Consider the following 72,089-nt stretch of genomic DNA (forward strand, 5'->3'; position numbering starts at 1 on the left):
CAGGAAATTGGGAGGTGGTACTGAACCTCACTTATACTACTGAACTCCTTTTTTGTTTTCTGGTCCTTTCTACTTGAAGAAATAGATTAAAATTCTAGGACCAGTAGAGATAAAGATAAATTTAACAAAAATATTTAAGTATATTCCTAGATTTTTGAGCAGTTAATTCTAAGCAGACATTAATATCCATTTAGCTAATACAAATATAGCATATAAGCCACCTAAATATTAAAACAACAAACTTCTAAATGCTTTAATATTTATGGAGTTTAACTGTTTTCTCATGAAAATGCAACTTTGGTGCTATTTATTATTAAACACATAGCTTTTTATTTACAGTTAAATCACTATGTTTTAAAACTGCCTTTTAAGATAGGTGCTTTTATCTGCCACATAATGATAAATTACATTAATATGGGGTCCACTCTTACTTTTTTCTTTAAGACAGACAGTATTTCTGGATAAAATATACCCAATAAAAATGACATCCCTAGAACTCACACAAACACAGAGGCACAGGGATACCTATTTAAAAAGTAAACTCCTCCATTTAAAGTTGTATGCAAATACAGTGTCAAATAAATGCCATGTATACTTTTCCTGTTGTTTAAAGTTACTTTATATCTTTAAAAATAAATATCCAGTTCAGGACCTCACCTAAGATAACTGATTGCTCCACAAACAAAAGTGCAGACTATCACAGGAAGTCTGATACAGTGTGATCGAAACCTTTTTTGTTACTCCAGCATGGTGTTAAGCCCTGTAATATTTTAAAACACTTAACCATTTTATTTACATTCTCTTAGTCATTAACTTCAACCTGTTTTAAATTTATGTCACTGGAGGATTGAGAATAACAAAGCTGTACAAATTTAACAATTAGCCTTACTATGTAATTGCTCAGAATAAACATCCTGATTAGTCAAATCACTATTAAATTTTAATCAATGTGAGTGGGTGTTTCTATTTTTGATTGGGGATTTCACATGGATTTTCTAAGCAATTCCTTTTGTATGTGAAGTTGAGATGTTTTCTCTCTTCCTATTATGTCTAATGGATTGTATCTCAATCTTACATAATGCACCGTTAGTGAGGAGTCAGACATTTTTCTTTCATGTGAGCTTTCTCTTTATAATGTTAATGACAAATTTTTCTTTTCTAAATGTATTTATTTTTTCCTGCTGTTTAAACAAATAAAGGTGTATATAGATATTAAAATGTTACAGTTACGACATTTTCAAGAAATAGAATGTAATTTCATGCAAATAATGTGTTTAGGTAGAAAAATGATTTTTTTTAAAGAGCAATGCTAATTATTTGGAAGATGAACATTTATTTTTAAAAAAGGAAGTATGCCATGATTTCATTTACACAAAATACAGTAACAGAAGTTGAGTTAATATCTAACAATTCCTAAAATTCAAAAGAAAGTAATTTTTTTCCAGGAAGATTTTTCTGTTAAATAGGCAGATGACTATAGTTTTGTTTTTTGTTTAGTTTGAAAATGTTCTTACCAGAAGCAACTAATTAACATAGCATTTTTTCGTTTAATATTCTGCAGACTTCCTTTCTGTGAATTTCTCATATGAATGCTTGTGAAGTCTTCAGGTGTTCTGAGATGAGTAACTCACTTCATATATATTCTTATATGCCATCACTGTGAGAGCATTGTCCCTGCAGTCAAATGTTCAGATCTACTTCATCTCTCTTAGCATTCTCTTCCAATTCAATATAGTCTACCAGGGGACAGGTAGAATGGCTTCTGGAGTAACAGGCTCTATTACAAATGCAATCAATTCTGTGAAACAACAGGTTTCACTGTTTTTTTTTTTTCCCCCAGAAGTGCATTTGGTTAAAAGACTGAAATAAAGTAATACATATGCAAATACTGCATTTATGAAAAGGAATAAAATATTTTGTCCCAATCACAGGAACTGTATTTTCTAAATGCAATCTTCATGTTTTCTCGCTTTTTATAACCCAGCCAGTTCTGAATATGGTATTACTTTGAAACTTATCAGAATAAAAAGCACTGTTGAAATGACCTTCTGCTCTTTTCTTGCTCAACGTACAGTTTGTGTTCCACAATTTCCATTTAGTCTGTTTTCCTTAATTAAATAATTATTCTGCTTTTTGAGAAGCTACAACTTTAATATATAGCTGTATACATCTTCAGATAACTAAATGTAATTTACCATTTCCAAGAAACATTTGAATAGGAACAATAGAGATCTCATTTTTTTTTAAAGTAATGATGACAAAATTATGAAACTGTATTACTTACTAAAGTTAAGGGCAAGTTTAAATGTGCCTTTGCCTTTCGGATCATTAAATGGTTAATCCTAACAAGCACGGGGGGAGGAAAAGAAATTAACTAAAGTAAGGCCCTTGTGATACAATGACACTTGCTCTATGCTCTTACAGAGAAAAAACATGATGATAAAACAGCCCAAAGTGGAGTGTTATGAATTTTATTAATGACTAGGAGACAGTGTGCAAAACATCAAAGGTCTGTGGAAAAGATTAATGACCCCGTGTGAGACTGTTTAATTACCTCCAGCTAATTAGATTCTTGACCAAATTTTTAATATCTGCATTCCTTCTACAGCCTAATTGAGATTCCACATTATTTATCAATCTTTCAAAAAGCCCTTAGTGGACTGCTTTTTTAGTTTTTCCCTTTGCACTTTGACTCCATTTATGGTCAATTATTAAATAAATAGCAAAGTAACTATTCACCACAAATTGTATATATGGAACACTTTATGCCTGTTTATTTTGACTAGGAGACTATCACTGGCATCTTTTATACATAATGAAGCACTCCAACTAATAAACTGACTAACTCCACTGTAAACAACATGGATAATATTTTTGTTATCTGGGCTGTGCTCAGGAACTCCTCATGTGGTTTCTGTAAATTAGCCTTTGCAATAGTCAGTTAATCCTTATTTCAGTTTACCTTGGTTGGGGCCCAGAGACCCATGGAATGTCACCCTACAAACTAGGGAGAACGACTCAATCAATTCTTCGTTCTCTTTTTTTTTGGTAAATTTAGATTGTCTTTTAGTGTTCAGAAAGTCTTAATTGTATGACTTTCTGAAATAAAGTTTTCATTAACAGATATGAAGCTGCTCCTTCTGAAATGCTGAAAACCCCAATACAGTTTGTTGGATATAGATACAATATACTATATATTGTATTTTATATATATTCATATCAGATACCATTTCTGAAGGAGAAACATTTGATATAGCACCTTAATGGAAGGAAAGGGCACTTTTCTGGACAATCACCATTCATCTAGAAAATGGTGATGCCTTAGACTCCCCTTAACACACACTGAGTAAAACAGGAAGTCCACATGCAGCAGGGGCCAGCTGAATTATCTTTGTCTAGGCAACAGCTTTAGTGAATGATGTATAAACCTTACCTTTAAATTCATGTATTTTTAATAGGATAAATTCATTAACATGACTGATCAAATATTACTCTATCATCTGTGTACTTTGAGCACCAACAGGGGAGAAAAAGAAAAACTATAGCAACGCAAATGCATTGTTAATGTCAAGCCAGGACACATGAATCTAGCAATGTGATTCTACTGAGGGGTTCCAGGTATATTTCATCTTATTATAAAGCCTGGAAAACATACTGGGTTTCACAAACTATAACAAATTCTCAACTATTAGTAATAATCATCTTCTATGTGTTTCTTAGTAGTATTATGTTCATTTAAAATTAAAAAAAAAAACTGACAAGACGATATCTAAACTCACTTCCAAATCGCAAGTTCTGTGATTCAAAAAGACTCTCACATCTCTACAACTCAGATACTTTCTTCCAGTGTAGAAGCAAGTTTCTCACCAATGGCCAGAATCTAGGATCCCTATAAATAGCTTCACCTTAGGCCTGCCTTATACTCATACACAAGATTCACAGTTAGCTTAGACTATTATTCATAACAATAAAAGGCGCACCGGCTGTCTATGAAATCTCACTGAAGTGAAAACAGAAGCGAAGTCTGCTATGCTCCCTAGGGAGACAGAGCCCAAAGACAGCGATGAAATTTGGGGAAGTCCAAGGAGGATGAACACATGACCAAATCAGGGTGGGGCAGAGATCATCTCCCCATTCCATCTGAGACAGCTGGAAGATCTGAGACCAGATACAGACCCACGAATGGACCGAGAAAAGGTCAAAAATTTACATTAGTTAGGTCTCTGAACTCTTAGACACCCCATTCCCAAGTCCTGGATACCTGGATTTTGACATAGAAACTTCTGGCAAAAGGTAAACAAACAAAAGTATTATTAATGGTAAAAATGGCTATGGGAGAGACAAAACCTTAGCCTTTATCAGTCATTTGCACCCATATGAAAGTGAAATTTCCAGATTCTTTCCCCAGAGAAAGTTTCAATGAGAGGGAGGCAGCATGAGGAGATTGGGAACCTAGATTCACAACATGGGAAGGCGGGCAAGAGATAAATCACAAGATGCACCAGAGTAAACCTTGATTTCTTTATTACTCTAAGACTGACCCAAGGACCTCCTCACAGCAGTCTCTGGGATCCTGTCATGGCAGAGGGAAGGGGTATAACCATACCATGCTGCAAGCCACACCCTTAGTTTTAAACATACTGATCAGATAATCAAGTCAGGACCTTCCAGGAGGTTTTAGACCAATAGAGAATCTGCAAGCACCACATTCTTAGTTTTGGCCTTAGCTAATAGCGTTCTTTCACTCTCTTAGTCCACACATTCACCCATTTACCCATTGTCTTAAACAAGCAAGTTACGAGTATCAGCTATGTATGTGATGGCACGGAATGATTAACCCGGTTTCTGTCTTCCAGGAGTCTGCAATCCACAGAAGTCACAGATACTCTTAACTACACTTTTGTCACTGGATTCCCGCTGAAGATTGAGGCTGACATTCATCTGCTTCTAAAATCAAGGCAAAAGGCACCTGGCCAGCAACGAAATTTAAATGATTTTGACATGACAATGAAGATAAAGGTCCCCTTTCCTTAATCCTACATCCATCTTGAAAAAGCCCATGGAGGACTTCATGAGTAAAGCAGAGAACTCATCTAAGCCAACTTCCAGATCATTATGGGAATCCCTTTACAGCATCCTTCTTCATAGGTTTTCCTTTTAGAGCGTTACCTCCTAAGAGTCAGGCCACTTCAGGCTACATTTTAACACATCGTTAGCTGTAATGCTGCCATTTGTGCTTATTTACTGTGTAGCAATTATTTAAGCAAACACTAAATTTCTTCATATAATTGTAATTATAAATTCTTACAATTATGTTCTCAAAAACTGAAGGACTAATCTGGGAATAATTTCTCACTGTTAGTTTTCTAGCTGATATGCTTTTGCTCCACACTAAGTCACTCAATAATTTGTTGAAAATACCAGTAGACTTTGGTGAGAAATAGGGGAAAATTCTTAACAAGAAGACTTCTTTTTTTCTACAATTTAGTGCAAATTATAAAAGGTAAACTTATTAATGACGCCATCTAAGTATGAAATTTCAGGGAAACAAGTATTCTTATGAACTTTGGTATAAAATTTGTATTGAGTAATTGCTTAATATAAAAACAAGAGTCTAAAAATTTCTATGTCCTTTGATCCAATGTTTCCCATTGGTAAAATTCAGTGATAATAAAATTCAACAATAATAATATGAAGAGGGAGGAGGAGGAGAAAAAGAAGCAAAGGAAGACAAGATAAAGCACAGATACTCAAACTGAGAGCAAAATTACAAAGATGAAAGTGTTTATTTCTAAATAGTGCAATGATCTATTATGAAGTTAAAAGAAAATATAAAAAATTTACATAATGATGAGAAATTATTCTAGCTATAATCATGTTTAAAAAATGTACATACAAGCTTGTAAGTAACCATGATTCAATATGTTAAAAATACAGATAGAATATACTCACCTAGAAGTCTGTATATTTTGTTTATTTTTAAGGGAAAAAGGGTTTCAAAAAGATACGTAAAAATAGATCACCTCTTTACAAATACTTAAATATAAGTTGCTATCTTGTTATCTACTTTTAATTCATGGGAAAATTCTGTAAGACTATACAAGGTATTAACATTTATTAGTTTAAAATTAAAATGTTTAGTAACATAGAAATATTTAATTTTTATCATAAGTTTTTATAATAATTGAAATGTTTACAATAAATATTTTGTATCCATAAAATTCTTATTTATAAATAAAAAATTAAAACTCATAGACAAAAGCTGGGAAAGATAAACGTAAGTGTTATAATAGATTTCTTTGTCTATTTTTTGCATTTGCCAAATTGTCTAATATATCCATGTATTATTTTGTAATAATAAAAATATAAAATAAATTTTAATTAGGATGAAATTATCCAAGTAAACATGTCAATTGGATTTATGAATTGAAATCTAACTTCAGCTAAAATGCAGAAAAACTTTCAAGAAATAAAGCACATATCCACTAATACCTAAAATATAACACTAACATAAAATAAGGATTTTTTTTCTGATAGTATTATGTATTACTTTAAAATTTTTCTTACCATTAAGTTTTGCACTACTAAAATGTCAAATGTGGAATGATGAATTTATGCACACATGAAGCAATCAGACAATTTTAGATCCTTCTTTTTCAAGACTTGCTAGAACTGACAACACATTGAATGTAAATTACTCGTAAAATATAGTGTATTTAGTTTAAATTGCTCTTGATCATGCCTATTCAACTTATCAATTATTCCTCTATTTTCCCTTAGATACATAAAACAATAAAAATGCACCCTTGTAACAAAGGAGATGTTGAGTGCAGATCACTAATATTACTGACGTTAGTATTTAAAGAATTCAAAGGAAGATATGTGTGTGCATGGGAGTGTGTAATATGCCAGGTTTTCACTGGTTGTTACATTACATGGAACAAATATTCAATTCTATGAATAGAAAGAACACCAAACCTTGATCAATAAACTTGATAGAATGCATGTCAGTTATTTTATACTATTTGTTCTCCAGTTTGAGTAATTGTTACTACCTGTAGCCTACACCACTAACCTCTCAACCTCAGTAAACTGAGATTTCCTAGCAAAAAACCACACTACCGAAAGGAAGCCACATTTCCAACAGGAGAGAGAGAGCAGCTTGTTAATCAAGAGAGTCTGTGCCACACTGAATTTGAGAGTTCATGAAAAATTGGGTTGGCGTTTCATATTTTCTTTCAAAAACAGCTTCTTATAACTCCTCAATAGGCTCTCCTTATCCCCAGCCATGAAAAACAGCAGTGTTTCCAACTTTTCACCTTTCAACCAATGCGTCCCTGTAGTATTCACAGTACTAATGAAAGGGATTCTTGACAATGTCACTGCGGACCACCCCAGAAGTGGAGTCCTGCCAATGTAAACCATTATTACAGTACTGACCGCTCATCTCTCGCTGTGAGGTCATTCAGAAACTTCCCCTGCTTCCCGAGTGCTCACGCTGTCTCTAAAGAGTGACATCCTCCCTTGAACCACAGACACTGAGTCAAGCCCCCTGCTACTGATTCCCATCCAGATCGCTATGGACAACATCCACACTTTGATGCTACTGAATGGACTTTCTTTCTTTGGGGGCAGAATCAAAGAACATTCAAAGAAAAAAACAACTTGGTGATGACAAAGAAATGTCCACAAACTGGTGCAGTCTTTGCTTTGGAATTTTCCTCACATCCCAAGCTTCTAACAAGCAATGAAGTTCCTTGAGCATAATCATTCAATAATAAAAGCACCAAATAATAAGAGTGATGTTTTTGCCAGAATCACATTTAACTTCTGAGGATGAAAGTGATTTGGATACAAATTTAGTCCACAGTTACTGACATGTGAGAATTTAAATGATACGGATTATAGGACATGGGGACTATTAGTCTCTATTAAATTTCGGTGGCCCGTCACACACAATCTGTGTGGAGTGCACAGAAAGTTTAGGTTGCTGTATTTTAGAAATTGCAGTGCAAGGATAAGGAAACATGGATAAGCATTCAGTGTTGCTAAGAAACAACTCGTCCAATCATTTTTTTCCCCAAAATAACTACCAAGTATGAGATATTTTCATATACATCACCAGACATGCCAGGTTGCCCTTACAGAGTCAAAGAAAAATGCACCCTTTGTCTTTAATACAAGTGCCTTTCCCCTTTGCCAGGTTGGAGAACTTAGTTCCCCGTGTCCCGGTATTACACCTTTGCCTTTTAATTTCTTTCACGAATTGATAGTACAATGCCAAGAATGAAGGGTGGGTTGTCTGTTTTACTCATCTGCCAAGAGATCACAGCCTGATTTAGGCTCCGCAGCCCCCTGTATTCTGTCTGTAGTGGATAACCATCATGGCACTGGATGGGAAGATTCACTTAAGGATACATCATCAGGAGAAGAAAAACATTTTGTCCTTGGTCTCATGGAAATAATGATAGACAAAGTGGAAAATGTAAAAAGATAACAAATATGATGGGAAAGGTGTTGATATAAATTATGAAAAATTATTTCTGATAAAATTAGAGAACAATTTACAGGGGAACTGACACATAAAAAGGGCTTTTAATGAATAAGTAAGAGTTTTCCAGTGGAGGACTTGGAAGGGGATTATTTCAGTGTGGAAAGATGAGACCACAGCTCCTGCTAATGGACAAAGCCACGGAGACAAAGCCAGACGGGCTTTGGTTGGAAGTTAAGCAGTGATGTGCTGGGGAATGTTTAACACCCAGCTCTTTGAAAACAAAGGAAAAATATGTTATCAGTGAGTAAAAAATTGGGAAAAGACACACACCATTCGCTGTTCTGAGCCAGTAAGAGCCAGCTCCAGCACACAGCTGAAGCTGAGTGATACAGTAGGTCCTCAATCTTCTTATATGGAACATATAAACATAATTAAGCATTTATGAAAATACTTAATTTCACCAAGTGATAAACCTAAATTTTTATCTTTTTTTTTTTCCTGGCAGAAGGGAGTCTCCTTCAAGCATCAAAGTCTGTTTTGTCACTTTTGACAACTGTACTTGTATTTAATAATATTTCTACTCATCTCTGGACTGAAGGAAAGATAATCAAGACTGTTTAAGTATTATGTTAGGTAAGAATCACCAGGACCCTCACTGAGGTCAAAAGATTACAATGCATGACTGAAAAACTGATTCCTGACGGCTGTTGCAAGGCCAAGCCTTATTTCCAGATTCAGGACCATGATTTGAAGGGTTAAGATGCCCTGAATATGAATCCCCTGATGGGCAGAGTTACAATATAGGGGGTACAAATATCCTAAACAAGTACGTTAGTTTTTCTGTTTAAGCTACAAAAATATTAGCTGTTTCTTTCAGGTTAGCAAGAAGCAAAAGCAACAACAAAAATGTCTGCTATTATTTTATTAATAGAAAAGAAAAAGCTAGTGAATAATGATGGCTTACTTAAGTAAATTGCTCATCTCATTAATGCAGGAGCCCCAAGCAAAATCTTCATAGTGTCTAGCAGGTCCTAGAAGTGGATGCAGCAGGGCCCAGTGAAATACAGCAGACAGAAAACAGAGTACCCGGGGCTGTGACGGACGGGACCAGGAGCAGCCGCCACTCATGCGGTGTGTCATGGAAGAGAGGCCCCTTTAAGAAAAACTGGGATTTCACGTAAAATTTCCTGATTCTTAAAGGTTGGCAAGTAATTCATATTTCAAACACACTGTGTGGGCCAAACAAAACATGTCAGCGGGCAAGATTTTGCCTGTTAGCCACCAACTCAAGACCTCTGCTTTCATTCATTCTAAACAGTGCAATGTGGTTTGTATTATGTGGTATTGGCAGGCAGGTAGGATGTGGGGCTAACGTGCCTGGATTTATTTTACTTATTAATTACTTTATATCCTGCCTTGTTCCCAGATGTACTTGAAATAGTTATTTTAAAAATCATACAATAATATGATAAAGTAATTGAGATGAATGGAGAAAGGTCTAAAATCAGAAGAATCCCAGGGAGAGGTAATAGAAAGCAACAAAGGACATAAAGTGAAATAAAATTACTTAAGATGAGATAACAATGCTTCATTGGGCTTCACAGCAGCCAAAGTAAAGAGTGAAAAAAAAATTCTCATAAAATTTATTTCTGTCACGTGTGAGGTAAACTATGCTAGATAAGGGAGAGAAACGAGGCTTTCTTTGCAAAGGCTGAGGTCAGAGAAAATTTTCTGCAAGGGCCTTTATATTTCCCAGCAATGAAAGAACTGTTCTCCTCACACAGACGGTCTGGTCGCCACCTCACGTCCAGTAGCCGATGGCAGTGAAAGCAGACTACTCTAGAAGCACAAGATTAACACACAGTTTTCAGGGGCCTTGGTCAAAAATACTGTCTCCTCCTTCATGTCCGTATACACACTTGCACAGAGGAAGAAGCTCCTCCTGCCCCACCCATCCCTAAGGTCAGCAAACTTTGTGGCCAAAACTTTAGTTAAAACCAGGACAGATCTCAAAATTAAATTGGATTTAGTATTTATTTAACATCCACAATATGTCAAATGTGGTGCTAGATACTCGGTAATTTACAAAGATGAATAAAAAAGTAAAAAAAAAAAAAAGGAACCTGCTTTTAATGAACTTCCCTTCTAGTAAAGGAAACACACACATTTTCAAATAACTAAAAGATGCTGTGCTGAGTCGTATTAAAAAAATATACAAAGCATAGAGGCAATGGGAAGGAGAACATTGGAGGTATGAGCAAAGGCTCCCAAGAACAGATACGGAGGGCCCTTCCATGTAATTCTGAACGATGATTAGAGGACTGCAGGTATCTCTGGGGAAGGGCAAGAGACCTTCCTGAGAAATGCAGAAGTACTTCATCTCTAGCCCAGACGGGCTTTCACGCGTCACTCTCCGAGGCGCCCACATCACAGGTAGTACCTCATCCTCAGTTACATTCACAGCACTGCACTTAACAATATATTCTTTTTCTTTTTAAGATTTTTTTGGGGGTACTTTAGGTTTTCTTTCTTTCCTTCTTTTCTTCATTCGTTTTTTTTTTTTTTTTTTTTTTTACCACAGGTACTGGGGACTGAACCCAGGACCTCATGCATGCTAAGTATGCACTCTACCACTGAGCGATACCCTCCCTCTTGAACAGTATATTCTGAGCCCTGCTGTTCATTACTCTCACTGTGTCCCTATGACTCACCGCTACTGCTCCACATTTTAGAATTCTATTCATTCCAACCAGCTGTCAAACCTCCAGTATGTGTATGTGTATGTGTGTGTATGTGTATTTCACATATACATATATGAAAATTGGTATTTTCTATTCTGGTTCCCATATCCTATCCACGATGGCTTCAAGTTACCTGGCATATGTAGCAGCCATATCGTATCGTCCAATACTTTGGAAACTCAGATCAGTTCTAACTATCAAGTCGTTACTGCCTTTTGGTCAGATTTCTTGGCTATTTTGATTGGACTCACTGACTCTCTTTTGTTCTCTTCTTACATCTTTAGTTGTTGAACACTTTTTTCCCTTATTGATTATGCCATCCCTTTTTTATGGTTACGCAACCTCTCTTTAATTCCTTAAAAAGCCCCTAACTTCATGAAAATCCTATTACTTCTTTGCAAATCCTTTTTTACTCGCCCAGTGTGATAGACATTACTCCTCCTTGGGAAACACTGCATCCGTTTCTCAGAGAGTCTTACAGTTTAACTGAACTGTGATTCTCTAAAATAGCAATGATTCCAAGCATTCTACCTATTGTTTTAACACATCTAGTCTCCCCAGTCTCACTTCTGTAGTACAAACTCTACTTATGGAAGTAAATGGTCTTAAGAAGAAAAGATATTTTAAGTATAGCACTCAATTACATTTTAGCTCCACATCCTGAGACAGGGAAATTAAATTTAGCAGACGAATGTTAGAGATACTTCTGTGATTATCTATATATATTAGATTCTCTGTATATACATATTCAAATCCGTGGAGGAGGAAAAAGAATCAGAAGACAACAGCAGACACGTATTAGAACACCAGATAGACAAGTAAATTCAGCGTTTCAGGGTGTCCCTCAATGTTGAAAGGAAAAGAAAAAGACAACCCTGAAAGCTCAAGTTCAGTCCTATGACTTCCATTTCTGAGGAACCAAGGTGGTTTGCATTCTAAACTTTGGTTATGTACTCTGCTCTCAGTAAGAGGCACAAGGCCTCACAGGTAGGTGTTTTTGGACATGAAGAAGCAGAACCTTGTAGGAGCTGGTATATATCAAGTTTTTTTCAGGGTCAGAGATCTAAACTTAACAGCAGTATCTTGCCTCAAACCCAGAACTTACACAGAAGCGTCACACTCTAGTGAGTAATACTACAGATTCATCAGGTTTCGCACCTCTTGGTTTGGATTTGTGCTCCTTGTACATTGTCTCTAACTGTCCAGGAGAGCACTATGTAACTCTCTCCTAGAAAAATAAACTCCAAAGAAGAAGAAAATTTCAAAGAAGAGGAAGGTTGCCAGAAACATCAGGAGGGAAGTGGTTGACTTCTCCTGCCTCAAAGGGAGAGATCAGAAAAGGAAGAATCAAGGAGTAAGGAACTGTAAGAGACTATAAAACCCTTCAAGTATAGAGGAAGAAGATTCCTTACCGAGTGTTGGATAATACAACAGTGGAGAATGTGAAAAGAATTCAAGCAATAGTAGGAGTCCAGTACCCTTCAATAGCTATTTCACTTTTACTAAGAATTCACTCTCACTCCCATTACAGAATCAGTTATTTCCATCAAGGTCAATGTCAGACATTTCAGCACAGAGCAAGCACCCAAGAGAAGTAGGTGCTTCTACTCTCTATGGTTGTTAATAGGTCAGCCTCAGATCTAAATCTGCACCCTGTTGGTGAGGAAGTAGACACACCACCGCTACTGCTCCAGTAACTTCCAGACGGGAGTGAGAACAGAAAAAAATGCAGAGTCAGAGTCAGCAGAGACACGGAGGAGTGTTTTATTGACCTGGGACTTTGCATTTATTTTTTAAAAACTGGTTATTATGTCTCTGAGAACATCTTGGGTCTTTACTTAATAACGGAGTTGGCAAAGCTGTAGTTAGAGAAACAAAAAGAAATAATCTTAGTTTTCCTTTTAACATACAATTATTGTCCTGTTAAATGTAAATTCAATCCCAATTTGAGACATGTAATTTCAATTGTGACCAAAAATATTACAAGCATGCGGACTACTCCTAGTTAAATCAGGTGGCTTTACTTTAATGAAAGGAGAATTTGGAGGCGACACCAACTGCAGTGACAAGCCGATGACTTGCTTTTCACAATCAACGTATCATCAGCTTTTGGACCCCAGAAAGAGGGTAATTTTTTAAAAATAAACTTTGAAAATTAAAGACTAGGTATACATAACATAGTCCACCCCCAAGTTTCTTTCTTTTTTTAAGTGCTATTTGAAATAGACCTAGACTAAACAAATTAAAATGTGCAAAAACACACCTGGTCCTTATCTGACCAACAGCTAAACCTTGGTATAAAAGCTACATAAACTTATCAGCTGCTTCCTTTGCTCAGTTAGCATTGTCTTTTGGGTTTATTTTTTAAGACTTGGGTCTGCATGCTAAGCACGTAAACATTTAAGGCTTTGTTCAACTTCATGGAATAAAATATAAATTGTTGACTAAATCAGGGTATGGAGTGAAGAGCTAAATTCTCTTACTTTTAATATTTCTCTTTGATATCTGCTCTTCTGGACAGAAATTTCAAGCAACAGTTTCCAGCAAACATATGGGGAAACCCACTGGAAATACTGTAAGGTAAATTCATAATGGCAGATGCCGGCGTGTCTGAATGTTGTTTATGCTGAAGAATCCTGCATTCTTCACGTTTTGAAATTATTCTGTTGTAATCATTTTCAAATTCATTTAGTTTGGCAATGTATTCTCCTCTCTAAAGGTGTCTGCATTTATTTGACTACAGAAAATATTTACTTTAGTAAAGGGCAGCTTAACCTTTGTTTAAATTTGAGGTGAGTTAAAGGTCACTGTAATTATTTGCTGCATTATTTGTGTCAGATTTGAATTACTATGAATACGGCACATGCACTGCCCTTTATTATGAAATAAGCTAAAAGAAACTCAACTTCTGCATCCAGCCAGCATATTTTATGGAACCAATCAGTGTTGCAGAACATTTTCAAGGTTCTCTCTCGGACTGTGATTGACTGAAAGTGCTTGAGGTTAAGGTCCTTTCCCAGAGGGAGGGAAGGAGGCGATTTAACATGGCAGCTCACCCGCCCCCGCCCAACGCCCAGCTATGTTTTTGATGGCTGGCAGCCAGAACGTGGACAGAGTGGGGTTCAAGGCTATTAGTGAAACACTGCTTGCAGTCACACTGGAAAAAATATATAGACAGGGGACCAGAAGGGTGGAAGTGCTGAGCCAAGGATGATTTCAGAACAGATACACAGGAATCCTCAGGTTTTCACTGAGGGAAAATTCAAACTTAAAACATGAATACTGGGATAAAAAAATGTCAGTGGAAAATAAGGAGAAAACGAGGAAAAAGTTTTAAACTCAAATAGATTAGGGTGTAAAAGTAGATGAACCTTCATTCTTGGTCTTTATCCTTCAATTATGGAGAGAAAATAATGGAACATAATATGTTGACTCCACCTTTAAACACACAGACACACACATGCGTGCACATGTCAACGAAAGATATTTATGAATGATTCTGGTGACAAAGAAATATCAAAGTTCAAATAGCAACAGAACTGCACTAATAATGTGGGGTTTGTCTACTTGGAAGAATGATGATGGGATAGAAATGGACAGCATATTCAATATAGCAGGAAACAATGGAATTTATATTTCCAAATTAATTAGATGTTGCAAGTAAAGAGTATCCTTATTTTCTTCATATAAAGGTAATATAACCCTTTGGTTGTGTGTTCTAAGAAGACTGATACCAAAAAGGTATCATAGAAGTTACACAGGAAGAGCCTGGAACATAGTAAGCATTCAATAAATATTAACTATTATTTATTTTCACTATCACTAGCATTATTATTACTCAAATACTTAAGACAAAATGCATGCCTGTAGCAAACAAACTTTTGGCACAAGCGAAAGTGAAGGTAGGACTGAAGTCAACTTCATATCGCTAGAGTAAAGGTATGAAGTTCAATATTGATAAGATACGGTAAAAAGTGTCTGTCCGGATATGGCGAGAACATACCTACATAATTAACAGTATGACCACAAAAAATGGAGGTAATAGGGTCAGAGCAGGAAGAAAGAATTCCAAATTTACAAAAGCATCTGTAGATATTGGTCATGATGATAACAGTTATGGCCCAATAGCTAGCTAGGATTTTGTTTCACTTCCAGGACAGATACTCTGTACTCTGTTATAGCCAAAATTTCCACCTTTTTGATTCTTCGTCTACCACTTCTTACCACAATAAATAAATTCTGTAAAAAGTAAGCTAACTGTCATTAATAGTTCATGTGGCTTTCAAAGCAACTATTTTGAGTTTTCTTTTTACATAACATAACTTGCATACCATAATATTCACTAAGTGTATATATACTTCGATGATTTTTCATAAATTTACAGGGCTGTACAACCACCCCGTCAATCAAAACGTTTTTGTGGCTTTATTGAGAAGCAATCCACTTACTACATAATTTGTTCACTTAAATGGATTATTAAATAAATTATCACTCACTTAAATGTTATAATTTAATGGTTTTTAGTATTTTCATATAGAAAGTGTTACACTATCAGGAAAATTAATTTTTAAAATATTTTCTTCATCTCAAAAAGAAGCGGTGTACCTAGTAGCAGTTACTCCCCATTCTCCCAATTTCCTCTTTCCCTATTCCTAGGTAACTACTACTATGCCTTCTGTCTTATAGATTTGACAGTTATGGACATTTCATTATATATAGAATCATATACATATATACATAGTCTATGTATTCTCTGTGACTGGCTTCTTTCATTTAGTATGTTTTTAAGATTCATTCATATAGCTCTTTATCAGTACTCCATCCCTTTTTCATCTCCAAGTAATACTTCATGGATTAATTAATTAATCATATTTTATCTATTCATCAGTTAATGAACATTTGGGTTGTGCACACTTTTGGCCACTAGCAATACTGCAGCTATGAACATTTAAGTGTAAAATTTTGTGTGAACATATGGTTTCATTTTTATCGTGTAGATACCCGGGAGTGGAACTGCTAGGTCATAAGCCTAATCTGTTTTTAACATTTTAAGAAAGAATCAAATTGTTTTCCATAGCATTTACACCATTTTACATTTCTATGAGCAGCATATAAGACTTCCAGTTTCTCCCTGTCAATACTTGTTTATGTTTTTTTTTCTTTTTTAATAATAGTGGCTGTGACGTGGTATCTCTCTGTAGTCTTGATGTGCATTTCCCCAATGATCTATGATGTTGAACATTTTTTTTTTATGTGCTTATCAGCCATCTGTATATCTTCTTTGGAGAAATCCATCCCTTTGCCCATTTTTAAATTGGATTGTTTGTCTTTTTACTGTTGAGTTTATATATTTTCTATACTAGACACTTTTCAGATACACAATTTGCCAATATTTTCTCTCATTCTATAGGTTGTCCTTTCACTTTCTGATAGTGTCATATGATGCAAAAAAGTTTTTAATTTTCAAGAATTCACCTATTTTTCTTTTGTTGCTTGTGCTTTTGGTGTCATATCTGAAGGAACCATTGCCTGATCCAAGGTCATGAAAACTTACACCTGTCTTTCCTTCTTTAAGTTGTATCCTCTTAGCTCTTACTTTTTAGGTCTGTGATCCTTTTGGGGTTAACTTTTGCATGGTGAGCAAGAAGTCCAACTTCATTCTTTTGCATGTTTGGTTGGTCCAGCATCATTTGTTGAAAGTATTATCCCCCCAACACAATAAACTGCCTTGGCATCTATGTTGAAAATTAATTGACAATAAATGTAACCATTAATTTCTGGATTTTCAATTCTGTGTCATGAATCTATATGTCCATCTTTAATGACAGTACCAGATTACTTGGATAACTACAGACTGTAGTTAAGTTTTGAAACTAGAAAGTGTGAATCTTCAACATTATTCTTATTTTTCAAGATTGTTTTTACTGTGCTGAGTATATTGAATTTCCATGTGAATTTTAAGAGTAAATTATCAATTATCAATTCCATGTGAATTTTAAGAGTAAATTTTAAGAGTAAAATTATGTGAATTCTAAGAGTAAATAGATAGCTAGGATTTTGAGAGGGATTGCATTGAATCTTTTATTTCAATTTTAGATTTACTGCCATCTTATCAATACTGATTCTTCCAATCCATGAACATGGACTGTGTTTCAATTTACTTAAATCTTTAATTTCCTTCTTTATTTGTAGTTTTCACAGTATGTTTCATACCTTTTTTTTTTTTGCAAAATATGAGGTTAAAGTTACTATTTTTTCTTTTTGATGTTATTCTAAATAATACCTTCTTAATTTTATTTTTGAATTGTACATTGCCAGTGTATAAAATTAAATTTTGTATATTGATTCTAAACTTTGCAATTGGGCTGAACATGTTTATTAGTTCTAAAAGATATTTTAATGGATTCTCTAAAATTTTCCATCTACAAATTATGTCAAATGCAAGGTGAGATAGCTTTACTTCTTCCTTTTCAATCTGGATAGCTTTTATTTCATTTGATTGCCTAATTGGTTTGATTAGAACCACTATTACAATATTGAATAGAAATGATGAGAGTGAACATCCTTGTTTGTTCTTCACTTGGGGGGCAGTGTTTAACCTTTTATTATTAATTATGGTATTATCTATGGATTCTTTGTAGATGCCCTTTATCAGTTAAAGTTTCCTTCTCCCAGTTTAACTGTTTTTATATTCAAATAGTGTTAGGTTCTGTCAAATGCTCTCTATTAATATAATCATGTGATTTTTGTCCTTTAGTTAATAATTCATATTACATTGACTAATTTTCATGTTGATCCATCTTGCATTCCTGGATAAATCCCAGTTGATTAAGATGCATAGTCCTTTTTTGTTGCTAGATTTGGTTTGCTAGAATTTTGCTGAGCAATTTTTGAGTCTAGAGTCAAAAGAGATAGTCTGTAGTTTTCTTGCCATGCTTCTGTCTTTGACATCAGAGTAACAGTCACCTCATTGAATGAATTAAGATGTGTCCCTTCTATTTTTTTGGAAGAATTTGTAACAAAATTATTAATTGTTCCTTAAATACTTGGTAGAATCCACCATCAACCTGGGCTTTTTTGTTTGTTTGTTTGAAATTGTTCAGAATTACCAATTCAATCTCTACTTCCTACATCTCTGTACCTATTTTTATTTCTTATTGAGCCTATTTCAGTAGTTTCCACCTTTTTATAAATTTGTCCTTTTCATTAAATTGTCACTAATGATGATGTCTCCAATTTTATTCCTGATTTTAGGAATTTAAGTCCTCTCTCTCCTCTTTTTTTTTTTTTTTTTGGTCTGCCTAGATTAAGATTTGTTAATTCTATGAATCTTAAATAATCAACTTTTGGACTATATTTTTTTTAATGTATCCTTTATTTTATTAATTATCTCATCTGACTTTGCTTTAGTGTGTCGCTCTAAGCTAACAGCCTTCTCTTAATTACTTATCTCCATACTCTGTGTTATTTTTTTAGGCCTGAACTTTCTCACACTTTGCTCAAAATACAGTTGTTTCGGGTAGAGCTTCAAAGTTCTCTGTTCTTATAGTCTGCCTTCTCCCTGCACAAAACCTCTATGCCACTGCTCTGGACCTGGGGTCATGGAAAGTGTCCCATTTGAGTTCCAGTAACACTGCCGCTCCATCAGCTGGCCACTGGTCTGAGTTTGGAGGTTGAAGGCAGCTTCTTGTCTTCTCAACATGCTTCTCCAAGCATTGCACTTCTGTATTGCGAGCATGCTGGGCTAAAGACAATGAGAGCCATGTATTCTCAGCGTGTTGCACCTGGTAGACTTTGTGCCCTTCAAATTGGAGCTGAGTAGAGAGCTGTAGACCTCTCAGCTGCTCTTACCTGGAACAAAGGCTCTGGAACCAGGAACTGGGAGGATGAGAAATGCTGTTGTCCTGTCCTTCCTGGGGATATATCACAGCTCTTGAATAAGAACTGAGAGAAGAAGGAACCCTTAGTTCTTGGATGTACCTGCCTAGAAAGTAGTTTCCATCATGCTGAGCTGGGAGAAGAGAGGGAAGTAACAAACTCTTGCTATTTCTGAGATTTAGTAGATTTTCTTGATTAAATATTTCTTAATTTGCTTTATGTCCTTACAACAATTTCCAGAGACTTTATAAATAGTTGTCTTTATTTAAGATAATGTTTATAAGTTATGGTTGCTTCACAGGGAGAGCATCCACAGAGCTCTTCATGGTTCCATTCTGGAAGTCATCTCCCTATTAGTACACACCTTTATGTGTACTGTGTCTTAACAGAAATGCTTAGTCTGCTAAAATAAACTTTTTTAGACTAACGCACACAGAGTGTCAGGCAAGAAATTGTCATGGGAACTTGTAATTCAGGAGGTAATGGTGACTTAATGTGACTAGCGTAAAGCAATGTTTCCTGCCTCAAATATCAACTTGGTTTGTCTGAAAAGTCCAGATTTTTGAGATTCACCCCCAAGCTACTAAGACAATAGCCTTCAGGAAGAGTCCGCCAATTTGCATATTTAAATTAGTTCCCCAGGTGATACTGAATGACATGGTCAAAGTATTCCATTTCGAGTACTTTGGGATTAGGAAAAGAACTGAAGATGAAAGAGCTAGATTCAAACATCTACAAGACATGTAAAGGAAAAGGAAAGCATAAATTAAAAAGAGATGCATTTCTAAGAAGACAATAAAACCGTAAAATGTAGTGAACTATACTTCACCAGTGACTGACTAGCCCTGGAATTCAGAGAGTAAAAGAACTGGACTGATTTAGAATATCTTCAATTAGACAATGGGCCCTAGGTTAAGCTAAATTGTGACAGGTGAGACATATTAAAAAGGAAAAACAATAAAAAATAAAACAAAACCAGAAACATCATCATTAATCCAGACATAGATTGTAAGGAACCTGAGTTTGGGATGTAAATCAAGGACCAAAAGATCAGTCTGACAGCATAAATGAGTAATGTTGTTAACATGATGGACAGGCCCAGGAGAGCTCTACATATGAGTTATTGATCAAGCCAGAAATTTAGAAATCAGTGAGAGTTCATATTGCACAAAATTCTTCAGAATTTTAAAATTAGAGGGGCATCAGATATCGTCTAATTGTCTTAATATTTATGCAATTCCACTTATTTATTCCTCATTTAATGAATATCTTTTGAATGGCTACTATGACCAGGTACTAAATTAGAAGCTTAGAGTTACGTTAGTGAACAAAATGAAGATCCCTCCCACAATGGAGGTTAAACCTGAGGCCCAGGAAAATACAATGACTTCTTCTGAGCCAGTTATTAGCACACAAAAGGGTACAGCCCTGAGACTATTAATGCTCATTCGGTGTCCTAACATTAGGGAGAAGAGACAGAAATTAACACAGGCACAGAAATGACACCAGGTAGAAGTCGTGAGAATTACAACATTTAGAAATTCAAGTATTAAGTTTAAAAAAGGACCACCAGGAAGAGTAGTTCAGAGCTCAACTAAAATTGTTTCTAGTTACTTTTAGTCTGACAATAATGGGTTGAGATCACGTCCTCAATTACATAAGAATTAAAGGAATAGTGGGCCAGAGCAGCCAGTCACAACCTCTTGAAAACAAAACAAAATATGACTTCTGTTTTGGCACTCACTAGTATTTCTATGCATGATAGGTCAAGTTTGTTTGTTCTTTTTTGTTTTTCTTTTTTAATAAAATGGGCGCTTGAGAAGCTCCTTGGAAAATGATGATAGTTATCTTAATACTTACTGAATACCTACTGTAAATCAAGCACAGGGATTCAGACTGTACGTATAATACGCTGTTTAATGTTCATAACAACCATAAATGCTATGGAAGAGTATTTCTCTAACTTTCCTGATAGGAAAGCTGAAATTTAATTTCCCCACTGTCACACATAAACTCAGTGGCAGAGGTGGGGCTGGCTCTAGAGTTCTAATGACATAACCTCTTCACCTTCCTAAGCATTATCACACTTAAATCCATGGAACAAATGATTCCATACTCAGTAGTAGGAAGAAAACAGAATATCTGAAGGATAGAAAGCAAACAAACAAAAATAGTAAACCCTTTAAGAAAAGTTACTGGGTGTATGCAAAAATGCCCCAAAAGTTACTATCCATCTTAGTAAATAGATAAACATACAGACCATGTGTGGTTTACAGAATCAGACTTACGATTCCCTTAAGAGTGAATTAAATATGAATTCAAATGGTTAACAATTATATCCTTTAAACTTCCTTACGTGCCTTATTATATGAAGAAGAAAAGAAAGATCTACTTATTTTCTCGTGCTGAAAAGTATTCATAATTGATTAATAATGATTTAGCAGCCACTGGACTAAGCGAGGTAGTGGATTTCAGAGTATTGGAGCTCTGTTTAGTAATTAAACCTCACTTTCTCTTATGGTTTGTTTTTTCATAAACTGAAAACTTGAGCTCCTAAATAAATATAAGGTGGTTTCAGCTCCCTTAGCACTAGGGGGAAACGACATCTATGGCTACCTTTGTTCTTAAGCTAAGTGCAATCTCTTTGGGGAGCTGGGTGAGTGCTATGTCTCAGTCAATAGGTTTGGATTTAAAGTAAGGTTGCATTTTAATACACACTTACAGGGTAGATAATGAAACTTTATCATATACAGGGGAGAACATTCCATTCTCTTGGCTGGAGAAGGATGTTAATTCCATAAAGAGAGTTTAGTCACTTTTGTCACAAGCTGCACCGTAGTCCAGGGTGGGAAGGGGATAAAACATCCACTAAGAAAATGTCTACTTCCTGGTAAATATGCTCTTTATAATGTTATTGTCTATGTAAATATGGATTTGAGACAATGTTTCTGGTCTAATGCATGCCACCTTTAGAAGGCTATATTGTACTAAGTTACTGATTCTCTTGATAATGCCAGTATATAAAGGTCATACTTAGAGGATGGAGAGGAAAAAGGATACAGGAGGATGTGTTAGAATGAGATAATGGCATCCCCACATCAGCGTATCAGATTCACGCGACCTCTCCACCTTATAACCCTCAGTACAACTGCAATGCTTAACAGCAAACAGTCATATAATACTTTTCCCTGTTAAATTTGAGAACATGGAACTGAAGAATAAAATTTGCCTTATTGTATTATTGTAGCTGAAATGGGGGCCCAGATGGATGAAGAATTGTCTCCTCTTTCTAGGAGAGGTCATGGCACATTTGACACAAGTGCTCGTCTTTTGCACTAGAGCTGAGCAAATGCTTAATTAACTACAGTGCAGATTCTCATACTGTATATCCAGGTTTGTTAAAATAACAATAACAACCACCCACCCCAACTCTTCATTATGGATTGGAATTCGGGGTAAAGAATAAAAAATAAACATGTTAAAAAGCTTTTAGCAGATGGAAGCCCATTTTAAATTTATAAGGATGCCCAACTGGTGTAAAGGGAGCAAAAATGATAAACTCAAGAGACCCAGATGTTGTTTTATAGCCAATCTAGTGAAGGGAAAATAACCCAGCTTACTTTATAACTGGGGGAAAAAAGGCGAGCAGTGTGAAATGCTCATATTATAGAACTCTCTATCAAATTATTTCTCTAGTGTATAAATAGGTTGTTTAGTGCCACGAGATATAATAGGAGACATAAAGATCTGTTAGCTAAGCAAATTATTAGCCATTCAAATAAGCTCACTTTGAGAAGTCTTGTGAACTAGAAAAAGGTCAAAAGGTTACACCAAAAACAAATTATGTCTTAAAACCAATCTCAAACATTTATAGTGCTGCCTAATAGCATTTTTTTTCTCTTGTTAAAATTAACAAAAGAGTCCCACCAGCAATGGACTTTAAATCAATTTGTCCAGCCTTCAGGAAATGAGGCAAGATAAAATGAGAAAATAAGTCAAAATTCAAGGTGTCCATCAGCAATAACACCATTTCTGGCTAGATGATTAAATAGAGTCACGACGTTGCCGGCTGTCCTATCTGTATTTATGTTATAGCAATTATTCCAGGCATTGGAGTCACTGCAATAGAGAAATCAATTGATACAATAAAGAATTTGGAAATGAGCATAGTCTGGAAATTGAGGACCCATTTTCAGAGTTGCACAGAGTCAATCAGATGGTTGCCTGTCTAACATTTTCAGTTTTTACCTGCTATCCCATTTTTCCTTTCCCAATCAATGAAGAAAAACAAAGGCCAACAAAAAGACACAATTATTCTATACCTCTACTCACCTTTGGTGGGAGAGAGATACCAGGCCCTCATCCTAAGGTTCCATCTGCCTGTGACAATCCTTTTACCTTCCTTAATTTGGACACCGCCTGTTTAGCCATTAAGAATCCGACCAGCCATCATATCATATAGATCATACTTTCTGGACTCCACAGGCTGTGCTGCATGTCCCCACTCCAGAAACCGTCACAGTATTATACATTATGTAAAAAATTAAAGGTCTGTATCAGTCCTTAGAAACAGTCTGGAAACCTCTTGAGGATAAAGGACTGTGCCGTATTGTCCTGGCACTCCTAAGGGAACAGTGCTTGGCATATTACAGGCTTTTGATTAATATTCGGTGGACTGTGTTAAAGTTCAGTATAGTCTTTGGGGAAACAAGTAACCCCAGAGTGAAATCTTAGAAGAATCAGAAAGACATTATAGGGCTGATGTGAATTTGTAGTTGCCTGATTGAAAACATTCTGGTTGCTGACAATGGAGACAACATTATGGGATTCATATTCAACACAAAAACAATTAAACTATTAAGGTGAAGCTGTTTAACCTTTCAAGCCAGAGGTTTTTCACCCATATAATAATAACACTGATAATACTTAGCTCACTAAGTTCCTCATAAAATAATCATTGTAATGCCCTTATCGGACTCACTGTGAACACCTGTTAAATAATAGCCGCCATTGTTAATACTATGGTTGCTGTTAGGAAAGATAATCAGTGTCCCACAGGCAACAGCAACTGAGATCAGGAGTGTACAGACAACCCCGGTGCACATTCAAGATGGCGGCGGCCGTCGTACTAACGCGCGCAGTCAACGCCAAGATGAACAGTATGTGCCTTGTAACTGCTTTATTCAAAGTTTTACTTTCAGAGGTAACTTTCTGGTTTTTTGGGTTTTTTTTTAACTTCTGACTGTATATAAATCTCCTCCTTTTGCCACCATAAAGAGACCAGCATACGTTCAGTCTCTTTGATGACTTGACTTGGATATTGTGGAAATTCTGAAATTAAAACAAATCTCTATGTGCTATCCTCAGTACCTAAAATAGACTGTAAAGCTATTAATACTGTCCATACAAAATTTAAAGAAATAAAATTAAAGGTATGTTAAATTAAATATGCTCATTTGAGTTAATATTTTTATGGCAAGCAGCAGTGATTTCACTAAGTGAAGATTGCTTTGGATTACCATTTATTTTGATAAAATCAAAAATTTTTAAATTTCAATAATTGGAAATTATTTCATCTTCAGATAATAATAACCTGTGTGTGAATATTTTTCAATTTTTATAACTTATGGTAACATTTCAAAAAATGGTGGTCAAACATTAAGGTATATTCCTCTAAAACATGTTATTTTTCAGTACTTAGAATTTTTTTTAATTGTAAGAACACATTTCCTCTGCTATAGATTAATCAATTTTCTTTTTAAAAATATTAAAATATCAACATGGAGAATTTTAAAATAGAAAGTGACTATTAAAACATCCTAGGCAAACTGCTTCCTTCAGTAATGAAATCTGCTTTGGTCACATAGTATATATTTTGCAAGGATCACTATAAATCCAATGACTTGATGGGCACTATACATTCACATTGTGAGTATTATATGGGACTAAAGCATCTATCATTGGTTTCAAACATACTGGAAAATAGCAATTTTGTGCTTAACTGTAATTTTTTTATTTGTATTAATCACAATTGCATGTTTCCATCCATCCAGACTTGGAAGATATAAACGCAATGAATTTATATCCTATTTCATTCACAGATGAATTGTGCTCCTGAATTTTAACATGCTATTCCTAAAACTATTAGCTGTGTGTCTGCTTTATGGGATGTTCCTGCATAAGCTGGCTGTTCATCAATTTGGTGTCCATACATTTCTTTGAAAGCTATATTATAATTAGAGTTTAGGTTAATACTATTCAGTAACCATAAAACAGACATAAAATAATTATAACTCATTTAGTGAAATTAGAAAAGGAACAATTATTAGACTCCCATTGTGAAGCTTTGCTGTGAGGGATAGATAATCTATCTGCAAGATGTACTTTAAGAACACCATTTTCAAAGAAATAAACTAGATAGATTACTGCTTTGTCTTTGTGCACTTGAGGCAGAAGGGGTGGAACTGAAAACTTCTGTTGTATATGTGAGTTTCCGGAACTTTCCTGCCTGAATGTAGACAGGCAAATCAAAAACAAAAAATTCTAGGGATAGTAAATGCTCAACACAGATTTCTGCTCATTCTAATATTTGCCAAGCTGAGAAATGGTACGTCTCAGGGGTTGTAAATATGTTACATAAATTAATTTTTATTTGTAAAGTACATTTCCCATAAATTGGCCAGAAAACCTTTTTTTTTTTTAACAAGCTAAGGCACTCAAACCCTGTCTGAATCTCTTAGTGATCAGTCATTTTTTTCCCGTGTGCTCAGAGTGACTGATTTGCTTGAGTGCCAAGGGAAGTGTATCAGGCTTCACAATTTGCCTTATTATTCAATCATCCACCGCCTGGCAAAGGTATGTTCATTCATTCAGAGATAAATGAGAAGAGATGGAGTCTAAGACGTTCTCTGCATTTCACTTCATTACACCTTGTTTCATCTAAGTAGTTTTACAGTGATACTAGACTTCCAAATCCAAGGAGGATATATATATATATATATATATATATATATATATATATATGATATAGAAAATAATCCATTTAATAGAATAGTGATGTTTTATGGAAAATCAATCAGACAGATCTAGTACATCTGTACATTTCATTTCTTTCAAATGTTGCTGAGAAGAATGTCTGAGGCAATAATTCATATTTCTAGGCTGGATGAAATGGCACATTCTATGAAATGACATAACTTAGTGACATACCACACCAACCCCATGTGACAATGAGAGAGAAAATAAAATCTCTGGGCATTGGCTTTAAGGAAGACAAGATGAAACTTGATTCCTTCTTGTTATCCTTAATGATCTTTCATATTTGTCTTATAATATTGTCAAATCTAATGTACAATACCCATAAAACCAAAAAAAAATTGACATATATTGCAATTGTGAGGGTGTTGGGGAGAAAAAGAAAAAAAAAGCGTAAACTGTTAAAGTGTTGAGTCCATCACTAACTTTATTTGTATAATAACATATAACTTCTGTTTTGATTCTTGTTCAACGAAAGCAAAGATACATCAGAGAATTATATCTGACAGCTATGAAGAAAAAGAAAGAAAGAAAAGGTTTGCTCCTGAGAGCACTTTTCTGTCATTTAAGCTGCCTCCGTGTTTCTTGACTTCTACCTTTCTTTCTTGCTTTCTGACCACCAGGGATCCAGTGTTCGCACGGGGTCACTGGGGCTCTGTCCGGCTCTAGACAGATGTTGCTACAGTCAGGGCTTTACAATGACAGAATGAGACTTCCAGAGTGCACTGGTGAGTTCTGTGACAATTGTTAAGCTTGTCATTTAGAGGAAATAAAAGGCAAGTCATTGATTACTTTCCGCACTCACTACCTTTCCGTTGAGTGTGTAAAATGCTTTTGTTTTCCCGTCCAAAACCAGCAGCTAGACAGCAGCCCCCCAAAATAGGCCACATTATTCATAGTCCAAAATCTCAGGCATCATAATTTACACTGAGCTGAAGGAATGAAGACTTTTAAGATGAGTTCAGTCTTGCTAGACAAGTAAGGGGAATTAACTGAATGAAGATGCAAAATTAAAAGCAAATGATGAATTTGGCTAATTTCTTCCTCTTCCAATGTTCCAGTACATTCCTCTGACCATTCTCCAGGAACGCTGCTTCAACTAACAGCTGTGAATTATAGGTTTCCAGTAAAGTATGGAGGGTTTTTTCCTTTTTAAGAAAAAATATCTGATGAACAGTTGTCTCAAAGATTTAGAGGATTCATTCCAGTTTTTAATAATCCCACGTGGCTTTAAAGTATTTTAATACTTTCTCTCAACATGCTTCCCACTATACAGCTGTGAAATTAGTAGGACAATTGAAATAGGAAGAAAAATGGTCTGATTTTTTTCTGTATCACAAATATTTTTAGGGACCAGGTAAGAATTTAATTGCAAAAAGTTATTATTCCATGTATATAACAGTTTGGTAATTTAATCAAATTAATCCATTCTCTATTAAAAATAAACAACTTGCTTGATTTCTTTGATTTTAAAATTATGAAAATGAAAATATCAAAGAGTTCTATATTTTGTGGAAGTTATTTTGAAAATTAATATAAGTGGAACTTTCCAATCTGTATTTGAAATGCCAAGTCTATTTGAAAACATCAAACAGACTAAGTCTAAGGTTCAGCATAGAATTAAGAAAATAACTCACCTCTCACAGATTGTTTTATGTTTGCCATGGATATTTTCTCTGCCACATTTCTCTTTGATAAATAAGATAAACGATGTTTTAATATAATAAAATTTAATTGTCAGGTGGGGATGAGTTTCAAAGAGAGAGGAAAGGGGACATTATATCAATCATCCAAATAGATTTATTAATAGCCTCATATAAATTAGTGCTAAAAACTTTTAATAAGATATCTAAATTTAAATATTCACAATAACTCATACACATGTTTGAGGCATTAACAAAAAAAAAGGAAGAAAGGTAGAAAGAAAGCAAGCAAGCAAGAAAGGAGGGAAGAAAGTAAGAAAGAAAGCAAGCAAGCTATTAGAAAAATCAGATGTTAACAGAGAAAATAAGTTTTACAAAATATCTAAAAGACGATTCTTACTATAGTTGTGGCATTTCTCATATTATGGACACTAAACGTCACACTATGCATCATTTAAAAGATATTAACAATGAAGAAATATTAACTATTTTTTGAAAATGAAAAAGTCAAAGAGTTCTATATTTTGTGAAAGTTAATATAAGGGGAATTTTCCAAATTTTAGATAGTTTAAATATTTCCAATTTAAAGATAAGAATATCAACACTTATGTGAAAAATTTGTATCTAAAGATTTTAGACGTGAGACTGTAATTTTCTGTTTTCTACTGCTGTGATTAAACGTTCAAATGCAATGCCTTTCCCCAAGTGTAACACAACAAATTATTTAAAATAGTTTACAAACTTTATGTGTAATACTTATTTGTATAGTTTATAATGTGTATGATTTATTTGTAATAAAATTAGCTTTTAGGCACATAGACATTCCTTTTAACCATTCATGAAATTTATATAGAAAAAGAATATTTATATGTAACATATATTTCTAAGGAGTGGAGACTAAAAAATAGCACCTTAATGTATTCTCATCATATTTTGAAAGGTTGATGTTTGTCTTCAGCAAAATCGGAAAGATTTTAGCATAAAACAATATTGGCCTTCATTGTGAATATGTGAGAACTACGCTCTGTATAATTTAACTGTAATCCTAACATGATAAAACAAGTGTGACCTCCTGTCCCTTCCCTCTATTTTCAGACCATTTCAGAGCCCTGTGGTGCCCTTCAACCTCAACCTGATCTTTGAGAGACTTATTATTAATTTTTTTATTTTCATAATTTTGGTTATTTTTACTATTACACCTTAGTAAAATATTTTTAGATTTTTTATAATGAAAAACAAAGCAAACTCATGAGGAAATCTGCAACAGTAAGCAGTAAGAGGTAGGATGATTTTTTTTTATGTCCCTACACATGGGTGTCCTTTTAGATGACTAGGAATAATACTGTAAGAATACAAATCTAAGCCCACGTCACCTTTGACACCTAACGACATGCTCATCCCTTGGTGTTCTTAAGAGATTTCCTTCCCTAAGAAAAGTGCTATTTTCTTGCTTACTTAGGGCGAAATATGGGCCTGAAGTCAAAACTAACCAAGATGTAACTTTAGCCATAGATACAAAGAAATCTCCAACTGCATGCATTTATAATTAATTACCAGTTTAGAAAGCCACATTTTTCTATCAGAATAAACTTTTAGCTACAAGAGAGATAACCTGACACAGAAATTTAAAATTTTTGAGCTAATCTAAATCTAAAACTACAAATGTATTCTATTGAAATAAAAGCACAAACACGGAAATTTTCTTTCACACACTATCATGGAAATAATACAAATGTAATGCAAAATGTAGTTAAATTTGCACATTTGAGGCGATGCAATGAATTTTTCTCCAGCCCATTATAACATGAATTATTTAAATCCATGTCAGGTCCACTGAAAATTAAAGAAAAGGAAAAAGCGAGGGTGGGAGTGAGGGAGGGATATAAGTAATGAGAGAAAGAAAAGAGAAAAACTGATAACGTGAGAGATGGAGCAGAAAGCTAAACAAAATCCAATATTGCTGTAATTGTGATATAATATGTTGCTCAGTTGTAAGATAGACTCTTTTGTTACATCAAACTCAGAACCTTAAAACCTGTCTTTGGAGGATGCTAGTTCTGATGATATTTAACTAACATTCTTTCTCTACATCACATTTGTAAACTTTGTTTACCTTACCGTATTTTTCCTATAACCTCTCTCAATTTTTATAGCAGTAAATTAGCACAGATGCCAGTAACAGAAGGAGGCTCTCCAAAAAAATGAAGACATCTGTCTTTGAAGAGGGACAGAGAGACTACAAGAGGAATAGAAGGGAAAAAAAAAAAAGATTCCCTTATGTAAGCAGAGAAAAACAAGAAGCTGACTTTAATCTACTCAAAGCCAAGGTGGTTACTATTGAATCAATACTATTATGGGAAAGGGGGAAGCATTAGGTGAAAGAACTGAGGAAGACACTTCGGTACAATGTGGAAATCACTGCATATTTTTAAATTACTATGAATTACATGAATTCTATCCAGATTAAAAATCAGACAGAAGCCAGATACTCAGTATGGCTATAACTTCAGTAATGAGTTTATGCCAAAAACCAGGTTCTGGGCAATAGTCAAAATAACTCAATAAAATGATCATTGATTGGCAATATCCAAAAATACTTTGCTTAAGCAATAGCATTTCTTTTCTATCACCAAATAAAATTCATTTGTAGGACTAAATATTCGTGAAACGTCGTTGCAGTGGGAACTGCCTTAGACAACATTAGGGTTCAATGACTTTTAAAGTGGAAAAGGACTTTGAAAATCACCTAGTCCATCTTCTATATTTTACATACGAGAAAGCCAGAACCAGAGGTATTGAACTTTCTTATCCAGAAATTTCTTAGCCACTGGTATAGATAGATGGGATATAGATACAGAAGGTGGAAGAGACATAGATGGAAGAAACAGATGACATATAAGTATCATATTTACAACTATATCAACATATCCATATCTTAGCTCTATCAACTGATCAATCGATTGATCTATGTATCTACCTACCTACCTATTTACCTATTTATATGGGATCAATTATAAAGCTTTTTTTAAAATATGGTATTAGTTCTTCTAAAGAAGAGTTTCTTGACACAACATTGTAAAATGATTATAAATCAATAAAAAAAGTTAAAAAAAAAAAGAAGAAAGAGTTTCTAATTATGTTCCCACATTTCTTCTTTCAAAGAAAATACTTAACCAGAAATGTTTCCTAAAAAATTTTCTATGTCATGAATCCTGAAAGTTAAAACAGCCCTTTTTTGGAATAACATACCTCAATTTTTTAAAAAATGTTTTGGAAGAATGAATCAGAAGATGGATGTCTTGTCAGTCATAGGTGTCATGTTTCCCTTTTTCTGAATAATTCACATATACATATTATTTTTCATATCCCAATATCTCCAATCTATTCAAAATAAAAATAACTATCTATAGCGTTTCATTTAGAATTGAGTTAATATATGTGAAACAGTGGATAGCTCTTCTGTGTCAAGAAAATATTCATCAGCTTATTAGAGGATTGAATTCCAGTTTCTAATATTATTCACATTTCTCCTGATTCTGTCTCTGCAATGCTTGGTCCAATCTGTATTATCTCTTACCTTTTGCCTATTAACATCAATAGCACTTCTTTTTATTAGTCTCTTGGCACTCACTGATGTTTTATGCATAATGATGCTTAAATTTAATTGAGCTCTAAGGTTCTGTTTAATTATAAACTCTGTGATACCTTCAGCACTCTTTCCTTCTACAGTAAAATTTCTCTGTAACGCCGTTAAAATCCTTCATCTATTAAACCCTTAGTAGACAAGCCATTTTTAAGAGAAAGACTAATTAGAACTTTGCAATTATCTTAATGTATGTACTTTTTGTATTGTAGCAAAATCCTTTATCCTTTTCTTTCAGTTTTACTGTAATAAAATTGACATACAGCACTGTATAAGTTTAAGGTGGACAGCATAATGATTTGACTTACATTATGAAATGACTACCACAATAAGTTTAGCAAACATCCATCACCTCATATAGATACCAAGTTAAATAAATATAAAATACATATGTATTTTTTATGATAAATACACCTTGTAGAATAGTCTAAACACTGGCCTTTAATGATCTAATTCCTACTCGAAAAGTATTTGGCTTGAAAAACAAATGTTTAACCACAAAAATATGTCATGTTTCAGTTATGCTTTGTTTTTCATCATCGTTTAGTTGTGTTCAAGGGGTACTTACTATTTTTGTACAGTTGGTATCTCAGTATAAGAGAGATTTTGATGAGTTCGAGGCACAGAATTTTTTTTACTGTGACAGGAATTAGATCAACCACCTAAACTTGTGAAATCTTCATTGGTATGATGTCCAGAGGTAAAATTTCAAAACTACTCGTTAATTGCCTGGATAACATATCTTTACATTAAAACACTCCCAACCACGCATTGTCTACTTCTGTTGAAGAATGAATATGCATGCAGGTCTTGACAGCAGAGGGTATTTTGCTGACTATGTCCTCTCATGCTAGACCATATTTCAAAAGCTACAACATTTCCATTAATCTGTCTAGTTAATTGGAGTTAAAGAGAATCACTCTGGCAAAAAAAAGTCTTTCCTTTCCTATTTCTTCCATTAGAGTCACCAATTTTTTGTGTTTCTTAATTCTACCTGAAGACAAAACTTTCAGTGAAGTGGACCTTCTGGATAAAATCTGAAGATAGTATTCTACGACTTCTATACCACAGAATTTTTATGTATTTACTATGCTTCCTCTATCATTTGAGCAAAGGTGTCCTAAGAATGGGTATAAATAAGCATGAATGCAATTCTTGGTGTCTTTAGTTGGGTTTCCTAAAAGACAGGCACTCAACTGCACATATGCATTGAGGGAACGTTCATTAGGAAAGACTTGTAAGGAAGAGAGGAATGCAGCATAAAGGAGGGAAGACGGACCAGCACAAGAAAGGATCTAGTTTCTGATAAAGTTACATCTTGGCCTGCACCACGGTGCTGAGGCTCTCCTCACAGATGGCCCATGTTGAGGCAAGAGGGTCCCAGGTGTTTGTGGCCCATTTGAACTCCTGTAGGGGGATCTGAGGAAGCTAACGCAACCTTCCATGCATCCTCTGTGAGGTCGCTCCTATCAAACTGGTAGTCACAGAAATTTAAGCATAAAGGAAAAAATAAGAGGAAGGCAGCAAGAATTAGCAAGTACCCTTGGCTTTTAATCTTTTAAAGTAGTGGTTCTCAAAATGGATTACTTGAAACAGATTAAGTTTTATCGTTACCTCATGCTAGGATAGAGAAATTGCAGAAAATACGTACTTGACTATACGATTCTCAACACAAAGTAAAAATAGAATCATTCAGAATTAACAAATGTAATCCATGGACAGCAGTATCGACAATACATAGAAACTATGCACTATCCAGCTACAGTGATAGAAATACGGTGCTATTATTGAAAGGAAATCTATATAGATCAATGAAAAAAGAAGTGTTAAGAGACTCTCACAATTATGGCTAACTGATTAGGGTTACTTCAATGATGGTGCTGAGGAAGAGGATGGTGAAAATAAAAATCTTTTCAACAAATGCTAATGGCATCATTGGCACATTAGTTATCTACTGATGCATAAAAAATTACCCCAAACGTAGTGGCCTAAAATAGTAATATTGATTATTTCACACTTTCTGTAGATCAGGAATCAAGGTATAATTTAGCTGAGTGCCTCTGCTCAAGGTCTCTCACAGGCTGCAAGCAAAGTGCCAGATACGGCCATAGCCATGTCAAGGCTCAACTGGGAAAGGGTCTGAATGCCTTGTCTCCCCAAAATTCATATGTTGAAATTCTACCCCCCAGAGGAGATGGTATTTAATCTGGGGGTCTTTGGGAGATGATTAGGTCATGAGAATGAAGCTCACATGACCAGGATTAGTTCTATTATAAGAGACTCCACTGAGCTTCCGAGCACCTTCGGTCACATGGGGATACAGGAAGTCTGCGACCCAGAAGAGGGCCCTCTCCCAATCTCAGGTTTCCAGCCTCTAGAACTGCAGGCAATACTTTTTTTGTGCTGTTTATAAGCTACCCAGTCTGTGGTATTTTGCTGTAGCAGCCTGAACAGACTAAGACAGGAAGTGCTTTAAGCTCCCTTGCATGGCTGTCAGCAGAATTTAGTTTCTCATAGGCTGCTGGATAGAGGGCTTCAGTTCCTTATATACTACTGGCCAGAGGCTGCCCTTAGTTCACTGCCATATGGTACTTCTTCATGAGGGAAACTCACAATATAGCAGACTGAAATAGGGCAAGAGAGAGAAAGAGGGAGAGAGAGAAGGAGAGAGAACAAAAAGGAAATCGCAGTTTATATCCTAATTATGAGAGTGTCATCTACCACTTTTATTATGTTCTGTGCATTAGCAGCAAGTCACTAGGTCAAGCCCACACTCAAAGGGGAGGGGGGAGGATTACACATGGGTATGAACACCAGGAAACAGATTACTGGGAGCCATTTTTAGAAGGAGCCAACCGCTGTCCACCCTCTCGTCACCATGATGCATGTACCTTTTTTATACAAACTGCATTCATCCCTTCCCCAGATTTACAAACGTTTTATTTCTTACAGTAGCAGCTTAAAGTCACATCATTTATATTAGGTCCAGATGTGGATGAGGCACCTCAAGTATAGTACCTTAAGCATAACTCCTAGAGAATAATACCACTTAATCAGTGGATGTATAAAATTAATGATAAAAGTTATCTGCTCCATATTCAATATATAAAAATGGCACAGGGATAGAATAACTGCTAGAAATGACCATCAATGTAGGGGAAAAAAAGGAACAGCTACTCTTACCCTTATTTTCATACCATCTGCAACAAGTAGTTCAAAGTAGATCACAGACATAAACGCAACTGGTAAAATATGGAAATTCCAGAAGGAAACATAGTAGAAAATCTTAATGTCACTCTACTAGGCAAAGGTTGTTTAGTTACATTTTTTTACATATATATATACATATATATATATAATATACACACACATACATATAACTTTATATATATGTGTATATAAATTACACTTTATCAAAGTAAGAACCTTTGTACTTGCAAAGATACTGTTAAGAAAAGGTAAAGTCAAGCTATAGGTAAGAAGAACATTTTCAGAAAGTATATATCAGATGAAAGATGTATATGCAGAATATTCAAAGAATTTTTACAACTCAAAAAAGTCAGAGTCCAATAAAAAACAGGCAAAAAAAGACACCGCACTGAAAAAGGTATATGGATGCTAAATAAGCCATGAAATAATTCTCAATATTGGTAGACATTAGGGAAATGCAAATTAAAACCACTACATACTAACTAGAATGGTTAAAATTAAATGGGAAAATACTGAGTGTTAGTGAAGATATAGAGCAAGTTGACTCACATACATTGCTGACGGGGAGTGCAAAATAATACAACTTTGTTGGAAAACAGTTTGTCGACTTCTTATGAAGTCAAACATATACTTACATACAACACAGTAATTTCACTCATAGGTATTTACTCAAGTGAAATAAAAACCTGCATACTTAAATACTGGTATGCCAATACCAGCTGGAAACAACCTAAATGCCCTCAATCCACTTCAAGAGGTCTAGAAACATATGTCCCCATAGAGAGATTTTATCCATAATCATCAAATCTAGAAACACGTCAAATGTCTGTCAACTCGTACAATGAAGTACTCTTCAACAATATTAATAAATGAACTACTGATGCATGTAACAATATGGATGAATCTACAAAGCCTTAAGCTGAGAGAAAGAAGCCAGGCACAAAAGACTGTGTACTCTATGATCCCATTTATATTGTATTTCCACTGCAGAATAGGCACAACTATAGGAAGAGGGGAATGCCTACCAGGGGCTAGTAGTAGAAGGAAATCATTGATAGAAAGATCCACAGGGAAATTTTCTGAGGTGCTGGAAATATTCTATATTCTATATTATGGTTGTGGTGGTGACTACATGGCTGTAGGCATTTGTCTAAGTTTACTAAAGCGCTTACTTAAAAAGAGTGGATTTTAAAGTGCATTTAAATTAAATCAAATGTACTTTCAATACATTTGACTTAAAAAAGGAAAAGAAACTACACTGAGAGCTACCCCTATGAGAAGGATGTGATAAGTTGCAATAGAAATGCTCTCCCTGCAGGAATTTTAAAAAGCTGACTGTATTTCAAAAATTATTTTTACAGGCATGGACTTTTAAAGAAACAAAAAAATTAAATGAACAAAAATCTCAGAAAGTAGAGAATGTCTCCAAGGAGACTTCATGTTCGTCAGATATTTTTCCCTTGAAGAATTTACTGAATTGTGGACATTTTCTAGTCAGAGGTTGATGTTCTAATTTACCCTAAACTTCCGTACTTTGTTGCAGTAAAGAGAAATCAGCTAAACTCTTAATGTTCAACCATTACAGAAGTAAAAATTTTTTAATTTGAGAAGTTTCCTCACTAGGCTAAAGCTTCCTATAAGATACTGTGGAATTTCAAGACTGTGCAAGATTGGGAATGTATTTAAAAGTTTCTAAAAAGCAGCATAAGATACCGCAGAGTCTTATAGACCTTGGAAAATAAACACCTGCTAGGGAAGTAGACTATTTCAAACACTTAGCTGATTTCTTCTTCAAGATATTTCCCAGATTTTAATGCTACATGTATTTAGAAGCTTGATAACCAGGTTAGGAAACTCTAGAGGGTGAAACTTGCTCTAATCTCAACAAGATAAAGACAGAGAAAGTCCAGGCTTTCAGTCAAATCTCAAGAGGGCCCGGCCCAAGAAACAAAGCAAACAAAAGACAGAATGAGTTAGTAAAACTACAAGCAAGTTCTGCAACAAATCAATCATGATTTTATTGAGGTTTCAGCTCCTCTTTCCTACCTGTCTAGGGAAGAGGAACACTCTCAGGTGGAGAGTAATAAAACCACACCAAGAAAATGACAGAAAACATTTTTTTTTTAAATCTTAAAAGCAACTAGAGAAAAAGAAGTTACATTATTTTAACAAGTACAACCAGACAGAGAGATGACTAACCAACATAAATTATGAAACACAAAATCAATGGCATGACTTTCCACTGCTCACCGAAAATAAACACTAATCTAGGTACCTACAAAAATATTCTTGCAAAAGAGAGGGTAAACACAGACAATTTCCCACAAATGGACACCATCAGGTGTCCCACAAATTTGCCACCATCAGGCTTTTGCTAAAAGAAAGGCTAAATCGATTTCCTCAGGCAAAAGGAGAAAGGCTCCAAAAAGAAACATAAAAATGGGTGAAGGAAAGAAGGATTTTTAAAAAGTAAATATGTGGGGAAATATAAATGATTAGTGATTATACAAAACAATAATTGTAAGGCTTCTTGTGATTTTAATTATAAGCAAAACTAACATGTATGACCACAATATTGTAAAATGTTGGGAATCTAGAGAAGATAAACTATAAATGCTCTGATGTTCCAGCAGTATTTATAGATGAAGTAACAACTTTGATATGACAATTAATAACAAATGTTATCTACAGTAACTACCATGAGAATAATTAATTATGATGATATAATTGAAGAAAAAATAAATAATTGGTTAATCAAAAGGAAGTCAAGAGAAAGATTATAAAGGTAAAATTGAATTAGTCAGAAAAGTAATAGTGTGGTTGTGGATATATTTAAATATATGAATAATAATTTAAATATAAACAGCTAATTACTTCAAGTAAACATCTGAGATTTTCAAATCTACTTAAAAATATACACATACATTTAATTTGCCTACAAGAGCTAGGGAGAAAGTTTGAAAGTGAAAGGATGAAGAGCATACAAACACTAACCAAAGGAAGATTTGTATGGCTATACTAATATCAGAAAAAAATATATCTAAGTCAAAAGCATTCATAAAAATAAAAAGAACTGTTTCAACATAAAGAAGTCAATCTAGTTTTTAAAAATATTAAATATATATGCACCCAATAACATACAGTTAAAATATATAAAACAAAAATTTAGACAACTAAAATGGGGAATAAATGACTCTACAGTAATGGAAGAGTTTAACACTTCTCTTTCAGATAAAGAAAATTCCCAGAATATGCAAAAAATATACCAGATTTGGACACATAATTTACTGGTTGTTACATTAATAAATCTTATATTCACTGGCAAAATATCTGAAAATTTACCTCAAAGGTAGGGGATAAAACAAATGTAAGATAGAGGCTGACTCCATGTTTTACGTTTGACTGTTGAGTTATTTCAAGCCCTGCTGCCCCTCCTTCACGTTCTGCCTCACATTTGGGCAACTTGATAAGAAAGCCCAAGTGCTCTGACCTTTGGCTCTGATAAGGAGTTCAAACTACCCAGGATCCAATCTGTGTGAGGAAGCCCTCACTCCAGCTACACCCACAAACAAATATAAAGCTTTAAACCAGTCACTTCTCTCAGCTCTCTCTCAAGCCATTTCAGACCTGCCTGGGAGGCTGCCTTGCTTTCCCTACAAAACATCATGATCAGTTCTACACCTTTTCATAACCTTTTGGTATATGTGTGGCATCATCAGTCTCAGCATCCAAATCAAATGCTGGGTGAGATGACCATCTACTTCTCTGGGGTGCTAACACCACTTCTATTAAATATTGTACTGGAGATGTTAGCTAGTGCCCATACACACACATGAGAAAGAAAAGAAAGAGAAAAGAAGAAAGAATATAACAATTGGAAAAGAAGAAATAAAAACTTGTAACTCAGGAATGAAATGATTTTGTACCTAAGAAGTTTAAATTACTTACTTTTCTTACAGACTAAATCTGTGTATTTCACAATTTTGCTGTATATACAATTAATAAATAAAAATAAATTGCACCTCTATATATCAACAAGCATATTGAAAATAAAATCCTTTAAAAAGATAACTACGTTAGAATAAAAACCACTGCACCCTACCAAAAGTTGTGCTCTATTCCTCTATAGTGAAAGATACAAAATACTATTGAGAGACAATTTTTAAAGATTTACATAAATGGAGTACCATATAATGAATGTAAGTTGGAATGGAAGACTCAATATGTTAAAAATATCTTTTTGTGCCAAATTAATCTATGATTTCAACCCAATTTTCCTCAAAATATAATTTTTTGTAGAAATTGAAGCTGATTCATAAATCTATATGAAAATACAAAAGGCCAAGAATAGAAAGGCAATGTTATAGAAGATGAATAAAGCTAGAGATTTTTCACTACCAGCTATCAAGCATTAATAAAAAGCTTTAGTAACTAATATTAATTAATATAGCAAGGTTTTAGCAAAAGGAGAGAAAAACAGCCAGTGGAATAGGATGAGAAGGCCAGAAACAGATGAATATATAGCCAGTTACATGATTTATAACAAAGGTGACATGCAGTTTAGTGGAGATAAGATGGTGTTTTTTCAGTAAATGGAGCTAAGTTAATTATTTATCCATATGGGAAAAAATGAATTTAGACCCTTCCTTACAGCAAATACACAGGGATATTCCATATAGATTGCAGTCCTTAATGGGCATGTATGCAATTAAATTTTAATCAAAAACATAGAACATCTTCATGACTTCAGACCAAGCAGAGAATGTTTAGCAGAACCCCAAAATGCTAACCATAAAATAAAATATTAATTGGAATATATTTAAGAATTTATGTTAATCAAAAGTACTGAGTGAAAGATAATACATGGATTTGAAGAATGTATGTGCAAAACATATATTTTCCTAAAGATGTTTTATATTACATTCAGAAGATATAAAAGACTAATAATTTATAAGAAAAATACAGCCCATTTAAAAAAAAGGACTAATGGCTTGAACTCTTAATGAGAAAAATATTTCCATATCAAGTAAAAGTAAGAAAAAGTATTCAACTTCATTAGTGACTGATGAAATGCAAAATAAAACTATTTAACGTACCACTACCTATCTATCACGATGGCTGAACTTAAAAAGAAAATGCCACGTGTTAGCAAGGATACGGACCAACTGAAAATTCTGATAAACTACTGGTAGAAACTTATTAGTAGAACCTGTGTAAAACTTTGGCATCATCTACTTTAGTTAACCACATGCACTGTGTGACTTAGTGTATTCATCTACTTGGGCTGTCATAACAAGATATCTTAGTCTGGGTGGCTTAAATAATAGACTTTCTTTTTCCTCACAGTTGTGGAGACTAAAATTCAAGATCAAGTTGTCAGTAGGTGTCTGGTGAGAGCTCTCCCCTAGAGCCGCAGACAGCTGTCTTCCTGCTGTGTGTTCACATGGCCTTTTCTTGCCATGGGCATGCGGACACAGGGAGAGGGGGGAGAGGGCATTACTCATCTGGTTCGATAAGGGACCTTCCTTCCTGTGTCTAAGTGCTGGTCTCATAAGGTAAGAGCCTTCTGACTGTGTGAAGTGTGCGAAACAGCAGCACCTGGCAGCTTGGTAGAAATGCAGGATCTCAGGCCCTTTCTCACGTCTACTGAATCAAAATACACATTTTTACAAACTCCCCAGGTGCTCTACATGCACTGTAAAGTGGCAGCTCACAATCCCAGTTGTAAATTAGAATCTCCAGGAATCTAAACCAACACCAGACAGACTAAAACCAAGCTACAGACAAACAACAGTAGCAAACAACCACAATGACAAAAAGCTAATGTTCAAGTCCCACCCCACAACAATTAATTAAACTACAACTTAATTGGCTTAGCATTGGATTCCGGCCATCTAGATGTTTTAAAGTTCTGCCAGGTGATTCTAGTGGGCAGAAATGTTGTGAATTGATGTTCATACCTGCTACATATAGAACCCAGCTATGTCCATACACGTCTCCCTCTTAAAGAATGGATTTCTGCATCTGAGACACAGTTCAAGATCCAGGCCTTCTTACTTTACAGACAGCCCACATACCAACTGCCTGCCTGAACTTCAAGTAGTTACTTCCCTGGGGCTCCCTTTTCCCCCTTTTTTTTTTTGTCTCTTAGGAACCAAATTATCATATATCCTTGAAATTAAGTGCTATCCTGGAGTATAATCATATTATTTCCAGACAATGCCTACACCACAGACTTCCTCTCATGATCTACAAAGAATAGAAAAGAACTAACTCCAGGCCCTGGCCCTGCCCAGACCCTTCCCGTGCCCGCCCTTCAGGAACGAAGGGGCCGGAAAATGACCATCTACTCTGTAGTTTTCCTCTTCTGTGTTTTTGTTTTTTCATACTGTTATCTCACATTGCTGAGTATAGGTTATTTATGAATTACATCACTGTTTATTACTTTACATACCTTAAGCACTTAATATTGCCAACAAAATTACCATTGCTGGTATCGGTTTGGAATCCAATACCTAATCATGAAAACTGATAACTCTTCCTTGATCATCAATTAATTAAACATAATAGTTAAAAAAACAATTTCTCTACATGAATCCCGTTCTTCTAGTCTTCTGCAAGTCCTCCTTCCTTACGGGCAAAGAAAACATATGCTCCGTATACTCTATAAGTAAAATGTTCTGTTTCTGTTTCAAACACTTTGGCCAAAGTGATCAGAGGGCATGCCCTGAGACACAGGATGACTGCATTGTGATCCTGCATAATTGGTCCGTATAGGAGGAACAGGAACAAGAAAACCACCCCATCATGCCAGATGTTAGCGCTGACTTAGGAACTAAAGAAAAATGAACCTACATAAGTAATGAGATAACGTCTTTCACTCAACAACAGGCTGCAAAAACAGGCACTCATGATGTAGAGTTAGCAAGATAAATAAATCATCCTCCCTACCTTTTAGAGTCTCCTAATTTAGGGAGTAAGACCCATAAATAAAATACTCAGTAACTTAAGATAACAAAACTATATTGCATAGAAAGTTAACACAAATTCTGGCAAACATCTCTACCAAAATATAAGGTTTAGATCAGGAACTGAATACCAAGTCCAACTAATGACCTTTTCCCTACAAAACTCGAAAGCTTTGTGGTTTATGGTGCATTAGTAGAAGACTGAGAATATCTGCATTGTAATCAAAATTCAATGTTTGCATTTATGAATCTATTATAGTTTAAAAGAGAGGCTCTGTTCCAGATTGCCTGGGTTTGATAAATCCATCACTTAATAGCTGTTTGTCCACGGGCAAGTTTCTTAACTTATCTGTGCCTGAATTTCCTCATCTGTAAAAGAGATGTATCTGTGAAACAGCCACTTCTTGGGATTACTTTAAGGGTAAATGAATTAACATATGTAAAGAGCTTAAATTTATGTCTGGCATATAGCAAGGGCTATAAAAATATTATCATGGTTATTATCCAGTAGAAATAATAAGTCATGTAATTCTTACCACTACCATAGTAATTCTTTACTACTTTCTACAAAGTCCTCATTTTTGGTAATATCTTAAAAATTATTTTCCTATTAACATTAAAAACTACTAATGTTCCTGATAACATTGAAACAAATAGTGTCTCTCTAAGCAAATCACATTGCGATGATGTAATATTATTTGTATTGAAATTTAATTTCAATAAAAATGCTATAAATGTATATGCTGAATAATTAGTCAAACACAGGACTGGGGTAATAATGTACAGATACCTGAGATGGAAACTTGAATGAATTAAGACATACTCAGAAATATAAACATATAAAAATAAAACCAATATAAGTAGGGGAATGCTTTAGAAAGTTTCAGGGTTTCTTATTTCATAGGCATAGTCTCAACAATATGAAAGGCAGAAGGTAGCATTTTTTGGCATAATAAAATAAAAGAGAGAAAAATTCTCATAATTTATCTGTGCAGATCCTGCCCTTTCTGACACCTTAAAAGCCTCTGACAGTTTTTTCTAACATACATTCTTGGGTAATGTTGCAATAGTACAATATGAATCTTTAAATGTGGTGACCAATATTTTATCCTAGTTTTCTTTGTCTCCAGTTCTGTGTGGTAGATGAGCTAACCTCATTATGAGCTATGTTACCAAAAGGTGAAAATAGTAAGAAGGCTGCTTTGGAAAATACATGAGCTATTGAAATACCAAAGATGAAACTGTGTAGACAACTCATAAGGCAAGGGAATCTTACCATTAGCTGAGGACTGTTTTGAAGAAAACGGATGAAAAGTGAAGAAGTACATCCCCTGGTCAAGAAAATGGTTGCATTTTAACTCAATAATAGGTGTGTTCATCAATGTTGATGGCAGTGAGTGTTGTATAAAAGAAAAGGCTGAAACTTTCACTTTGGGGCTTCCCTTAAACATTCTCCCTTGGTTTTAAACTGTGGAATTGAGAGATCATTGGATGTATCTTGATCTGACCTCTCTTTTCTCTCTTACTTACCAAAAATAAGCGGCAAAAGAAAAATAAGATTTCAAAATATTCATGTCACACTCAGCTCTTCCAAGGTGATCCCTTCAAAGCTCAGTGTCTTTGTTATAACCAAAGTCTACTGCTCATCCTGTAATAGGCTGGCTATATGTCACATGTGGCTCCTCTTTGCTCTCATGTCTACATTACAGGATCCAGGCTGAAGGAGCAGCTGCATTCTGGGACATACTACTCCCATGGCGGAAGAAAAAGAGAGTGGCTGAACCCCTTCGTGGCTCAGTTCAGACATGGTGTCAGCATTTCAGCTTTATCCCATTGACCAGATCAAATCAGATGGTTGTGCCTCATAATTACAGGGTCAAAGACATAATGCCACCCAGGGGGAGTCACCTTCACTCACCTAGCAGTCAGATGATGGGAAGTCAATAATTGGGAACAATAATACAATCTGTTATACCTCACCCTCTTAATCACATATATTCACTCACTTTCTATTGCACACAAAATAAATACATTCTGCCCCAAAGAAGGCATCTCAAAAAGTTCCAACCAACCACAACATGAGACTCCAGTCCGGGGTCTTATGCTAGTCTCTACATCATGAGTATGTCTTCTCTTGATTCAAAGGTATGTGAACTACAAAGACACGTTATCTTCTCCTTGTACATCAAACACTTAGTAGTGAAACAGGGACATAGTAATCTCAATAAACACTGCATTAGGAAAGGAGGATGGGAAGCACAAAAAACTGATACATAGCCAGCCTGAAATTATTTCAGGAACATTTCCGCGTGCCCACCTACTCTGGGGATAGGGACTCTCCCAGGATTAGTCCTCAGTTCTCTTTCATGATTACACCACCAGATTCTCTTGGTGACAGCTCCACCTCAAACAGAACCTTCATTTTTCAACCTCCTTGGACACATCTAAAGAAAGTATTAAATTGTACACCCCGCTAGTGGGCTCGTTAGCATTAACAAATGTATCTTTGTCCATAGAAGGTCAGGAGTTCAATGTTTTGAGGTCTCACGTTTCGTTCTGTCTTATTCTGTTTGTTTTGCTATATTTTCTTCTTTTTGGTCCAGTCTGAGTTATTTGGGCAGTACAAGCCCCTAGAACCTTCATATCTATGATCTATCTAATAAGCTCCATGTTCCAGTGAACATGTTCATGATTCTTTTTGTATCTTTCTCTCCCTAGACTTAATTGTCAATACCTTGAGATTATCAGGTTTCAGCAAGAAACCTGCTTTTGGTTGTTTTTTTTTTTTTAAATGTGAGCCTCTCTGTCCAAATGGAAAGATTTTCTGAAAGCCAATTTAATTTCTTCATGGAATTTAATTAAGTCAAGTCAGTAGCCTCCTTGATTTGACCTTTGACTTAGGCCAAACTGCAATCAGTCTTTGTTATTCAAAGCATTTCTCAATTCTCAATTTTACTTTTGCTGGAAAATATAAAACTTGTATCTTTCAAACCTGCAAATTTTGAAATTTCCAGATCAACTTTTTCCTTTCACTATTTTTAAACCATATTTTTTCTAAGCTCACGTCTTTTAATCACTTTTTTTTAATGTTGCAAAAGCATTCAAGTCACTCAGTCACATTTTGCTTTCCAACCTCTTCATCTAAAATCCACAAGTTTGTTAAGTATGTTATCAAGCCTTTCAAGTTACTGCAGGAGACAGATTTACCGTACGTACCACCACTCCATAAAGTTTCTTCATATTTCCTGTCTCTCAAGAGTTTCTGCACTTCCAACCCCAGAGCCCTGAAGCCAGTGCCACATATTTTAGGATTTCTGCTGTGGTCTCATCCCATTTATAGGTACCAATTTTCATACCAGTTACTTATCTCTTCCTAGGTATGCTGTGGTAGTAACAGCAAACCATACATGGTTAACAATGTAAAGATTTATGTCCTGCTTGCATTGCATCTAAATTGGAAATAATCTCTGCTTCATTTGTCTCTTTTGTCTAGGATGAAGGGAACAATCTGAAGGAATCATCCAAGCAGAGGGAGCAGTCATTATCTAGGATATGCCATTCCCATGGCAGAAAGACCAGGAAATGACCTAATAGTTCTTAAAGCTTCTGCTCAGACACGATGGAGGCCAATTCTGGCCACATTCAATTGGTGAAAGGAAGTCACGTGACCAAGTCCCCCAAATGGATGGAATCCTATGTGCCTGTTTGTCCAGAGATAAGCAAATTATATCAAACAGTAACAGAATCTACCATCACCCATGGTTTCTAAATTAATGTGAAACAGTGTTAACACTAGATCCAAAGTTTCTAGGCAGCATGTTTGCGTGTGTGTGTGTGTGTGTGTGTGCGCGCGTGTGTGTGTTTTACCTATTTGTACAATAAAAAACTATTTGTCCTTTTAAGAATATAATAATCACGTTGAAAGCTTAATAAAAGTATCTCCTTATGTTTGTGAGGAAAGATCAATAATTAAAAAAAAAAGACAAATTGTGAAATCAAACAAAAAACCTGGGTGCTTGGTGTTACTCTCCAAACAATGATTATATTACTTGAAATAGATTAAGTTTTATCTTTACCTCATGCCAGGATAGTGAAATTGCAGAAAATACGTAGTTGAAACTATATGATTCTCAACACAAAGTAAAAATAGAATCATTCAGAATTAATAAAGTTAAAAACTCAACCTCCCCACCTCTGATGACAAAGTATGTATGAATCTTGCATTTGGTGATTTAAAATTAAATAATACATATAGAAAAATAAGAATTGATTAATCATCTTTTTTTTTTTACAGAAAATCTTACAAAGTTCAAAATGTTTAATTTGTTGAAAAATGCATATATTGTGTCACCCAAACAGATGTGCCGTAGAAATAAGAGCATTCAGATCTGAATTAAATGAATCTTGTCCCAAGTAAAGGAATGGCAGGATTCTCTCAGTCCTTTATCAGCTTCCTCAACGGCTAACAATGTTAGCAGCTAATGGAAAAGGCGACTCAGAAGCCTGATTCTGGGGGGAGCACCTAGGGGTGCTTCTTCTACCTTTGATAATCACTGCTACCCTTGATAATCACTGCTAAATATAGTCTTCACGTATTAAACATAAACCGAACATCGAATCCAACAAGAGAGCACACTCAATTACATCAAATTAGCATCTGAGTAGATGTAATCACACAGTTTAGACCAGAGTTACTAAGCTGTCCTTTGTAGCACAGTGACAACGACTGAAAATGATCCCAGAGTATAATGTGAGGGGCTTCATGAATGCATGGTGGCACCCTTTATAATGTTTGGATGCTGACACTGGAGTTTTACAGAATATTTCATATGTGAGGCCTGAGAGGAAAGAGCAGGCTTCATCCTTCCCAATGTATTTCTGACCATCTAAAATTCTGCCTTCTGACAAGGCTTGTGTTTTTATGGCAAACTGAGATGGAGAAGAAGAGAAGCATGAGTATGATCTATGGAAATGAAGTTCACACCTCCTGGAACTTCAAAGACAATAACATCATGGTCAACAACAACACTCTAAAGACTCCAACGGTAAAATACTGGTCACCTCCACCAGTTCTTCCCAAATGCCAAAACGAAACCTACATTTCTGGACAAAGGTGGCAGAACAAGAAGGCATGGGACCCAGAAGCTGGATTTGCTCTTGCAACCAGCATCTTTAAATGAATAGTTGCAACACTTAACATGATACTCCTGTAAGACCTCTCATAATTCTTACCTGGGCAGAGGGCTGATTCTTAACTCATTCGCAGGTTAAAGAAACTGGTGATTCCTCCTCCTGCTTCTTTAAGGTGACAAAGGAAAGCCGTGGCCATGGGCTGAGAAACCTACCTGACATCTTCATATGGATGACACCTGTATTGTTCTTTTCTCCGTAGTTCAGTCTCTTTACAACACCACAAGTCCCTTGAGAGCAGGAGTCATTTTTCTGACATTGCTGCAAGACAAAGAAAATCTGGAATCAGGCAAACTTTGCTTTGAATCTTGGCTCTACATTTACCAGCTATGATTTTTCTACTTTCCTCATCTGAAAAATAGATATAATCATTGTGCTAGACGTCTTTTTTTCTCACTCTCTCTCTCTACCATTCTACGCGTTGTCCTCTGAGGCTGACCTTAAAAGACTTTGGTGAGCCCCTTTGGGCTCTGGCTTCTGGCTACATTTAACCACTGGGTTTTGGGGATTGGTGGCAGAGGGAAGTGTAGGAGGAGTGCTTTGCAGGGTCAAGAGGGCTGGTTTACTTTAGCACCTGTAAGGTGTTTATCTCCACAACAGTCCTTTCTCTCCGTCTTTAAGTTTGGCAACCACTCTCTCTTCTTGCTCTTTCCTTAAAGGCAGAAGAGCTACCCAGACCCCTTACTGAATTCAAGCTATCCCCATCCCTTTTGGCCTACCTAAACTCTGCCTGATCCTTTGAATTAATCTCTTTATAATTAATTGAATACTCAGTTTGAATGTGCCATCTGTTTCCTTTGAAGATGCTAACTGGTAGAGCATTACATCCTTCCCTAGATTTTAAAAAAATACACTAAATATTTATATATGTGTTTTTATCCTTAATACGTAGGACAGCTGTTGACATATATGTTTATTACATTTTTCAATGAATCAATTAATTAATAAATTACACCAGGGTTGGATAACAGTTTGTTTTCAGAAATATCACTAAAAGATATATGCTAATGATGAATCCAAAGAGTATAGCTTTTCCTCCTAAAAATAAGCATCTGCATGTAGCCAATATATATGCTCCACATCAAGAATTTATGGATTCTTTGATGAGCCATAAAATGCAAAACCTTCTGCCCATTTCTGTTTAACAAATTAGTCCAGAATCATCAGTGCAAAATTTATTAGAGTGTTCTGCTTTTATTCAGAGATCTTAACAAAAAGTAATAGAACAGGGTCAACATCAGTATTGACAATTCAAATCCATATTGACAACTTGTGATCGATTCTCATAAACTTCAAGATCTGCGATACTGTATCCTAGTTTTAACTCAGGAGTCAGAGAACTCTGTCATCGTCATATATAACATCCAGTTTGGAAATCTTGTCTCAATTTTGAAAAATCTGTGGCTGTTAAATAATTACAAATTTGTTCCTACTCTTTTATTTCCCTGAATAACCAGAGTCATTACATGATTTCTTCCTTATCCTAATATCCTGTAGAAGATGCTATGTTTGCTTACTATCAAGAAAATTGAGACTTAACTAGTGGAACTTCAGTTTTTAGTAAAAATTCATATATAATGAAATGACATCTGTCAAAAGCGATCCAGGTTTTTCACGAGTTACATCTCATTCTTTTTCTGTTGTGGCTTTCTGTAACCACAAATGTATTATAGAAAAAAAGTCAGTGAGGCTATCCCTTTTTCTAACGTATTTCATTATTTACTTTATAAGTCATTATGTGGAAAAATTATAAATGCTTTAAAAAAAACTTCCAAGTAAAAGTGAGATACTAAAAACTGAAAGAAATTGTAAAATAATTCCTTAAATTATTCTAAAAAGCAGTAATATCCTTAACTAATCTTAAGATGACTTGGATCACTGACAAAAATCTTAGATAAATTCTGTGCTCAAAATCTTTCATGGCATGACCACAGAGGAATTGACAAAACCACTGAGATATTTGACTTTAGCTGAGAAAAATGAATTTTCTGTGTCAGTAAGAGAGATCAACATTTTATACATAAATACTGCCTTCCACTGATGGAGTCCTCAACCCTCAGTATCAATGTGTTCTCTTTTGACTGAAAACATGGTATCTATTGCTTGAAAGTTGAATGAAATTCTTGAAAACAGAAGACATTTAATTGTATAAAAGCAACATCTCATTCCAATACCACCTAGCGTTTCAAAATTTAAGAAAATATTCTAATTCATCATATTATAGCCAATGATCATCTTTACCCATCAATGTTTCTATGCAATATGAGTCAATTTTGTCTATTTATACCCCTTGGAGCTTTAACTGAACCTCTGGGACAAAGTATCACCAATGGATTATATAGAATCCACCAGTCAATTTTTATCAGTTCCCTGGTCAACTTTCAAAATATTCTTTACAATTAAAAGATACAAGTACTTGAAAACCAGACATTGTGTTCAGAATATACAGCTGAAGGGGAAACAGTCTCTGTTTTTTAGGAGTAGATGATCTAATGTAGAAAATTAAACTAATTCCTATGATAATAGAACATGTGCCAATAAATGTATTTAATTTTTTTCATTGTGGCAGCAAAGAATCCTTAATGTTTGATTTGAGAGAAAAATATGTGAAGAATATGGCAGAGTTAAAGAATCAATAGGTTTTTTTTTTTAAAAGTGAGATGCTTTACTGGAAAGGAGACTAGAATAATCAAAGTCACAGAAGCTGAAAAATGCATACTATTAGAGAAACTAAGCAAGCATTTGTTATTTATAGAATGTGTAGTAGGAACACTGCAGAAATGTAGGACATTTGATAAGGGCTTTGAAAAGTGCACTAAAGAATTTTAACTTTATTCTGTAGGCGTTAGGAAGCCACTGAAGATTTTTTTTGAGCAGGCAAGAAACAGAGAAAAGGCAGGTTTTATAGACATTATCACTAATGACTAAGAAGAAGATTTATTGAAAGAAAAAAAGTATATTAGGAAAAGTAACTCTTATAATAAATAGATCCCATAATAGTGGCTCAAACACAAGAGAATTTTCTTTCTCTTTTTGTAACAGTGCAGGGGAGGGGTTCCCAATAGGGCTTAAACATGGAGGCAGCTCTGCCACATTCAGACACAGGCTACAGTAGTTCCTCCATCTTCAACATGTGGCTTTCAAAGACAGAATAATCATCTCTTTTCATCTCCACGGAAGGGGGAGGAGAAGCAAGAAGGAGTACACATGGGAATTTTTATAGAACAGACATGAAAATGACAGACATGACACCTACAAAGATTCCATCAAAGAAAGCTTAGTTATGTGGCTGTTTAACTAAAGAGGTTGCTGGAAATTCAGTTGCTTAGCTAGGCAGTTATATCCCAGAGGCAACCTGAGTACCACGGAAGAAAAAGAGCATAGGTTATCCTGAGCAACTAGCGGGTGGCCCCACAGATACTAACAAATCCACTCTTTATGGCAAAGATTCCCAACTAGAACCAAGTGAGCCCAGAAAGTCTTCCCACCTCCCTGGTGACTTCTCTTGATGTCTCCCTTCCAGCGGTTTTGTCAATGAAATTATCAGCACTGCTTTCCAATCTCCCCAACACTACTGAATCTCCCACCTCCTACCCAATCTCATGGTTAGAATAAAGCTGTATTGGTAATCATTTTTTTGGATATGACACCAAAAGTACAGACAACAAAACCAAAAATAATCAAGTGAAACCAAATCAAATTAAAAAGCCTACTGTGGGCGGGGGGAGAGCAAACAAAAACAACTATATTTGAAAATCTAATTGCAGATAAAAAACTATGCAGTTCGATGCTCTTATTTTAAAGTTTAGTAATGTGGTAAATTATATTGCTGTATTTACAAATATAACAAATTCTATAACTTGCCCCCAAATTATCCCTTATCCCCCATAAAAGGGTTATACATTGCAATCCATCATATAGCTATTTGCAGAGTCTTCCTACGAGATGCCACACAGGTATGGCATGGATATCAGTTTTACCATGTGACTTTCTCTAATAAAATATAAGATGATTAAACAGAAGGATTTAAGGCTCATAATACTGTTTCACAGTGACCTTTCAATCTGGAACCAAGAATGAATGTATGTCACAACCACAAAAAATGTACAGTTGTGAACATCTTATAGAATGAGAAATAAATGTTTGTATAAATTTGATGGTGATTTGTTAATGCAACATAACCTAGCAAAAGCTAACACATTAGAACAGACCTTACTCTGTAGGGTGGACATATTGATATGTAAATTCTGCAATGTGAATTTCTCCATGGACATAACCCAAACTTAAGATATCACTCTTTGCTGAATAGAATATTTCATTGAAATAGCATAAATATGCTATATATTAAGTAGAAAGGAGACAGCTGATGACAGAACATAAAAGAAGATTTCTCAAAGGAAAGCAATTTCACCTAGTGATTCTTAAAGCAGAGAAAGCATTCTTCATTATTTCTGTTTATTTTCAAATTCTACCTGCCTTAAAGATGAGCCAAAGTCTGCACTTACTCTATCTTGTCATTTACAGCCTGCCAGTGCCCTACTTATGCCGGTTTAGTTATGATTCACTTCTCCCGATGACTTAGCATTGAAACATCGTCACAAATTTCATTCACTGACTTTCTCCCTTCCTATTTTTATCTCACTCGAACTGTGTAAATATAATACAGACTATACCATGTCCTTTCCTCTGCAAACACTCTGCAACTCAGTCTCACTCTATTTCTTTCCACTGTCTGTATTACCTCTAGTTAAGAAGAGTTTGAGCACACCGAGAACGGTTATTTTCTCAGTCCTTGTTTCTTCATCTTGTCGCTCATGAATTCCCTATCACCAGGTCTTTTTGTTTTTCTTGCAGCAGATTAACAAATGTAATGAATAACTATTTACTTCATGATTCTGCAATAGAATGTGGACTGTCAGTCAACTTACTGTTGTGGATGACTACTGCTTTATAAAGGGGATAAATCTTACTTTCATCTATCTGCAAGCATTTTGAATGTATCACAAAACATTTAAAATAATTACTCATAACAGAACAATATAAGCAATATTTATGAATGAGACGGCATTATTAAATAAATCAGTAGCAGACATTATTAAGACGGGGCCTATTACACAAGCTTAATATCTTATTGGAAGTTCTTTGCATTTAACTAATCTAATTTTAAATGATCCTGACCTGTCATTCTATCAAATTCTGTATGCTTTCTACTTGGCCACATTTTGTGATAGCTCATTTATTGTATGTGCCAAAATAATAATATTCTTCTACATTTTAAAAAGTGTACTTCTATAATGGTATGTATAATAAAATTATGAGATTACATACATAATCTGAGAAAGAATTTCTGGAATAGTACACATGAGAATGTTAAAAGTGGCTACATTTGTTTTGTAGAAAATAGTTATTTTTTATGTTTGTTTATATTTTCCTACATCTTCTACAACAAAGAACTTTTATTTGTATGTAACGATGTTTCTTATGTTTCACTAATATTAAATTTGCTTTGTCTCAGTTTATGATGTATTTGAGGAATGTTCTCTGATCTAAAATTATGTTTTATAAAATCTGTTTTACAACTCATTATCATATTCCAAAATTTTAAAAACAGATTATTAGAAAAAAATGGAGCAATTAATCTAGGAACAAGTCCTTTTTCTCTTTATTTGGCAAGGCTGTGTTCTACATAATAATTATGCAAAGATACAGGTTTAGTTCACAACTTCTAAAACCAGACCTCTAAGAGAAGTCTTAATTGGTAAAAATAATATTTCACCCATAAGCTAGATGCTCAGTTCCAAATTAATGTATTCACACCAAACAAATTATCTTTTTTACATAAACAGTTCTGTACTGTCCACTGGTAATTACTGGTTCTTGCCCTTCTCCAAGCTATAACTTCTCACTAATCTTGTCACAGAGCTACTAATAAAATCTCATCATTTAGCTATAAATTTTTCAATATTCCAAGGAGCCTAAAATCTTTTAGTAATTTAGTAATTATGTTACCAACATTTCTTTACCATCGATGTCATCTAAGCAACAATTTGCATTAAAAATAAGCTTTAGTTCCCATCTACTATTTTATTCTGCACAAGTAGAACTATTCCGAGTGGGTCAGTCCTCATTCTTTTTGTATCATGTTATCTCATCAAATTGCTAATTTAAAACAAAAAGAGCTATCTGTCAGTAGGCATTATTTATACCCACTGGCTAACAGTGAGCAAAGTTTTATTTACCCTTGGAAATGATACAGACTTCCTTGAGAATGCACACACACACACACATACTCAAAAGAACGTGTCTCCCCCTGAAAATCTTATCTGATAATAAACTTTCCTAATATTTTCCTGCTAAAGATTAATAAACTTCTCTTGAAACTTATATCTAATTTATGTGACTTTAAGGGTCATGCTTTAATAACAATGATGAAACACGATTATTACTTCCTAATGCTGAAATTACAGTTTTTACATTGTAAATTTTTCCTGCTATGCGCCCTGTGGCACTAACATCTTTATCACTCCATGTGTTTCTAGTTTTAAAACCTTTACCCCTGCTGTTTGAAAAATATTTCTCATTTTCGTCCCCTATGGAGTACAGCAATCCCTAAAGGCAAAGCCATTACCGATTCCCCTGCCTCTCCCCAAACACGCATTGTGATCACCAGTGCTGCTCCCACTGCCTCATTGGCTTTTGGTAAAGTATGCAAATGAGATGTTCAAAATACACACTTTTTGCAACTGTGCAAGTTCATACTGATTTATAAAATGGGCAGGCTATTAAAGTGACTGAAAATGTCAGCAAGATTTATGCATGGGTGACAAATTGTATTGGAAATGTTCATTTTTAACATGCTGCCCTAGGTTTTTTTGTTTTTTTTTTAACAACCTAGATATTCCCTGTGATACATTTGTTTTAAGGCCATTTTTTTCCCTCCCCAAACATACTTCTGACAGTGACTTTTTGACTGGAAAAATAAACAACGCTACTTCACAATCATACAAATTGTATTTTATCACAGAAAGCAGTACTTGGAAGATATAATAAATTTCCTTTTGACACCGATTTTCCCCATGTACCATTAGTCCACTATGGTTAAACAGTTTCTCTTCATAACAGATAACTTGAATTGCATGCATAAATATTTCATCACTATGATATAAAATTATGTAACTATCAAAACAATTACCCAGTCACCTCTGAGGAAAATATTTCATTCATATTAAAAATGCACAACTTAGGGAACAAAAGATAGGAGTGACAACTGACATATATCTTAGGGAGTTTATGATTCCATCTTTGGAAAATTCCATGTTAAAAATGGTCTGAGCATTATTCAGATGACTTTTCTCTATTATTTGTGAATTTGTTCCAGTATGCTCCAGCTCTGTCTGTGATTCAACCAGGCAGTTGAAGCACTCTGGCCAGCCCAAGTGTGGTTTTTGGGCAGAGGTCTTGATATTTTATATCTCTGGATGACAGCCATTCATTCACTAAATGAAGCAAAGGAATAGGAAAAATAATAGTGGAGCCAGTTTACGCAAAGCCAGTTAAGAAATTAACCAGACTGTCCTGGCAGACTGTGAGGCACATACACACAGCAGAAATACCACGAGTATAACAGTGTGGTGTATCACAATTACAGAAGAATGGATTATAAAAATCACATGCAGTAAATGAAGCATCGCCTATGATTAATTTTCCAAAGAACAGATCTTATCAACAGCATTATGTAGTCTTTCTAGTTAGAAAAGTTTGGTATTAGAATTCTAATTCTACTTTTTATATTCAGATCAGTTTGTACCAATACTATTATTGCAACTGATTTTCCTAATTAGTTCATTAAGTTGCATAACAATTGGTTTACAACTAACAACTCTTCTTGATGTTAAAATGGTGAAGATAAAATTGATTTAAAGCCCACTTCTGATCATTCATTCTTCCACGTTCGTATGTCCTGGTGTTTGATGAAGCTCTCCTTATAGGACTGCCAGTCCCTCTGCCCTGTTTTCACTGAAGTGTCATGGCTATGTTCTTGCTTATTAAAAAGAGTTAGCATTATACATTGTACTGAAAAGATCCAAACACTCTTAAAGAGAAAAAGAAACAACCAAAAACATCTGCTTTTCATCAAGGGGCGCCATCTTATAGCTTACACTAAAATAAAAGTTTGAAGAGAAAGAAATAGGAGTGATGAATAGGCAAAGACTTGTACAGGTGAAGATGCAGCTGGAAAAGAAGAGAAGCAGTTTTATCTTTTTTATTTTCTGTTTCTACCTAAAAAACTGTTTCGCTGTAATAGAATAAATGCCATGTGTAAGATATTATTTGTTCAAATATTTTCTGCTTAAAAAAAACAAATAATATTTTATGTTAATGCTGAAAAAACCTTATTATAAAGTTTCCCTCTGGATTATCAACTTTGCTTCCATGACTATGAGGAACCATCAGTCTCTTCACAATGGTTAAGAGTTTGCCTTCAAGTTATTATCAAGAAGCACAGATTCCTGATTGACAGTCATTCCCATAGAAACATCTTTACCCAGAGGATACGAGTGGCAACAGTCAAAGGAGAAGAACAAAGAGTACATTTAAGAACATCTGGTGTAACATCCAGAAAATCTATCTATGAGACAAGCAAAGTCCGTCTCCTTCCCTCATGCCTGCACTGAGATTCATTAGAGGAGTAATTTACTGCAAGTGGTTCAGTCAGGAATTTAACTCATAAAGCCTAGGGTTAACTTAGTAGAAAAAAAAAAAGGAGAAGAAAACAAAACACACATGCTTGCTCATACAAAGTATATGTATATGTGTATGTAAATATAATTATATGAGTATAATGTTTAATAAGAAAGAATTTTAAAGTCTCATTTGACTTTGTTGTCATCCTTAAAGATTAAATAAAACGACATAAAAACTGGCACATTTAAGTATAAAAGGGAACTTTTTACTTTGCATTCAAACTGCTAATTGCACCTTCTACACAGCTGGAAATGGCACTGTTTTCCTCACTGTGTTGACTCTCCACCTAGAAGGCTCATGTTGACTTACTTTCCAAGTAATAACTCTTTATTTGCAGAGTCAGCCTTAGCAGATCAAAATTAGATTGGCTGAGCTGAAGAAACATTAATTGAGCATCTAATAAATTCGAGATACTTGAGCTAGGCTGTGGGAACACACGATTAAAAAGGCATGCTTCCTAGCTGGGAGGGAGTAAAGTCTGACAATGAATAGAATGCCGAGGCTGTCACTTAAGATCACACCCCTTTGCCAATAGTCATTGTTTGCTGGAGGTGGAAAAAGCAGGGTATGCTCACCAAGAGTTAGAGCTTTGGTGTTACCCTTTCCACAAGGAAGGTGAAAGGTGGTCTCTCACATGAACTGGTGAATCCCTAATGAAAAAAACCGACTTTACTTAAAGTATTTCTTTGTTTTAAAATATAAAAGCCTTTTAAGACTTTTTCTCCAACAACACAGGGAAACTTCTAGTTTCTTCAGAAATAATTCTGAGATAAACAGGCCTTTTAACTAAGTCTCTCCCTCCCCCCGACACTTATATCATTCTCATTTATCTTTTGAAATCTCAGCCTTGATGTTATTGGACAGTAAAAAGGCTGCAACGGGACCCCTGTCAAAAGACAATTTTCTTCCTTGAATGATAAGCAATGGAACATGTAAGAACAAAAAGCCAACTGATTAATGGCATGCAATTCATCTACAATTATCTTGCCCATGTTACACAGTCATTGTATAGATTGGACTAGATCATTAAATTATGTGACAGCAATCAGCCATCTAACTTTAAAAGAGGTGGGAAGAGCCAATTTAAAAACTTAATATCTCAGGATGATACAGTAGCCTGAGAAAACCAGCCAATTTAGAGAAAATTACCATATGTACCAACCAGAATGATAGATGGGAGCCTTAGCGAAGCATTTGTCCCTGTGCTGATGATGTTTGGAATTTAGTAAAGAACTCCGTGCTTCTTCAATACATGTGTGAGAATGGTGGTGATTCAGGGCAGCAAACACTTAGAGGAGTGAAATGCAAACTTCAAGAGGAAATATGCTTTCATGATAACTTTCCCTTCTCTACAACGTTCCTGGAAATTGGAAATCTTTTTCTGAGATGTGAAGATCAAGGTTTTCTGGTGTTCTGCCACGTGTAATGATTAGTTGAGCCTCATATGTGCTGTGTCTTTATTTGATATACTTATGTATTAGATATGCATTCTACAAAACCCACAGCATGAGGTTCTTATTCAAAATGGGGTCAAGGATTTTAAATAACAGTGGAAAGGTCCAACGTGAATTACTTCTATAATTATAATGTAACTTATTGGTGGTTGGCAGATATGAAAGTAGCCAAGTGAAATGTTAGGAAAGTAAAACATGTATCCTCATCTCATTCTTTCAGCTAAATAACATTATTGAAAGCATAACTTTGTACAAAACATGGTGGTAGGCACTAGGAGTTCAGGAAAGTGGGGACCTAAAAGATCTCAGAATCCAGTGGGGAGGTAGAATCTGTCATTGCAATTGACTTGGATAAATATTATGCAAAGGGAAAGAGCATATTGGAAGCAATATGATGTGAGAGAGCCCATTGAAGGGAAATCTAGCATAGGTCACCTTAACAAAGAATGACATCATGTCACATGAAAAAGTACAATAAGCCAACTACAGGATACATTCCAATGTATACTGTCTTAGCCTGCTCAGATTGTCACAACAAAACTGAGTGATTTAAACAGGAAAATTTATTTCTCACAGTACTGGAGGCTGTGAAGTCCAAGATCAAGGTGATGGCTGACTTCATTCCCAGGTGAGGGCCCAATTTCTGGCTTGCAAACTGCCAGCTTCTTATTGTATCCTCACATGGCTGAAAGCGAGCTAGCTCTGGTCTCTGTCATCTTCTTATAAGGACACTAATCCTGTCATGGGGGCCCCACCCTCATGATTTCATCTAAACCTAATTAGTTCCCTAAAGCCCCATCTTTATCATATTGAGGGTTAGGGCTTCAACATATGAATTTTAGGGAGATAAAACCTTTCAGTTCATATAAATCTATCTTGCTTTTATTCAGTATCTAGGTGATGTCCTTATATTTAAAATGACTTTTTCCCTTTACTCCAAACATGCACTTGAATCTATTTTGAATGCTCACCATCGAATTATGACACTGCATTAATGGTTTAGGAAGCAGTATTCAGGGTCAGCAAGTATTTGATTTTCCAACTGAGGCAGGCATAACTGCCCCAGAACCACCCAGACTGATGGCCAACTTCGGTTTCCTCCTGGTGAAGAACGTGTTGATTATATGGCTTGACTGTGGATGTGGTGTGAGTGGGACTTGAGCGAATGTGACTTTAAATGGTATGATTTTATTCTGAATCACTTTGACATTCTAAAGGAGAGAACATATGCTATGATTTTTTTTTCTCTTTTACATTGTGAAGAAAATCTCATTTATACAATTTCTGCCTTTTGAGAATAAGTAGTTGGTAACTGAGTCAAAATCAGAGTTGCTCTCTTTTCTAAAATTGAAGAGAATGCAAAATGCAGAAGACAGACCAAATACAGCATGAACCCTATGAGTCTGTGGATGGTTCTCATTGGATGCTGCCCAGTAAGGGACACTTGTAATCACACACTTTTCTTTGAGTTCCATTATTAAAGCTTATCTATCTTTATGTAGACACACTCGTAAAATAACTTTTAAATGACTGCGAGACTGTGAGCCTAACATACTCCATTCGGTACCTGCTGCTTTTTAATGAATTAGATGGGGTGTCTTTTGGTCTAATGATAACATTGATAATAATGGTAATAACATTGCTTACAATTTACTATAAGACTATGTGTCAGCTACTCTTCTCAGTGTATCACAGGTATCATCTCATTTAGTTCTTACAATAATTTTACTTATTTCACTGAGGCACAGGGAGAGCTAAGCAATTTCCCTAATGTCACAAAGGTAAAAAGAAGGCAGGGCTTAGACTGGACACAGGCCATCTGACATCCCAGATAATTCCCAACTATCATGCCACAGTAGGTGGTAACTAACTCAAAATTACAGTTGCTCTTTTTTTTTTTTTTTTAACTGAAAGGAATCAAGATCTACAAGACAGACCAGGAACAGTATGAAAATAACTCTGAGTCTCTCAATGCTCCTCAAGCCATCACACGAAGCCTAAAATTTTTATAATTTTGAGAATCCTCTTTAAGGACACAAAATTACGACTAGATACCTATTTATTTAGAACAAGAAAGCAGACAAAAATATCATTTTTTATAGCTGTTGAATATAGTAAACATCACAAAATCTTGAAAAATAATATACTTGGCCCATCTCTGTAATCTTTTTTCCCCTACATTTTTAGTTTCTACGTTCTTTGATTATCTTTTCATATAGCTACAATTTCTTAATGATTCTATTTTTATACAGTTAAGAGGTAATAAAATCTCCTCTCTAGTGTATTTGGTTTTTCTTTATGGTAGTTCAGAAGAGTTATTTTCAGGATCACAGCTGATTGTTGGTAAGACAGAAAGGGAGGAGTAGGGAAGGAAGAAGGAGATGTATAAAAGAACCAGGTGTGAATGGAGAGCCAAGTTTTACATGAAGAGGCCAAAGTTTTAAAGAGAGACCCAATCAGTGAGATAATTTCCAAGATGGGAAATGGTAACACATTCCTAGGTATCACAACACCCAAGATGAATTTTTAGGATTTGTTTTACTTCTCTAAGTTATAACTCTTTCCTATTTAATATTCTTCAGCCAACATCAAGTGCAAACAGTAAATTTGAGTTATTGGTACTTTGGAAGTATCACAGAGGATGGGTGGTCTATTACAGGGCAAAGGAGACAAATAAAATATGAAGGACCCGATTTAATTGCATAGTTGCTACCTTCTCTGAAGCAGGCTAGATTTTGGACTGGTGAGGTGATTGTAAGCCCACAGAAATCCAAGTGAAAACTGATCTGAAACTGTATAATATTTTAAATGCTGAACTGGAGCCATAATTTTTGACTATTTCTTAAAAAGACAACTGGAACCAAAGAGGACATGAAGACATCAAGTGGTCAGAATGTATTAATCTATGCTGGACTTAGTAACTATCCATTCTCCTTCCCACCCATTCTACCCTCTACCACACTTCAAAACTTTTTATCCTTTATTCCTCATCCATCAACTACTTGGGTACAGCAGAAAGAAAAAGTCTTTGCTAGCTGCATATCACTTCAAGCAATGTCTACTACACAGTGCATTCTATTCCCAACCCTAATGAGTATCTCTGGTTTCCTCACTGCCCTTTATTTATAGAACTTCCAGCTACATGCCCAACACAGGTAAAATGTCAGGCCATGGAAACCATATTTCCCTGCAGCCCTTTGGCCATAACATTACAAAGAAAGCACCTTTAATTTATCATGTCCTCCTTGAGTGCCCACAGCTGTTTCACTTAGCAGAGGCCAGCATCCTTCTGTGGAGGGCTTGGAGCAATGTGACAAGACTGTAAAATGAACGGGTTGCACGGGGTGATCTCTAAGACTCCTTCCAGCTCTGGAATTCTGTGTTGCTGTGACTCCATCCTCCACAGAGAAATGTTCAGCTGAGGGCAGAAGGGGACAGCTCGGCTTTACTAGTATCCTGTGTTAAGGGCAAGGCCTCTTGGCAGTTTGCATGATTGCTGGCTAAATATTTTCAGCTTAAGCTGCAGTAGATGCTATATTATAATATTCTAAAGCTAAAATTAAATTTTTAGACAAGTCAATGGTAATGTTTAGTCTCTATCCATACCCTTGCTTGAAGGTTTTTAAGTAAAGAGGTAAGGGTTAGCGTAAAGGGGTGTGTGGAGGGGTTTCTTAAAAGCACGATGTGACACCTAGTGAAAAAAGAACTTGAAAAAAATATATATATTTCTAAGAGTAATTTTATATTTATTGCACTTAATTTAACAAATTATTGCAGGAAACACATAGACAGCATTTTCCCAGTAAAATTATTATACTTAAATGAACTTTTGACAATGTATTAATTACAAGGACATGACCACATTTATTTTGCTGATCCAGTAATTACACGCATTAAAGAAATATTTATCCACAAACCATGCAGTATACTTCAAAACAGCATTTACTGCCAAATTACACTTCCTGGATATCTGTGCTCTATTTCCAGTTACTAGCATTTTTTTTTAAGAAGAGAGTGATGAGAAATTTGAAAAATACTGTATAAGGAAATGCTTATTGATGTGAAAAGATTGAAATATAGATCATTTTAATCATAGACCTCAGAAAAATAATTGTGAGGCACCTAAATTCATGTGTTTTGGACAGAAAGAAGATAACAATCATGTTTCAAGCTCCTTTTTTCCCCTATCTTTATAATGAATAAAAACACAGCATACATTTTAAACCAAAATATGATTTCACACTAGATAACAATAGGAGAAAAATTAACATAAAGGGCATCTGTCTGAAAGATTCAAATATGTAGTTTATTTCAAGATGCTTGAAAACTTTTAGGAAATATTAGCAATTGCTTCCAATAAAATCAGAATAGTTCTACCTCTGTAGCCATTCACAAATGCAAACACGCTCCCCTTCACTTTACGATGTTGTAAAACGTAGTTGAAGAAGGGAGGGGAAGATATTCCTTCTTTAAGGTCTCACAGCTGCTGAGAGACACAGCAGAATCTGAACTGAAGAACTAGCCCACTGAACTTAACCGACAGACTATTTTCCCCACCAGAGGCATATTTTATTACATTTCCCAAATAATGAGAACCCATCTCTCTAGAAAGACATTCAGAGCTCTGATAGGAAATTCACTTCCTCATGTCTCTGGAAAAGCAAGAGCTTCCAAACTCTTCAACTGAGCGCCCTAAACACAGCACTTTGAAATTTTAAGCCCTTGAATATTTCAAAGAAAACTACAGATTCTACTTTGAGTTTAAATTTTCTATAAAAGGAAAACCCACAATTTTTTTTCTAGTTCCTTATTCTGGGTGAAAGAAGGAGGAAATGTTACTAACAGCTTAGCATTCAGTGTGAAAATTAATAACAACAGTAATAATAATAAAATAGAAGAGTGGAAAATCTATTTTTTGAATGCCTTCTTTGAGCTAATATTTCATACACATTAGGTCATATAATGCAATTTTTAAAATGAGGTTAACAGCAAAATACACATCTAAGTAAGATTAAAACTAGTTTAAAAGTATGTCATGATCTGATTAAGTTGAGGGAATCCTTAAAACATGAAAAAATACAATTTTTTTACACTTAAACTATTCATACAGGTAAATATATCATCAAACTGATGTCTATACTTAGCATTCATCAGTGTATCTACTCTTCCTATATTCCTGTATCAATTCCCAAAAGCAACCAGCACATTTTAATATTGACAAAGTAGAGGAGAGCTCTTCTTCAAATCCCGAGAAGAGACAGGCATGCAGAATTTTAGATGATGGAGGGGAGGTCATCATTAGCAATTACTCACCTTTGTACAACGTGTCAGACTCTTATCAATGCACACAAATCCACCATCTTATTTGCTTGTGGTGGGACCACATCAGAACATGGCAGAAGACAGAGTACATATGAATGAGATGGTTAAAAGGTCTACACCCAGAGCAGGAAACCTTGATTTTGGTTGTCTTTCTGCTATGGGAGCACAGGTAAATTTGGGCTAAGGTGATCTCTAAAGGGCTTTTTAGCTTTAAATCCAATAAAAAATACTTCATAAATTACAAAACACTGCTTAAATATAAGTATGCTTATCTTTTAAAACTAACTTGTAGATATAAGATATAAAAACAGTGTATGCTTTTAAGCTGTAAAGACAATTTCTGCTATAAAACTAAAAGTTTTATTCTTACTAAAACACAGAAATGTGCTCTTATAAAAGTATATCTTAAAAATATTTGTAGGCAATAAAACAGAAAAGATTGCTCTTGTTTTGGGAAAAATAAAGTAGGGCAACAAACAATAAAAGTAATAGGGTTCTCATGTCCAGAACTCTATCTACGAAGATTAGAACACCCACCCACCACCACCAAATAAAATTAGAATGCCCTCATTGTATTTCTGCCTGAGCTACTATATAATCTGTTACTACTGCTGGCAGTGATTGAGAAATAATATGAATTAAAGTGCATTAGATCAAATAGATAAGTGTAGGTATGGCTAAAAAGGCAAATGAAAGATTGATATAAATTATATTCATTTATTTTTAAATGCTTCATTTCAACAGCTTACTTTTTGCAAAGTTATGTGTAGACGAACAGTCAGGGGAAAAGCAAGAGTTTAAAAAGGTGTTTTAGACTATTTCTTCTTCATGGAACAAAGTATACATTTATTGTTTCTTAGTCACAACTACTGGTATTTTAGGCTTCCAAAGCATTTGCTGAAAAATTCAGGGATAAATGCTTGGCACTGATTTCATACACCAAAGCCTTCACTATCAGCCCAAAATCTATTTTTGTCGGTTTGTGGTTATAGCAATTAGGCTTCCACATCTGGCTATGTCCCAAGCATCAGAGAATCTGGCCAACAGAAAACCTGAGTTCTAGTATAGAATCCTTCCTCTGTGCAGTTAGTTTAGAAAGATGTGCTTCCCTTAAAAAAAATAAAGAAGTATTAAATCATGGAGTTCTCGATCAAGGATTCCTCCTTTCTATCACTGAGTTCTCATCATCCACCACAATCAAAGTGAGTGTATTCCAAGAACAATAGGACTTTAACAGTAAGAAACTGGTCACTACTTTACTTATACACTACATCAACAGACACAAAAAGAAAGCATACAATACTAATATATGCTTAAAATATGATACAATTTAATGCCAATTCTTGAAAAGAGAAACATTATGAAATACTAGCTCAACTTTTTGTCTGAAATCTACAGTCTATTCCAGATTGATTGGTGAAACTCAAGAACCAAGAACAACTAAACAGATTTACTATATAAAACCACTTTTTAAATATTACTTTGGGAATTCTGATCACAGGAACAAATCATGAAATGTAAACCAAAAGCACAAATACTGGGAAAAAATGATGTGGTTTTTTTTCCCCAATATCTTTTCTCCACAACAACAAGTAGTTAGGTAGTAAAAGCAGGAAAAAAAAAAGAAATAAAGCTACAATAACAAAATTTAATGAATAAAATTATTCTAGGAATAATTTTCACACTGCCTGCATAGGTCCAATATATTTTTTAATAACAAACTTCTGTAAAGATACCAATAAATATATTTTAATAGAAAATAGAATCCAGATTTTTCTAAATCTTGGAAAAATAAATACAAAGAAACAACAATTCTCAAGATTTACAGGTTCAATGTGATAGAAATCATAATCTTAAAGGACTTATATTGTGAATCTTGACAAGATAATTCTAAAATCCACATGAAAGAAAATAAAATGTATTTGTGTATGTGGTGGGAGCATATTTCAGTGTAAGAAGGCACATACCCTACACAGCTAAGGTAATTACAACAGTCAAGTAATAAATCAAGAGTCAGAAGGCAAACGGTTTGCCCTGATGCCCTACAGCATGCTAAGAAGCAAACTCAGCTTCTCGCATTTGAAATATTAGAAACTCAAGTGAAAATGCCCAAAATTAAGTCTTAACAAGATAGACGTGTACTTCCCTCTGAACTCTTTCCTTTATTAAATAAATGAACTTTGAATTCCCTAACAACAGTTTTATAAAAATTAAAATAACAGTAGCAACAATATAGACATAGACTGGAAGAAAAGATATACTGGCATGTTTAGATTTGCTATCTGAAGGCAGAAAGATTATAGATTTAGATTATCTTTATGTTCTTTACATATACTCTAGCATTTTACAAATATTTTCCAGTGATTACACTTTTTATTTAAAAAAAGAACTTTCCTTGAAAAATTCCCTTTCTAAACTTGTATCACCCAACTAAGCTGGCCACGCACTGTGTAACCCCAGAGAGAAACCATTCACACAGCCATAATGTACCATGTACCAATCCCAAAACGAAGGATTTTGTTTGAAATCTTGGCCCCTTGGCCTTCGGGCATTCTGAGAATTGTTACTGGATCCCAGCTGCTCTGCTGCAGCTAGGCCCCTCTCTGACAAGCTCTGTGAGTATGGGGGATTTATTTAATTCCTCCAGATTTCCATATTTTCTTCTTTAAAATTATTTGATTACATGATAATTAAATCATTTCTAACAGAGTATGAACTTAATTTTTATCTTTTCTTAACCTATTATTGCTATCGATAACCAGACTACTTCTCATAATGATGATGTTAAAGATGATGAAAACTAACCTTAACTGAGCATCTACTACGGGTCAAATACTGTTTTAGGGAGTGAGGATATAGCTCAGGGGTAGAGTGCATGCTTAACATTCATGAGGCCCTAGGTTCAATCCCCTGTACCTCCAAATAAATAAGTAAATAAATAAATGCCGAATGACCCACCCCAATAATAAATACTGCTCCAAGTAATTTTACAAAATTAACTCACTTAATCATCACAACACCTACTTTATAGACTGGAAAACTTAGGCATCATTTCCTCTATGCTGCTAAGAGGTAGAGCAAAGATATAATTCTAAGCCGTTTTCTTCTAGCACCTGAACTCAGGAACAACCTATAATCAAAGGAGTTTCATCATGTTTCCTGGCTCTTGGTCTGTGACACTTGAACACGTAATAAAGATAACAGAGAAACTTCATCATTGATTCACTTTCAGCGAATTGCAACTATACACCTACTTAAGTGGGTTTCCTGAGTATTCTTTTAACTAAATAACCTAAATAGCTAAATACTTGGAGTAAGAATACTGAAACACAGTTCACTAAGCATAATTTTAAGATCATATGCTTTTTTTGCTTGTAACTTTTGTGAGCTATAGAGAGGCTATGGCTTTCGGTCAGGATAATGCAAATGCTCAGATCTGATACATTACAAAGGTGAGAACTGAACGTGTATGGCTGCAGAAAGGCACGAAGTGTGTGCTCATGAGCTCAGCTGGCCTGCTAAAATGCAGTCCTTTGCCAGACATTTTCAAATATCTGTGCCCTGATTGTGAAATGGCAGTTATTTACTCTGGTTAAAAATAATAATTCATTTAAGCTAAACTAACAGCAATAAAGGCCAAGAAATTAAACTGTGTGGGTGTGCATTTGCTTTTCAAGAATAAAGAAGAGTTTTGTTTTAAAGCAGTAGTAGTCAAATTTTTTGGTCTTCGGACCCAAAGTCTTAAAACTTTTTAAGGATTCCAAAGAGCTTCTGTTTATAGGAATTATAACTTTCAACATTTAAACGTCTAACTTATCAGATATTAAAACTGAAAATTATTAAAATTTATATTTGACTCCTTTGTAGATAAGACGATGAACACATTGTTAATATAAAAATCTTGGTATTTTTGTTGTTGTTATTGTTGTTTTTTACTTTTTTGCATTTTTTTAATTGAAGTATAGTCAGTTACAATGTGTCCATGTCTGGTGTACATACAGCACAATGTCCCAGTCATGCATATACATACACATATTCATTTTCATATTCTTTTTCATTAAAGGTTATTACAAGATATTGAATACAGTTCCCTGTTCTATACAGAAGAAATTTGCTTTGTAAAATTTGTTTTCATATACAGTGGCTAACATTTGCAAATCTCAAAGTCCCAAATTTATCCCTTCCCAGTCCCTTTCCCCTAGTACCATAAGGCTGTTTACTATGTCTGTGGGTTTGTTTTCTGTTTTGTAGATGAGTTCATTAGTGTCCTCTTTTTTCAGATTCCACATATGAGTGAATCTCTTCAGCAAGTGTTGTTGGGAAAACTGGGCAGCAGCATGTAAATTAATGAAGTTAGAACACTCTCTCACACCATACACAAAAATAAGCTCAAAATGGCTTCAAGACTTAAATGTAAGACAAGACACAATAAACCTTCTAGAAGAAAACACAGGCTAAACATTCTCTGACATAAATCTTAGCAATGTTCTCCAAGGGCGGTCTACCCAGGTAATAGAAATAAAAGCAAAAATTAATAAATTGGATCTAATTAAACTTGTAAGCTTTTGTACAGCAAAGGAAACCATGAGCAGAACAAAAGGAGAACATACGAGAGAAAATATTTGCAAATGATACAACTGACAAAGGTTTAATTTCCAGACTATATAAACAGCTCATACAATTTAATAACAGAAAAACAAACAACCCAATCCAAAAATGGGCAGAAGACCAAAACAGGCAATTCTCTAATGAAGACATACAAATGGCCAATAGGCACATGAAAAAAATGCTCAATATCACTAATTATCAGAGAAATGCAAGTCAAACTACAATGAGGTATCACCTCACACCAGTCAGAATGGTCATCATTCAAAAGTCCATGAATGATAAATGAGGGGAATGCAGTTTGGTGCAGCCATTATGGAAAACAGTATGGAGATTCCTCAAAAACCTAAAAATAGACTTATCATATGATCCAGCAATCCCACTCCTGAGTATATATCCAGAGTGAACTCTAATTCAAAAAGAGAGATGCACCCCAGTGTTCATAGCAGCACTATATACAAGAGCCAGGACATGGAAGCAACCTAAATGTCCATCTGCATATGACTAGATAAAGAAGCTGTGGTATATTTACACAATGGAATATTACTCAGCCATAAAAATAAAATAATGCCATTTGCAGCAACATGGATGGACCTGGAGATCATCATTCTAAGTGAAGTAAACCAGAAAAAGAAAGAAAAGTACCATACGACATCTTGGTATTGTTTTGAAAATATTTTTGATCTTACAAATCCCTGAGCAAAAACCACTGTCCTCAAGTAAAATGTCAGCATGTTTTCGACTATGAAAGAAGACTAATGAAACAAAGAGCTTGGAAAGTAAATTTCATTTGCCATGGTATATATAGTACCTAAGTCTATAAAGAAGTGAAGAAAAGTGTTAAATTTTTTTCAAAACTCACTTAATCTTATTAGGCTTACTTCCTTGGTTTACTGATTGCCTTTGGCTACTATGTGAGACGTTTTTACCTGCTTTACCTAACCTTCCTTGAAAGCAGACATTCTATGTTTTCCAGAATACTTTTCCTATGCTTTATGTTGAATTAATTATGCCCTTGATATTAAAGAAAAAAGAAAAAGAGAAGTTTCTTTACTTATGAAGATCTAAGATTCTGTATAATCACATTGCCTTCCACATTTATTGTTAAATGTTTTCCTGTCACTGTGATTAAATAGGTATCTTCAGACACCAATGATCCTATCTTAATACATGTTGATATCTCTTCTGACAAATACTGAGTTGGTCTATTCCGTACCAAACCTTAATATGGAAAAAAGTAAAATGAAAGTTTCAGCATAACTTTAACACCTAAAACTATCTTTGAAATTTCCCTGAGAAATGCTAGAAATAATTTGGGGTCTTTACTATGCAACTATTATAAAGTGTTACATGCGAAAATCAGAAGAGACAAGCCATTTGCCCATGTTAAATTTCTGTAGGTAAGTTAATGTACATTTCATAAATTACAAGCCCCACAGGAATTCCCCAGAGATTTCCATGCTATTTCTAACTAAACTATGTTTTACCTGTAGAAACACCCATCAAAATTCTTGCAAATTATTCTCTACCTTGAAAGAGAATCGTGCTCTCATCCATACTGATATTTTGGATTACACTATTAAATAAACCCTAGCCATTAAACCTCTGTTATCTAAAATGAGATTTCATTTTAATTTAGTATCTTCCCGAGGGCTTTGATGTTAACTTTAGGTTAGCATTTGTGTCTACCATCAAGGACTGTCTCAGAGCCTGTGGGAAATTACTATGCCAGGTACTTTGAACTTTTGCTACTTCAAAGAGCAAACTCTCAAATAAAGGCTTCTAAGCTCACATCAGCTATAAAACTTTCATACTCTACCAGTGGACTGAGTCAGGCTTTTCAGATTCCACTTTAGTCCAGAAGCAGAGGGTTGTGATTACAGTAGACTGTTAACCAAAGATTCAGTAAATGAAGACTCAATTACATAGGCCAGAATGAGCTGATGAGGGACATTTTAATGTGATTATTTATCTGAATATGATTGATGTTGTCTCAATGTCATTTTTATCTGGATATAAAAAGATACCTTTTCTATTTCAATGTAGTTTACCTAGAACCCACAATTATGCTTTTAAACTAAAGTGAAATATTTAAAAAATATCTGATTCTGATTCCCAGAACTCTTACTAAACCTTCTTTCTTTTTACTACTTTGGCAATATAGTTATCTATTTGGGGTCAATAAGAATCTACCCTCCACTTACCATGACATAATTGAGGAAATTGATTTCATAACCAAGACCTTATCTAGGATATCATATTTGAGAATTATGTTCATTTAATCAAGTAGGAAGGCACTTTTAAGAAACAAAGATTGGTTTATGTTTGGGGCCAATGCTGACAAAGACCTCTCAGGGAACCTGGACTGGTACCTGGTCTACCAGAAAAAAGCACAGGCCATAAACATTAGCAAATTTGGTAACTTTGTAAAGGGACACATTCTTTAAAATTTACAGGTACAGCTGGAGAAATTTGATAGAGTTTCTTGGGCTCAGGATTCTTGCCTTGGGAGAGTAAATTACACAGGCTTTAAAAAATCTAATCTGAGATGCCTTATGAGAACTTGCAGAAAGAATTTACTTTATGGCTTTAGTAATCTCGGTATCTTAATCTTATTACCTCAAGAAATGAACTCTGAGATTTTCTGATCATGATGATAGAGTCGGTCAAGGAAAATGGTAAGACTTCAAAAGAGGCATAAAGCATCCTTGAAACTCAGAACTTAAAACACCTCTCATTATGTTTGGGCCATTTTACAATTTAGTAAGTTGTAGAACACAAGTAGTAATGCAAATGATTCTTGTCTATAGAAATACAAATAGATTTCACCCAGTGCAATGCAACTGATTGTTGCCCTGTGGGTTTTGATCACTTCTACATCATTTTATAAATTTATTTTGGCATTCCTCATCGACTGCCTCTCTCCATAACACATGCACAGACACATACACACAACATATATATACACGTGCATGTGTATGATGTGTTCTTTGAAATCGCTTTCGAGCTAGTTACAATATCTTACTAATGTCCTCATTAATTAATTAATCAAAATCTTTGAGACGTAGTCATTAAAAAATCTACACCAGCAACTTTAGAGATTGTTTATCCAGATGAGAGTAAGGAAGCAAAAGGGAATAAAGTATATTCCAGAGATGAGATGACATGTGTAAAATCCCTGTAGCAGAAGAGAGCAACACCTATTCAAGAAACTAGAAGAAGGGCAGGTACATGGGACAGAGAGAATGAGATCAGGCTGGGTGGGGTAGGCAGGGTCCTGGCATGCTGGAAACTGCAGGCCATATTTAAGAGCTTCATTTCTATTTTTATCTCAAAAGAAATGAGATAAATCCATATAAACTCATTAAAGTGCTTTCAGATTGACAAGGGGAGATGAATTTTAGATGTTTAGATTTGATTTCAAATGGTCACGTGCATTAAGGAGAATGGACTGGAGAGGAGACCGCGGAAGCGGGCTGCTACGGTCTAGGTGAAATATTAGAGAAACTTGAAAAAAAAGCAGTGGCAGTGAGGATGGAGAGAAATTAATTGGAGAGATATTTCTAAAGCAAAGAATTAGCCAAGATATGGAAACACCTAAGTGTCCCTCAATGAATAAATGGATAAAGAAAACAGATACATATCTATATTTAATTCAACCATTAAAAAAAGGAAATCCTGCTGTTTGCAACATGGATGAACTTGGAGGGCGTTATGGAGAAAGAAAAATACTGTATAATCTTATACATGGAATATTAAAAAAAAAAAAAAGAAGTCATACTCATAGATACAGAGAACGGATTGATGGCTGCCAGAGAGGGCAGCAGAACGGTGGGTGGGCAAAAGAGGTGAAGGCGATCAAATACACAATGTACAGCACGGTGACTACAATTAAAACTGTATTATATATCTACAAGTTGCTAAGAAAGTAGATTTTAAAGATTCTTATCACAGGGAAAAACTAACTAGGTAGGGAGCTGGATGTGGATGTGGTGATCATTTCAAAATATATACAAATATTTAATCACACTGCATACCTGAAATTAATACAATGTTAATTATTTCAATAAAAAACTTAAAAAAATCTACTCATTAATTTTTCCAGTTTTTATATTTGTATATTTAAATTTGCTTTACAATATAACCTACTGACAAGTGAGGAATATTCTATAATTTAAAACTATATATACATGAATATATATTTATTTAATTTACCTTTGGATGTGTATTTGGCTTACTATTTGATAGGGTAGGGACACGAAGAAAAGAGAGATGGAAACATCTGGTAAATTACCAATTACAGGCAGCATTTGTTGAGAATTTTTTTTTTTTTAAGAATAAGGATTGAGGCAGAGTTACAGGCTACTGATATCAACCAGCAGAAAAAAATGTATAGGTTTAACAGAATGATGTGGATTGTCTTATTATTTGCTAATGGTTGTGAGTGTGTGCAGGGGTGTGGCGTGGTGTTGACATTAGTGGGACTTTCAGTCAGTCACAGAGACATAAAACAGGCTCCAGGTTCATGTAATTGAAGGAGGCGGGACTGGGAAAGTTGTGTTTCTGAGTCACGAGCACAGCATTACCCATCCCAAAGAAGCCTGAAATAGGACTGCAGCTGCCAGCTTCACTCACCTCCACCACCACCACTTTGAATCATTGCTGAAAATAAATATTCCAGAACTCACAAATGTATTTATCTTAGAATAATAAATTTTGAGCAAGATTTCACCTCCACATACAGAAAACACTTTCATTCCAGTTTCTAGTATTTCCAAGCAAGAGGCTGCCTTGGCATTTGTAGTGTTCTCTAGGTATGTCAAGAGATTAGAGCTAAAAGGATTAAGTTTATTCTATTAGGGGATGGCAATGAGAGTAAGAGATATAATATTTAAACTGACTTGTTTCATGTTTTGAGTACTTTAAAAATCCTGTGTCTACAGCATTAAGGATGAAACTGTACCTACTTACCAGAGATTCTTAGCTCTTAAAAATTATCTTTTAAAGAGTTTTGTAGTATCCTTTTTATGAAAAACAGTGTGTTATTACCCCCATAGACTGTTTATGACTGAGAAGGACGTATGACCCAAGTAGTAGTACTCCTACCAAAATCCAAGGTCCTGGTCATGATTAGGATCTAATCATGAGGAAGCAATCAGAC

Source organism: Vicugna pacos, chromosome 5, assembly GCF_048564905.1.
Source record: "Vicugna pacos chromosome 5, VicPac4, whole genome shotgun sequence".
NCBI classification, from domain to species: domain Eukaryota; kingdom Metazoa; phylum Chordata; class Mammalia; order Artiodactyla; family Camelidae; genus Vicugna; species Vicugna pacos.